The sequence below is a fragment of the Hyalella azteca genome, unplaced genomic scaffold, assembly GCF_000764305.2.
Source record: "Hyalella azteca isolate HAZT.00-mixed unplaced genomic scaffold, Hazt_2.0.2 contig5073, whole genome shotgun sequence".
NCBI classification, from domain to species: domain Eukaryota; kingdom Metazoa; phylum Arthropoda; class Malacostraca; order Amphipoda; family Hyalellidae; genus Hyalella; species Hyalella azteca.
The window spans coordinates 170092-233307 of NW_025935277.1; the positions used below are offsets into that span (position 1 = coordinate 170092).

General features: G+C 41.3%; 4 protein-coding genes across 5 annotated transcripts; 2 read left to right on the plus strand and 2 right to left on the minus strand.

Moving 5' to 3' along the window:
• Nucleotides 1–2540: 2540 nt before the first annotated feature.
• LOC108679331 lies at nucleotides 2541–4927 on the minus strand. Its single transcript, XM_047880251.1, has 4 exons — nucleotides 4768–4927; nucleotides 4074–4232; nucleotides 2969–3112; nucleotides 2541–2854 (listed from the first exon to the last, which is right to left on the minus strand). Exons 1-4 carry the CDS (start codon nucleotides 4916–4918, stop codon nucleotides 2595–2597), a joined length of 714 nt encoding a protein of 237 aa, XP_047736207.1. The 5' UTR covers nucleotides 4919–4927; the 3' UTR covers nucleotides 2541–2594.
• Nucleotides 4928–13900: 8973 nt separating this feature from the next.
• Nucleotides 13901–19981, plus strand: LOC108679334. Its single transcript, XM_018167937.2, has 8 exons — nucleotides 13901–14266; nucleotides 14633–14778; nucleotides 15091–15187; nucleotides 15518–15668; nucleotides 16087–16301; nucleotides 16696–16884; nucleotides 17398–17482; nucleotides 17619–19981. Exons 1-8 carry the CDS (start codon nucleotides 14048–14050, stop codon nucleotides 18821–18823), a joined length of 2307 nt encoding a protein of 768 aa, XP_018023426.1. The 5' UTR covers nucleotides 13901–14047; the 3' UTR covers nucleotides 18824–19981.
• Nucleotides 19982–23898: 3917 nt separating this feature from the next.
• LOC108679333 (chromobox protein homolog 2-like) lies at nucleotides 23899–45890 on the minus strand. Of its 2 annotated transcripts, none has more exons than XM_047880256.1 (7): nucleotides 45783–45890; nucleotides 45546–45589; nucleotides 41771–41836; nucleotides 41277–41394; nucleotides 26056–26217; nucleotides 25081–25731; nucleotides 23899–24798 (listed from the first exon to the last, which is right to left on the minus strand). In XM_047880256.1, the coding sequence occupies exons 1-7, from the start codon at nucleotides 45852–45854 to the stop codon at nucleotides 24526–24528; spliced, it is 1386 nt and encodes a 461-aa protein (XP_047736212.1). In that variant the 5' UTR covers nucleotides 45855–45890; the 3' UTR covers nucleotides 23899–24525. The 2 variants fall into 2 exon arrangements, with proteins under 2 accessions (XP_047736212.1, XP_018023425.1); XM_018167936.2 differs by lacking the exon at nucleotides 41771–41836 and adding an exon at nucleotides 42278–42343.
• A 5968-nt stretch (nucleotides 45891–51858) lies between these two features.
• On the plus strand, nucleotides 51859–53447 carry LOC108679332 (the record flags this gene model as incomplete). The annotated part of the gene is made up of 5 exons (XM_018167935.2): nucleotides 51859–52076; nucleotides 52274–52408; nucleotides 52575–52631; nucleotides 52917–53141; nucleotides 53383–53447. Coding segments are annotated over exons 2-5 (369 nt in total), but the record flags the coding sequence as incomplete, so codon positions are not given.
• Between the last annotated feature and the right edge of the window lie 9769 nt (nucleotides 53448–63216).

The window sequence follows — 63216 nt, forward strand, 5'->3', positions numbered from 1 at the left end:
AACACTAACCTAACGAGGTTTTCGTTAACTATCATGTCGCAGAATTGCGTTTATCTTTCTTGCGTCTAACAATTAGCAAATCCAATCATATGTATATTCCGCGTCACGGGTACATTCCGAGACAGTAATTATGCGACATTCTGTCGTACGATTAATGAATTCATTGCGAACACACTGAAATTAAAAGAAAGTCTTGCATATGTCAAAGAGTCAAGCGAATTGAAACTGTGAACATTCTACGATAACGTATATTATATAGGTGTCACGTGTGACACTTACAACGTATCCGTAGACGCCTTGTCCTGAACAGAGGGTTTCTATAACTGAACATTTCTTGCTCTGTGGATATTTCTTTCTGATTTCATCTGTACAATCACAATTACCATCATAATCGACGACGACGACGATGCCAGGCCATCCGAATGCTTCGCCACGAGCTCGAAACGTTCGTCTCCGTTGGGTTTACTTTCTCTCCTGGGAACTTCGTTTAATTAATCTTTCTTCTTCTCCTCATCCACGCTTGCGTTGTAGTCCTGCATGGATGTTTCGACAAATCCACAAGCTGTGGCTCTTCATCTGATTCAAGTTCTTCGTTCAAACTCCTTTTAAATTCCCTTCATCGCTCTTCTTCCCTTTTTTCCTAAAATTTGGGGTCGGATTGAATAATGAAGCTCACAGCTTGATCAGCTGTAATGATTTCTACTGCGAATACTGATCGATAGTTTTGAATGAATTGATAATATAATTTATTTATGACAAGTACCGTAAAAATAGGACACTGAAAGGAAATCCTCGGTGCTTTCATCTCTTTTATTTCTGAAGAATTTTATACTGTTTCAAGGCATGAATGTCCTGTCTGATAAAATTAAAGCTGGAGCTGCAATTAAACTTTCAACTTGTTACTATCAATGCACACATCAAATTTGACAAAACCGAATCTAATAGAATCTTATGACAAAAAAAGTTTAATATGAAGCAACGAAATGTTGGTACTTTTTAAGAAACTTGAACACAAAATAGCAAATTTACGAATAGAGGTCTCAGTTATTTTCTGGATTCATCATTAACTTTATTTAGTGCTGCAATAAATTGATGGATGTCATCGTCTTAAAATATTGAATAAGTAAGATTTAACACTGATCGACAATTTATATTCTGAGAAGAGGTGCATAAAACTCGCATGCATGAAGACATTCATTGATCAGTATTTTTACTTTTTGTGATCTAGCACTTTTTGTATACGAATCAAACCATTTACTCTTGAATTGATTATCCATGACAATAATTATCATTTATCATTGACTGAATGGAATACATTTTTATTCTGTGAAATGATGTGAGAAAGTAATTTTTTGGTAGTATAAACAGTAAAAGTGTTCGGGAATAATATCAATTATTACAAATGAGAAATTATCATTTTAGTACTTGTAATTAAATTTGGACTCATTCAATTTGCGTGAAGAGTTTTCCGTTTTCGTAAAAACTTTCCCTGACTTTAGGTTTCATCATTTTAATCTTCTGTTCGTTCATGTTTTAGAGAAGACTACACGGCTGGAGAAGGGCCCCGAGAAGACTACACGGCACAACGCGTTTGTACATACCAGTTCTGAAATACATGTGCGAAAAACTCTGTGTCTTTCATGCGTACAAATTTACTTGACTTGATGTACGTATCGATGATACGAAGCGTATCATCGATATACGCAGTCTAAACACGAATATCCTCTCGAGGATGACGTGCATTAAAGGTTCCAACCCCTGCTTGTGAGTTCCTTTAGAGTTTATACGCCTGGAAACGTGCAACAAATTATTGATTATTGTATTGTTATCGAGAGCTGAGCTACCCTAAAAGTTTCAGAGCGCTAGCTAATGGGAAAGTTGGTGAAATATCGATTGCAAGATTTGATCATCACAGACACGAAAGCGAGCTAAGAAAAACGTAGTAAAAATACATCTTATTATTATCGAAATACCATGGGACTAGATATGATCCTCCGGTGATATTAAACGATGTTTTGATAATTTAATTTCCGTCAAGCAAGATTCCAAGATTCGGAAACACGAAACTAATGTGGTACGTACAATTTGTACAGCGACGTACTAGTGTCATGAGTTTCGAGTTCCCGAATCGAAAATATTCGATTCTGCCCAGAGCTGGGCAGCGTTACTTTGAAATGTAGCGGCCGCTACCGCTACCGCTACGTGCTCTAAATGAAGCGGGCGCTACTGCTACCGCTACAATTGCTTAAATGTAGCACCGCTACCGCTACTGAAAATGTAGCGGCCGCTACATGTAGCGCGCTACTGCCCACCTCTGATTCTGCCATAGTTCCATGACCGTAATAACAGAGGTAATAGTTGAATAATTTTGAAGAGATCAGGCCTCATGGCTGAGACAATGGCTGAGTAGAGATATTCTACTTGCATGTGCATGTCATTTCCATTCAAAACGTGAAATTTCAATCATTTACTATGCGAAATTTTCTGTAAATTCGGTGCAATTTCTATAAAAAAAACGGCGATTACATAATACAAATTTTTGGAACTCAAGTGATAATAATTTGATCTCATTCACTAGATTCTAAATCGCATGATTAGTCCTGATACTTGTAGCACAACAGCTTTTCCCTTGATCCAATGCCACAGTTGATTCGTCGCAGAGTGAGTCCGTTCCTAGAGCTGATTTTGTGACAAACTAAGCCATTGTCGGAGCTGCTGTCGGAGAAAAAGAGGTTCAGGGGATGGTAGGTATCGTCAACCCCGTGTTCTACCTCCAACCAACGCACTTGAGATGCAGTACCGTTCACCTTCTTGCCGACCAGAGGGATGAAGAAGCCGTACTGATCGTCCACCTCTGTCATCGTATGACGGGCTTTAATGATCCAGTAGATGAACACATAATGAACAATTAATATTGACTAATTAATATCGCTAGCAAATAATTCTACCAAAACAAATCTCCACGCACCTGCCATGATGTTGTTCTTGATGTATTCGATGTCCTGGATGGTAGAAATGATCCCTAATTTTCCTCCTTTGCTGGAGCAGAGGTTGCTGAAGCCGCTCGGTGTGAAGTCTTTGCCATCGCTCCAGAAGAACAACTTGGGCTTCCCTTAGTAAATAGATTGTTAAAATTAAATTAAAAATTTAATTTAAAAATTAAAATAGATTGTTAAATGTTTAATTTATTTCAGGACTGTATTGATGAACACAATGTATATAACACATTGAAATGAAAACAATGAGAAAGATTTGCATCTTGGCTTTCTGGACATTACACTGAGAAAAAAATGGGTCAAATAATCCAAATAGTGATCCACTTTCTGCATGTTGCACTAGTACGCTCTTTTTCCGGGCCACACTTTGTCAAACTGACCAAGAATACACGTTGATCTTTGACTCTGGTATGGGTTAGTAATACAAAAAATTCTGGCCGAAAGGGTCGAGGTGGCCGCGGGTGGTTGAGAACATTCAAGTTGAAGCAGCGAGCTGTGGTTTCAAATTGCAATACATATATACGTGCACGCTGTGCAAATTCTCGCTATTTTTAGAGTCGGCCATATGCCAGATTAGGCTTTCAAACGCATAACGACAATTACTATTACCATTAGTGTCACTATTTACACAACAATCACTGAGCAACATCATTGGAACGAGATTTACTATGTAAAGTTCAGTCTATGAGGCCTTCTCGCGGCCTCAACATTACTCTTTTCTATACCCATTCACATCCTCGCGTGCTCTCAACATCACTCTTTTGCACTCTTATTAATACTCTCTCTTTTGGAAATCCTTGCAAAGGATCTCTCGTATCTCACTTTCTCTTCACTCGTATTTTCTGTGAAACAAAAACACACTCACTACAATATATAACAACCCACCAGGCTTGAATCAACGTTAATTGTGCATATAGACTCAGAATATGTTCAATGCAACTTTGCTTCAAAGTTATTTGCATGTAAGGAACGAACTCGCTGTCACCCATGCGAATAACGTTAAATAAAGTTGATTTAATTGCAATCACGTTTATTCAACGTTATTTCAACGTCAGATGACTGGCGAGTTAGACCTACTTTCTTTGATGAAGGCGACGGAGTCTGCATGAGGGAAGATGGTGCGGTGAGCCTCGGCGACGTGGCTGACTCTGCACTCGAACTCCCCTCGTTTGTCCGAGGGCGAGGCCGATGACGCGGAGCATCCCTCATCCAACACGCAGAGGGCGCGGCAAGATCCTGCAGTTGAAACGAAAGTATGTTTTCGTCTGAATTTTTTTTAGAATTTTTTTCATGATTCAATTGACGAGTTAGAATCAATGAATTTTCTGGTTCGGTTAATGAAATCGAATCGAGTGATGATCGCTATTTTCTATCGTCGATCAATATTTTTGAGACTGTATATAGTACATATATCGGTTAACAATATTTTAATATGGCAAATACAGAGACATTTTATTCTTTGCGTATGCTTTAATGCCTGCATTTGATTATTCTGTAAATTTTAAGGTACCTATTTAACATTCATATGCGCGTTAAGAATCAAGGACATAGGAATTGGCGTTTCTGATGCACAAGATACGGTACCATACATTAAATATGACAGTCAGTTTCAAAGTAATTAGAAGAAATTAACATAGGGACGCCCACAGTGCCAACGTACAACTAAAATATAAGAAGTCTATTTAGATAAATCAAAGACTTTACATTGTCGAGGGAGAAAGCAGTGATTGAACTCAAATTATTGACAGTTACGCTAGCAGGGTTGACGTACGAGGAGAATAAACAAGAGAGGTTTCATTGGGGTGAGCGATCCAGTAGCCGTAGAAGGAGAGGAGGTCATAGCGATGCGACCACACGCCTACCACCGACGCTGGCAGCCAACTGACCAGCAGGCACCACGCAACCACCTCTGCCGCACCCATCGCTCGCACTGCAAATGTTATTTGGTTATATAACATGTATCTCGCATAATTAGGAGGCAAATGCGCTCTAGGATAAATTTCTATTCGTGACAAATGCGCTCTACGATAAATTTCTATATTCGAGTAACGATAGGTTAAATTATACACCATGCCTAACAAAGATGGGAACCACTTGACTCTTCTTATAGGGTTTCTTCCATCTTCTTCAACACTTCTGGGCCGAAACTTTGGATAAATTTTGGCCTGAAATTTCCGAACCAAACGTTTTGCGCAAGTGTCCGCATAACTCCTACTCCGCAAGTGAATTCATAGAGTAATGCACAAATTAGTTGCACAAAGCGGAACACCTAGCTGTCGGAGACCACCACTGCATGCAGTGCTCGAATCGACTGTCAGGATCCCTTCCTTCAAGAACGTAGCCTCCGACAATTCTGGACCAAGCCACCAGACAGTTTACATCCATTGGAGTAGATCAATTAGCCCACGGGAAAGCAGCCTGCTAAAGCATGACCTAGCATCGTCTGCCTTGCAGTGATTATGATGCCCATCACCAAGCCGTCCGTGTCTCGCCTATGCATTGAATGGGTCGCCTGCCGAAGACCACCACTGCCCTGGATGTAATGGACCATCATGAATGCTGCCTCCCGGAACGTAGATTTCAACACTTCCGGACAATCATATCTAGGCCGTGCGTCGAACGGGAGCGTAGCCCTCGGTCGAACGGCCACTCGTCGAAGAACGATAAATTTTGGAACAGAACTACGCTATCTGAAACCTAACCTCAGATGCGGTGAACGTAAAATTACGTAATTCAACGATGCCCGGAAGTCACATTCGATCCGCAGTCTGGTGGTGCACGGCAGGTTTTATGCAAGGCTGGAGGAGGACAAAGCCGAGTGGTTCACGGCTGATTGGTAAATGTCCGGAGAGATCCAGGGCGTTCGATTCAGGGCTTATTGGTTCACAAAATTGGTGGAGCACTCTCCATTAAACGTGCATTTTTGGGTTATAATTAGAAACGAACCAAAGTAAAGAAATAAAGCTTCGGATCTTTATTTTTTCTTCCTATAATTAGGAACGATGTAGGAAAAACGGTTTCATTGTCAATTGTTGCGATTTTATATCTTCTCAAAAAATCGAATTATCATTTGAATACTGGCTGCCACGCTAATTACAGCACGAAACAATACTAGTCAAAGCTGTAAGTATCTTAGGCTTTGTTCAATTGATACAAAAAATAATAAATTCTGGAGTGATATTCAAAACGAAATTCGTAAAACAATTTGTCGTTAATTTAATTACAATTAAATTGTAATTAATACAATTAAATTAACAACAATTTATCGATATACAGCATCTACCGTCGACACCCAAGTCGCCACTCTGCAGAAACTGCGCCGCTCGTCACTCAAATCGTACAATTATGGTCAGTGGTAGAGTGTGCATATGACAAGTCCCTGGTTCGATCCCCGGCACCTACAGTTCGTTTTGGCGATTAACTGCCCCCTGTGTTATTACCCTTACCATCCAAAATCGCTAATATAGGGCAGAACTACGATTTGTATGTTACGATAACCACATGATGACTAAAATGCTGTTTAAAATGACGACTAAAATGCTGTTTGTTTATCTCAGTTTTGTTCATAAAAATCATTTCTATTGAGGGCCTGCGACTTGAGTGACGTGGAGATATAATCGTCATTGAGGGTAGAGTGTAGACGAAAGCAGACACGACGTCTCACCTTCTACGTTCGTCCGCTAATGACGCTGGCAAGAAGACCTTGGCCATGATCGGTCTTGGCTTAGTTTTCAATTATAAATTTCCACTTATCGGCACGCGCGTAGCACGGCAGGGGTTTTAGTCCTTATGGTAGAGCGTCGTACATCGAAGTTTTACCAAGCATCATGGAGTTGTACGTCGATGAGTTAATTTATAGATTAGCTGAAAACATGGCAACACAAGACAACAAATTCCCATTTCAGACAAGCTCTCAAGTTTCAGCTAGAAACGAGTTACAATTAAAACAAATTCAATACGCCTCTGTTTATGAAGTTCAACACACCTTTGTTTAATTTATGATAAGGAAAATTTGTTTTAGTACATAACATTAACAAAGCTCAACTATAGAAAACATGAAAGCAATTTAAACGAATGATACTCCAGACTCATCAGCTTTTTCATTAGATATGCATTCGTGTGGCCCTGATGCACGATCATCAGCGGAACGAATTTTGGAAGGCAAAACTCAACGTTCATTCCTGAGTGTCTGTGCGAACCTGATCTGATTAAAATTTCTGTCGCCTACAAAAGGTAACAATATATAGAAAATTTTGAATTTATAAATTAACACAAATTTGTTTGCAGTCTGACGTCCTGTAGTTTTATGACGATCAATTCCGAACTTCATTAAATTAATCCTGACTCATAACCTAATTAAACCTGACTGCAAACATTTCCCTAGCCATGGTTGAACTAGTACTAGGTTTCCCTAGCCATGGTTGAACCATGTCCCTAGCATCAAGAATTTTGGGTGAAATTTCTCCTGTATCTTCATTTGACGATGGAAATCCCTCCTAAGGTGACAAACTATGCATTTGTTTGACATACTTTTGGACTCGTACCGAATTTGCTACCTAATTTGCTGGCAAGAACCGAATTGGTGTTATTAAAATATTCCAATCATCTTTTGTGACCACGGAAAATAATGAGTTGCCGTTGACTGATTCGTTTTGGGTACTGTTTTTTTTTTGTATTGATTCGTTTTTCTTTTAAGTAATCTTTTTGACCTCAAGAGACAAAAGTAGCATTGCCAATCAGCCTGGCGAGGGTTTCATGATTTTTCATCACGAAGAGACAAATGGATTGCAGATTGGACTGTGAATTCATGTGTACAAACATTTGTAAAAAAGTTGCGTGAATTATAACAGCGCCAGTAATTCCCTGAATATGAACAATCTAGCGCTTAATTTACGTGAATGATATCAAATGAGGCCATAATTTTTTTGATGATAACTTAGAGCGTAGTATCATGAATGATAACAACGGAGAGCGTTAGTTCTTGAATGACGATTGAGGGAGTTATATCTGAAATGATAACAACTGAGAGTGTTATTCCAAAAATGAAAACAATTGGATCGAAATTTCATGTTTGACATTTACGCAAGATAATCGATGCTTCTGCTGAATGAAATTTATTAGAAATTCGTGCATATATTGTTGACTCGACGCGTCCACTTGTCTTGTAAGTTGTAATCAACAACAATGTTCAGAGTACCAGTCTTAATTAGAGTATGAATCTCATAATTAGACATGAGTTTACTAATATAATTAGTACAAATTCTTAGATATGTTCAAATATTCCTGCTGTCAAGCTAGTGAACTGGAACAAGCTTATGTTAGAGAGATGAACCCCTCTGAGGTTTTCCAATAGCTACATCTATATGAACTTGATTGATATTTGGGGAAGCTCCTTTATTTAATAGTTGAGAAATTTCTTTACAACATATATGACTGTATCGCCTGAATTTGAAATATTAGAATTTCAACTGGAGAATATACCACCACATCCTGCTCACACAGCAACTTGTTATATGAAAGCTCGCAAATGGAAAACAGCTTATCACTCTTCAAAAAACGATTGATTAATTGCAAGTTGTTTCCAAAAACTCGAACTTGAATGAAAATTAGCCGACCACTTTACTTGAATTTAGTTCAAACTCAGAATGTCCTTGAGAAAAAAACCCAAACTTGAGTTCCAATAGTGGGCCAAACAATTGGCATTAATGGCATAGAAGCACATGAACCTTCGAAATACAATCGAGCAGGACAATTGTTCACAAAATTACCTGGTTCTGGACCATTGGTTTATAGATGGATACTTTCTCTGGATTGTAGTCATCACTATTTAGCAATCATGGGGAGCGGCAATCATATACAGCAATCTGACAGAATGGGATTTTAGCAATCACAACTGAATTGTAGCAATCGCTGTCTTGAGGAACGTACAATGTAGTGAAGGAACGTATAATTAACCTAATATTCAGCAAAATCACGCCGGCAAGGCAACCAGAAACGCTGAAATACCTTGACAGCTTATAGTACCCTATGTATTGTATTGAACGCTACTGCTATATACGGTCGTTAATACAAGGCAACATAAATTGACTTCACTGGTAAACGTAGTACAGCCAGAAATACCAAACTAAATATCTAGGAGTGACACGAACATCTAAATGCATTCCGCCACAGCCAGGAAATTCATGAATATAAACTAAAAGGAACAAGATTCTGTAGACAAAACGTGGTTTAATTGTCTACTCTGACGCCCCCTGCCCCGGAGAAGCGATTTTAATTTTGAGAACATTTTCTTTTCTAACGATTTTTGCTAATTTATTCACTCAAGAGTAAAGAACCCTTAATTATTTTAAGAGTGGTTCAATGTGACCTACTAGAGTGTGTCATTTGTGTCAAGAAGCTCACTAAAATGCAACGATTTTAAATGATCTTTGTACCCACATACCCACATTTCCAAATCTCACCGCTTCACTTTATTACGCGAGCAAGAAAAGCAAATGTACTGAAATACATATCTCTGCAATAAAAACCTAGACAATCTAAAATGTTCACACTCGCACAAATGACCTACTTTCTCTCTTAGCAAGAAAAATTTTTGGATTTATGAGTTTTTCTATGTGAAGCACAGAATTTGGTTGCACTCACAATTCACGCTGCCAAGGACGACTTCATGATGTCGTGCACCACCAATTGTGTGCACCAATAAGCACTGAATTGAACGCCTTGGATCTTTCCGGACATCCACCNAATGTTACCTGTACGGACTCGATTAGAAACGATCTGTCTGTCAGCTGAATAGTTTAAGTATGCCGATCCTCCAGTAATTTGGTAAGACTTGATTATTAGCTGTATAATTAGTTTGATTTACTGATGAATATGAATTTTGTCATTATCTTTGTTACTTTCTATTTACTGCTTTTTTGTATTGATTTTCAGAAACCGGTTAAAAACTATCACGAAACCGCGTGTCAGTTACTGTCCTCCACGATTCTTAAAGATCTGCTAGAAGGATCTTTACAATAGATGATGGCAGTGACGCATGTCAACGATGAGCAGGCGAATTTAAAACACAGTAGCTCGACGGTCGGGTGCTGATGTTGTATAGCTTTCACTGTGCGATGGCATGATAGTCTCACGGTTGTGGGATTTAATGAAAGCCAAGTCTTCTGCTAAGGTTTAATTATATCACCGAAACTAAGAGCAACCTGCTCAAGCCGAAGACAAAAAGCAACAGAGCGAGAGCTATAGGAGAATCGGGTGCTTCCTCTTACAGAGAAATAAGGCAAGAGACATAAAAATTACGCTAGAATCCGACAACTCGCAGTACATGTTGCAGATAGGCGATACGTTTATTCTAACAGATGTAAAGCATGATAGGTGCAGGCTATAGCCGACTGCTGCCTTCAGGTCTAGTGGTGGGCCCTATGTGCTGGGCTACCTAGAGTCTTTCAGCTCAAAGACGCGCTATGGAAATAGAGTCAGCATGGTACGAGGTCTCGGCCAGGAAGATGACGTAGAGTGAATGTGCGTGACGGATGTGAAGAAGCTCATCAACCTGATTATTTAGCAACCAGATGTTCAGACAGTCGAACAATAACATTCAACACGACGGCTCAGAATGACGATCAACGTGAACGCGATTCCAATTATGATGACACGGGTCGGTACTGGCCGGTTTCAGGTATCCTGCAAAAATATTCGTAGACTTCTATTTCGAGCGAAATGACTGCTGCCGGGTCAATAGTCTATTACGACTGACAAAGAATGCGCCGTTATTGCCGATTGTCATGTAAATGAGAGCATGTGACGTCGTTCGTCACTCGTCAGATTCAACGCACTAAGTTTTCCTATCCTCATCTATTCTTTCTTAAAATCTTCACTCATCCCGGCGTTCACTCCACAAGTGCGTGGAAAATATCGCAAAGATCAACGAAATTACCACCACGTGAACGCAGCCATCCCTCACCCTCAAACGGTTCCCGCGTTCCTAGCAGCGTCACTGCCTCAACAGTAGGCGTCTAGAGCTCGAGCGAGTAGTGTGTTGCTCCACGAGCCCTCCCAGTGTTACCCTTAATATATGTTGCTATAGCTCATTAAATTAAATCTTATTTTCAGCTTACGTCACTCAGCTTACGTCACTCAAGTATATGAAATAAACGGGAGAAAAAGCAAGTCAACTTTTCCCTACCCCGTTGAGCCCGCACACGTTTGTGTCAGAGCAGGACGTTTCTTTCGACCGCTACGTCGCTTTGGGTTGAACGTGCGAGGTGCGGAGGGCGGTACGATGAATACCAAGAGGGGCCGCAGGCTGAAGGGCCGAGGGATGCAGCAGCTGACCGCAGACCCAGCAATTGCTCCGCCGAGTTAATGGAGCCATAAATAGCAGCCAGAGATCAAACATGAATTGACCAATCAGATATCGTTATGAATGCAACCACTCATCAAAACCGGAACTTGTCTTAACCCTGGGTTATTGCTGGCCCATGAGAAGTTAAGTTTCGCGGAAGGAGCTTTTTGTTCGCATTTGACGTCACTGATCTCAATGACTTCACGGTTATTAACCAATCACCGAAATGCGATCAAACCAGTCAACCCATTGTTGAACTAGTATAAGGTTGACCCACGAGAAGCTCATTTTCGCGGATGGAGCTTTTTGTTCGCATGTGACGTCACAGATCTCAGTGACGTCACGGGCATTAACCAATCACCGAAATGCGTTCAAACCAGTCAACCAATCCGTCATGGGAATGACGGGTTTGTTTACGTTTCTCGATCTCAGTGACGCAACAAGAAAGCTGAACTGAAAGGCGGAATTCCTCGTGGGTCAACCTCATGGTTGAACTAGTATAAGGTTGACCCAACAGAAGCCCATTTTTGCGGATGTAGTTCGTTGTTTGCTTATTTGACATCACTGATCTCAGTGACGTCACAGGCATTAACCGCGGGTTCGATCCCAGCTCTGTGCGCCAGTTTCTGGTCAGAATCGGCAAGGAGGCCGGGCGGTGAAGCACAGCAGAATTGTAGCAGTGAGTTGCGAGTCCGAGACCACATCAAGGTGTGAAGGTTCTGCGATGTTAAGAATCGGCTACAGGCCTAAGGCCTTCTAAACGCTGAAACCGCTATTATTATGATTATATAGTTCAACCATGAGTCAACCAATCCGTCATGGGAATGACGGGTTTGTTTACGTTTCTCGATCTCAATGACGCAACAAGAAAGCTGAACCGAAAGGCGTAACTTCTCATGGGTCAGCCTTATATAGTTCAACCATGATTGTTTCTAACATAGCCCATGACATGAAATTGTATGGCCGTGCAAATTTTACCACTTATCCGAGTCCGCGTCTACATTTTAGTCTGTTCTGAGGCTTGCTTTGGTTATGATTTGTTACCGGCTCATCCGTAAGTGAAGGTGGAATCACCGTGGAGATAAAGCTAAACCGCCTAAACGTAAACGTGCCTGTACTGTTGTACATGGGGAAAGTTCTAGCTGACGGCTTGATAAGTTGATAGTATAAGCGGTTAACATTACCCGACAACTATTTTCAATCTTATTTCATAATTCAGTTGAAAGGAGCGAGAGGCGAGAGCCAGCGCTTCTGAGCTTGCCGTGCAAGAATGCAAGTGCGAATCTGAGTTGGATGCTGGAGACTGGAGTCATGGATCATCCATTCATCCTCATGATCGTAAACTTACGTAAAGTAGCATTGATCGGTTCAAAATCTCAAAATACTATAATTAATATGTTCTTCTATATTACTTTTCTTATAGAATTAAACAATGTTCTGCTCAAGTCTCAACTTCTGCTGCATGACTGTAAATTAGTGGTCCTAAACATAAACAGGAACAGGAGTAGTCTGCACAGTGCACAGTGTGTCTGCCGTGCAAACTTCACAAGTTCACTGCACTGTCTGCAGTCTGCACAGCTGGCACAGTGCACAGGCATAGGTAGCCATATCAGCTGTCTGCTGTAATAAGTAGGAAATGCATAGTATATTTGTGCCGATCATTGCACAGCTGCCATATAACTCGCGTATATTATCGACTAAAATAGTAGAACTATTTTAGCTTTCTAAAGTACGGCGCACGGCGCATTTTTTTACCAACGTAGTACGGCGCACCGCGCAGGTCATTAAAATGACAAAATAAATTCCCGTGCACCTGGCACATCTTCCTGACCATGGGTCAAGTCAATTAGTCAAGTCACTGCAGTTCCTTGGCAAGTTGGCAAAAAAATTTGGCATCATCCATGATCCAGGTTTTCTGTGAGACTGTGAGGCAGGATTGGAATTTTCCTACTTGTTTCTGAAATTGGCAGCTCCAACTGGACAAATTTTCAATACATTTGGATTTTGGAATCTCGCAGCCTGATGCCCTGATCCTGCACTTTTGTTAACAATTAGATAGGAGTTAATTCATCTGGCGGAAATTGCATGGTTACGAAAATGGCCGGCCGCAGGAAAGCTCTAGTTGCAGCCCTAATGGTAGAAGTTTTCCATGCTTGCTGTGACTGTGTGAGCCTGTGAGGCTGTGGCATATGCCAATCAGTCAATCACTGTTTGCGGCTTGCCCAGTGCCCTGAGTCCCTTGAGTCCTTGACTCAGGCTGACTGAGTGTGGACCATGTCTGTCACAGTCTGTGTGAGTGTGTGGACTGTGGAGTGTGGACACTACCACACTGGGACAGTGTGATGGTGACTTCATGAAACTACTTAGCCTCATATTGCTTGCCTGGATTTCCCTACAAGTCATGACCCTTGTGTGGGAGAAAGTGAAACTACCTACTGGCAGAGTGGCAGTGGCATCCTTTTTGGCAAATGGCAACCCCCCCCTGCCTTTATTTTATCTATCTCTCCTTTCTTCTAGAAGTTCATACTAATACGTACGCACATTGCTTTGGCAGTTTGGCTGTCCTCTGTGTGCTTGACAATTGGAAATTTGGAAAAAATGACTATATATCTATGAACTACTATATTTAAATTTTTTAAAATCCCATAATTTCTAGTAGCAACATTCAATCTCTTTTCATTCTTCAAACTTTTTAGAATTTTGTACAATGAGACAATGTCTTGTTGCTGGAAAACCATTCCTCTTTGTTCAAAGACAAAAATGGTATTATGATCAATTACCATGGACGTGGAGGAGGTTACAAAAAATTGCCATCAAGCCTGTGGCCCTGCAAAGCTCTGCAACAAATTGTGTTGCATCAACTGGAAGCAGATTGATATCCAGAAGGAAGTTTTCTTTCCTTGCTGCACTCTTCAAACATTCACAGGTATTTATTTATTAGTAAGATAGTAGTACCTATGATCTCAATGACATGAAATGAAATGTGCCAAAACTTTTTGAGTATTCTCAATTAATTCTTTGATCATTTTGTTGCATTGTTTTTAAATTAATGACTTTAATTTTTAGTTGAGTATTATTAATCAAAGTCTAAGCTTATTCATTGCAATAGATGCTTCAATTTTCAAAGAAACATTTGTATGACATTTGATCATTTTGATGTACTTAAAATTGGAGAATCATATTTGGCACCAATAATTTTTGATAATTTTTTTCTGCAAGACAATTGAAATGAATCTTTAAATATGACTCTGAACCATTGCTTTCAGCCTTGACTTGCTATTTTCTTTTACAGTGTTGGCTAAGAGTTTTAAGGCTTGTTGGGCAACCCGCAGGCAAGTGCTTCTCCCGACAATGTGCCAGTATGCTGCTTGGAGCCGTCTGCCTTGTCCAGAAGTTTGACTTTGACAGTAATGGCATTACAGATGGTGATGTTGAGAGGTAGGAGCAAGTCAGCCACAAGTTCAAGCTGACGTGTTAAAGCTGGGATATTCTATTTTGCAATGGAAAATGATTGATATTTTTTAAAGAAGAACCTCTTGTGGTGTCATTATGCTAACATATTTCATATAATGTTCTTTCACATGAATTTTCTCTTATTTTGTGTTGATTGAAATAAAGGCTTTTGCAAATAGTTGTCAATTCACATCAACTACATTAAAATAAATAAGTCATGTAGGTACAGCCAATGTAAAGAGGCTAGTATTTAAGTGAAGAAAGTTGATGTGTTTCACTTTTATGCTCCACTTGCAGGTGCAGAGAGGAGAATCAGATTGATGGTATCTCTGCTTTAATAGAGGCTACAGTGACTTGTCCTGTGTGTGGCAAGCGACAGGTCTTGCAAGAGGAGGTGAAAATTTTTAGCCAGTTTATTTTATTTACTTTTTTGCTGTCTTATACTCTTTTTATACTTGTATGTAGTGAACGCCACAAGACCTATTTTTCCCCTATAAAATTTACCATAAGGTTTTGTGTATACATGATATCTACCTTATTATTGATTTCATTGTAACGGATTACTAGCAGTAAATATATCTCATGCTAAATGTTTAGAATTTTTAATCAGTAATCTTTACCTGGATTGAAAATAAACACTTTATCTGTTTGTCTGGTTCTAGAGCGTGAAATTGATAAAGTTTAGTATTGTAAAGTTTAACTTGTTTTGTTCTTGCCTGTTGAGGTGGCAGGTGTGGACTACTGCAGCTGTAAAGAAGGCAACAATGTTGAGTGGGAGCGATCATTTGATGGCTGGCGACCATTTCTTGAGCGCAAAAATATTTTGGTTTGGCGTCGTCCTCACCAAACCTGGCCTCATCTTTTTGCCTACAAAGGTTTTTTTACAAGTTTTATTTAGTTTATTATTTCCTGAAATTCTGAATTAATTTTAGAATATCATCATGCACTAGAAATGCAAGGAATTTATTATAACAGAAAATGTCTAGAAAGGAGAGAGGAATTACTTTGTATTATTTTCTCGTTGCATGATGTTCCGGAACATGTCTACTGTATCCCCTGATACCTAGGTACTGTCCGGGGAAACTTGTGTAAATTAATATTCATTCTGCAAACTGAGATAAATTTTTTCTTCACCACCAACCGAGAATTTTATCCATGCCCTTCTTATTAGAGCATCAGGAATATGGTTATTTCCATGCCACGACTCGTATATTTCCTTGACTTGATGCTCTGCACTCTGGTGGTGATACTAGACCTCATTTACAGTCATTATCTAGCGCTGATTACCCACAGTGTACGGCCGCTATGACGACGTGAGCCTGTGCGCCTTCGTGGAGACTCAGCTTAGCACGAGCTACAGGACAGAGTGGGACCCTTCTGCCCTGGACCTGCGCGTTGTCCATTCAGATCAGCAACTCCAGCAGCAGCAGCAGCAGCAGCAACATAATCACGACCACCACAGAGAATATTCTGCTCAAGATCTCCTTTACTGGCTTGTCAAATTTCCGGTACATTCTTAATTCCGGATGCTAATAGATAACTGTAATTTGTTTAATTTGCAGAAGTAATTATATTATTTATACTATATTTTCCTTTGCAGATGTTTCAAGTTAGCGAATACCATATTTATTAATTTTAAATCTCTGTATAAATCTTCATCTTCTTAGTCCGTATCTATAAGAACTCCGTTTGAATCGATGCAATGCTGTTAACGTCTTTAAATTCAATTAAAGTCTTCCTTTTTTGAAAACGTTAGTTAGTTTAGTTATAACTAATTATGAGGTTGTTGTACTTCAAAATGTTCGTAGTGAACGATTTGGTACTCTCTCCATTTCCTGATGTTCATATCGCTATGCCTATTCAGTTGAAGCATTTAAACATCAGTCACGTGTATGAATGCAGAGGTTTTTTGCGGACCGGGACTACGTATTCAAGCGGCGCTACCGCGCGGACGCGACGCGGCGGGAGGTTGTGATCGTGAGCGAGGCGGCGCCCCAACAGAGCGGCGTCAGTGAGGTGGCCGGAGTGCATCGTGTCCACCAGTACTGGAGTGTCATGGTCGTCAGGGCCAGGAACGCTGACTTCACTAAGGTAACTAGCATTGATTACGTGACTAGTGACATCTTGTTGCTCGCTCGCAGTAAGTACCCTGGCGTCACTAAGGTAACTAGCACTGATTACGTGGCTAGTGACATCTTGTTGCTGGCTTGCAGTGCTCTGGCGTCACTAAGGTAACTAGCATTGATTACGTGACTAGTGATATCTTGTTGCTGGCTTACAGTGCTCTGGCGTCACCAAGTTAACTAGCAGTAATTATGTGATAAGTTACTTCTTGCTGCTGGCTTGCAATCCCATGATTTCAACACCTTTATTTTCTGTATAAATACCAAACTAGTTTCTGTCAAATGACCAGTTTGCAATAAAACGAGAACTCATTTGATCCGGTTATAAATGATAAAGCGCCATCCAGGTGTTACGCAGCATTCAGCTTAGGACAAGTGTTTGTTTGTCTTTATGAAAGTACGAGTTCTTGAGCAGTATCCAAATTTTTATTTGGTATGAAATATAAAAATGTTGACGTTATTTCTACATCTTTTTTGGCAGCCTGGCATTGAGTATGTGCTATCATACTTTGACAATCCTGGCACCAGTTTACCAGCCAGCATCACCAACTTCATTGCGTCCACAGGTAAGCTGTTGCGGATGGAGATTTCTAAGAAATTAAATCGGAAACCTGATCAATGACCAGTTTTTTTTAGTTTTGTTTTTTTTTTTAATGATCCATGACCTGTTTTTTTAGACTTACAAGTTTCTCCATTTTCCAGCTTTCCCAAACTTTTTGAAACGACTTCACACTGCATCGATGGACATGCAGAGCCGCGCCGAGGCAGGCCAGCTTGTGTACACCTCTCTGCCTGGCGCTATGCTGGAGGCCGCCAAACTCGACGTGCAGGACGCTTCTCAGAGTGCCGAGGAGAAAGAGGAGCAGGAACAGTTCAAGAAACCTGGAGCTGCGCTGGACGACGCAACTATTAAGTACCTGATGGAAGGTCTCGGCGAAATGACTCCTTCCCAGGCTTCTGATGGATCATTTCTACGTAGACTGGATGAAATCATTTCCGAGACACTCGACAAACTCGATGATGGAAACCCTATGATTGCTCGAATTAAAGTCCTTAAGAACAAGTTGGATTATTTCCGAATGCAAAGCAAGGTGAGAAGGGAAGAGTCACTGAACAAAATGAAAGATTTAGTCACAAGACAAAACAGGTATGAAGAGAACCGACTATCGCCAATGAATCCTGAACTCGTGCGGCAGTTGTTCGAGGCTATGAGGGAGGTGCTGAAGGCGGACCATGACATGAGGACAGGTCGTGGGCTTCTTGCTGCTTCTGTTCCTGCAGCTACTGATGAAAATTTGCCGTTTTTTCACCATGAAGACATTAGGGATGATAATATATCAACGCCCACTTGTGTTCCTGCTGCGGAGTGCATCCCGGACTCCAACTGCCAATCTACAACACAAAACCATGAACAAGAAGATGAAAACGTCCAAAGTACGTCTGAAAAAGACGAGGGTGAAACTCCGAATTCGTGGAAGACTTGGCTCTACTCAGTTTTTGTTGAAGCTCCGTCAGGGCTTCTCAAATCAAGACAAAGTGATGGAGACACAGTAATAAAGCCGCTTGATCCAACGCCTGGCTCCGTGGACAAAAATTCTAAATCTGAATCGGATGAAAGAGGACCAGGTGATCCAATAATTGAAGAGCAAAGTTCTTCGCTGCTGTATTATCTTTACGGCTGGCTTCTTTGGCCGGCTGTTGTCAAGAGTCAGTCTGAATCTGAGGAGAATCCTCGCACTGTCGACGCAAGTGAACCTGACGGCTGTAGCCTGGACGACACTCCCGCATCTATAGCTAATTCTGGTGATTTGAATATTGAATCTCCGTCTCCTTGGTATTGGAGCCCCGTCAGAGGTGTCTCTTGGCTATTTTCTGTCTTAAGCAACAGCAAATTTTCGTTCAAATGAGGCAGTGAAGATAAGTTTATTGTAATATAATTTTTACGCGTCAGCATATGTATTTGACACGTAGCCATCAAAGGGCATTGCCGCAAACGCTGAAATCTCATAAGGAACCTCACTCATGAAATTGTCGAGCAACTTTTCGAGTCCGCATACTTTTCCTCACGCAGATTTTCCACAACATTTTTTGGATCACTAATTTAAGGGGTAACTAATCTACCGAGCAGCTTAATGGCCGCCATGACCTTCCTTCCATTATTATTGCTCAATCTTTGCAAATTTTGCTCTTCAAATACGTTTCTTAAGAAGGCCTGGTGTCGTGTTACTGACCTCTGCTGATGGTCTATGCAAACAATTGGAAAATTTGCCTTTTTTACAGTTGTAGAAATTGGAGCAGATCATTCAACTTTTTAGAAACTGTCAAGTTTGTTTTTTGTGTCATTGTAATCTGTTAATTTTGTCATGTTTATGCTGTAGACTAGACAGAGTGGCCTATTTTTATTCAGTTATCAAGATTGAGTTGCAATTTGTTTGTTTTCTATTATATCAGAATGGCAGGCTTTGTACAAAAAAAAATGTGATTGAATAATTATTCTAAAGGCAAATAATTAAATTCTTCACACGCCGAGAAGACACAAATAATTCTTCTATTTACTCAAATTTTGCCGTACACGAGTATTTTACTTCACGTATCATCAAATGCCTGTTCTTATTCCGGGCAAGTTCGTGACTTTGACACGGTGCGTTCGCAGTCCATTTTATTGTGCCAAAAAGGAGGCTACCGTCATTTAGCTTACCAGTGTAACTATGAGCTGAGTAATTGTTGCCTTCTTTCGACGGTGTCTCATGAAATATTAAGCTTTACTTGTTCACTTGAACGTCTTAAGGTAGTTTTTTAGTTTTTCTCGAGTGTTATTTCTTCCGTGTGAAGTCACCGTATCATTCGTGATCTGACATTGTGCAATGGTTATTGCTTCTGTGTATGTCGAGGGCTTTCATGAAAGTAGGGAATTTTTAATTACCTACTTGTGAATATTTAGGTAATTCATTTGTCCCGATCTACCGTAGGTTTTTTCTAGTGTAGTGGCATATGCATTGTTAATTAATATGCCACTAGGCATTCAGGCGAACTCGTGTACGTTAAATAGATCTTCTTTATGATAATCTTTTTCAATTCATTAGAGTAATTCACTCCTAGTCATCAGTGTTTCTTGCTAACGTTCTTCGTGTCAACTCTTCTGCTTTGTCCGGTGTCAATCAGACACCTCATTCTATTCATTACAATTATATTTTAAGATTAGATCATCTGTAATTGAAACGTAATATTCACTAGACGTGGTAGAGAGTCATGGAAAAGTACTAGACCTGAGTCAGCGTCTGGACAACATCGCGTAACACATCACGCGATCAAGACTTCAGCAGTGGGCGGAAGCCGTGATTCTATAAAAGGGCTGGGAACCTTAGTATGGCCTCCTGTAGCTGACAAGTTTGCCGCCATGTAACTCGCGTTAGAGCTACTCCGACCTAACGGTCGACGTCTTAGCCTTATACCTCTTATATAACTCTCATGTATTACACCTCGTATCAAAATAAGGTCTATAAAAGAAATTGCCTTAATACGGGGTGGTAAAATGAAAAGAGTTATATTCGGTTTAAAGAGTTATATACAGGTTTAAGTTTATGACGTTGCTAACTCAGGTCCAGTACTTTTCCATCAATCTCTACCACGTTTAGTGAATATCACGACTCAATTAAGGATGATTTAATCTTAGAATATAATTATAATGAAAAGAATGAGACGCCTGATTGACACCGGACAGCTTGTTTTAACATGAAATATATTGACAGTGTATCAATGGCCCTGATCGTTGGTGCGTGCAGCGTGATCAAAGAAACAAAATCATTCATTATGAATCATCGCAGCCAAAAACATTGTTGATCAGAGACCTACAATCGATCCTATTTTATCACAAAATCAGCATTAAAATATATGTAAAATAGTATTAAATTAGCATTAATTAATGTTAAACTAAAACGTGTGTTCGAGAGAAAGTATTCGCTCCAGTAAACGTGTCGATCCCGAGGCAATCTATGTATGGCGGTGAATGTCCCAAAAGCCTTCATCTATCTATACCAAATAATATTTTTGGTTGGCACGTTTATCGGAAACAACGTCGTAAATCTGTATTTAAAAATTACACTCTCTTTTGCGCCTTTCTTTTGTATATGTGTTGTGACTTCCGTTCAAGGAAGTCACAACAGTACAGTAGTATTTCAAGTCGCTGAGGGTTTGGAATACATTAATATGTTTGTCGTTTATAAAGTAAACCTGAAAATAAATACTTTTCGAGGCTTAGTTAGTAAGGGCATCGTATTATGCTCATCTACTTTTCTTAACTTAAACTTCATTCTTATAGTTGTGGTCTCACTCGTAAGACGTATTATATAAGTAACTTCAACGTCTTCCGAATTTTGATTATTATTCGCACATTGACGGCTTCCGGATAAGGCAGGACATTTTTATTGTCATTTACCTTCGGTTTAATAAGAAAAAGTTGTAACTTGTTTAACCCCCATGTATAAATTTGTCTATACAATCTTCTCAGTCTGCATTTTCGTTAAAATTGTTTTTGAGTTAACTGCTACAGAAGCTATCAGCTCGCTGAGCATTTGCGACATACCGCCGCTTGCTGGTGATAATTGCTTTACTAATTTGACGTTGAATAATTTGCTTTGGAGAACCTATAGTCTTTTCGCCAATTGCGCTGGTAGGTAACGCTGCAATAGCCTTTAGTTCGTGGTCGTTAGTCACTTATGATCACCAGATGTTTTAAATGTTTCATGTCTGTATTGTAGTACAACTCGCCCTAAACTTCAAAATGCATTGCACCTTTTCTCTTCCTCTGGTACAGATTTTAATACCTGCCATAATTCACATTCTGGGGCCTCCGTTGCCAATTTTCAAGTTGAAACTGTGTGTTGTTAACTGTTACGAGTTATTGTCACTCGTAACCCTTCATCAACAGACTCCGCGTTTCTGTAGACATCTATATGTTCTGGGGTATCCTATCTTGAAATATGTCGCTTGGGAAAGTTTCATTCCTGATTAATTCTCTCGTATTGAAGGACACTCGAGCTCTCAGTTGCCCATGTTAGGTGCAACCCAAATGGGCAATCATATTTCTTTGGTGCATAATATTCTGCTGGTCAAAATAATTAATTTTTCATCTAAATTGAAATTCATTTAATCAAAATAATTAATTTTTCATCTAAATTGAAATTCATTTAATCATAGATTATTGCTCCTGAAATTTAAATGAGCATTCAATTAATTTGATCTCAAATCCGTCGTCTTGCTGGCAGTAATGTTTGCTAGTTGGTCTTATTACTGCAATCTAGAGAAGATATTTAACCCTGTACCGCCTGACACGAGTAAGCGGAGCAATATTGTCACAAGCCTACTTCCCAAAAAGGATACGTTTTAGTGAACGTAAAATGACTTGCACTGATGGTTGCCGCCATGTACAACTTTAAAATGTTCTCTGTTGCGTACAAACGTCCTTAAGTTGTTGCTACAGTCAATAGTTTACGTATAATTTAAGTTGAAAGTTATGTTCCTGAAGAGTGACATACGGCGGTAGAGAGTTAAGGCGAATATTTGTAAAGCGATGTATAATTCGAAATTCAAAGTAAATGAGTTGGTTTTGGGTAAAAAACGATATCGTCGTGAGAAAAATAAATTTTACTTAATCACATGCTCGCAGCGTTGCAGTAGACCTAAAAACTTTGTACAATGCTTTGGCCAGATGCTTCTCACACACTGGCTGACTCCGGAGTAGAGGGAGAGATAGCAAGATAGAGACAACCTTCGGTTTAAATGAGAAGAAAAATTATCAAACTGGCACAAACGCTACATTATGACGAAAAAGACCAAGGAGCGTCCAGTGTGTAGCGCTAGTGGGGATTCAAATCTTCGTTATTTGGATGAACATCTCTCTCGGCAATTCGGTTTTTGCAAGGTGTGCGACCACGGAACTGTGATGCGCATAATTGCTGCACCACTGCCTCCCGAGGTGGCATCCTATCATTTGGTAACGCAGGAGCCGAGCTAACTTACCCGACAGGACATAGCTGCTCTGAACACTTCCCAAAGTAACGTAAGAAAATTCGTAAATTGAGCGTTGAACCGCATGAGAGCTGGATAATAATCGAGACAATATCAAGCATCGGAATTAGAACGTTTTTTTGGCGATTAGGATAGTTGTGCATGGAAAGGTTGCATATAAGTTCCTCCCAAACCTTCGGATAAATATTTACGAGGTAACCATCAAAGGCAGCATCCGGAAGCAGGCAATGCAGAGATCTAGTCTAAATTAATATTATTATTTAAGAAAAAGCTAGTAGATATTATATGTACATGCATGTGTGAAGCCAGTAATATGTATTTACCGTAGCGCTATGGTGACCAGTTTCTGTGTTTACGGAACAAGTTTTGGGGAAATCAAAATTTGAAAATAGAACTAATGGAAAAGTTCATTTGAGGTAACCGCGGCGCAATAAATTCAAATAAATCTCCAACACGTAAATGAATATACACATTGGCAAGAACAGAAACAGTGCCACTTATACATAAAAAAATGCTGACAGGTTTGGATACTTTCAATAAGATCTTCATGCAAGAACAACGCTACGCGGTAACAATGAAATCTCCCCACACGCGTCAAGAAAGAATGTACAAAAGGCCAGAAAGACGCACACGAAGAGCATGAATAATTACAAGGTAGCCATAATCTACTCATAGGCACAGATTTCAGCGAGATTCGTAAATTCTAAACGTTCGGGAAGATAAAATACATTTATAAACCCAACCAACGTACTGATGCATCACATTAATCTGGCGACCGACTCTCAGAATTACAAGGCGATGAATCCCGTTATTTTGGAGGCCTCAAAGCCATGCGCTGATGGAAAAAAAAATATAACTCAGTACTCACTGCAGTGAGTGACAGAGAGCGCATTTTCTCGTCGACGAAAACTTGAGGTCACGGACAGACGGACGGACAGACAGACAGACATGGCGAGCACAAAAGTGCATTTTTTCCAAAAATAAGAAAATGCGCTAAAAAGCTTACCCTGCCATGCAGGTAAACGCATCTTCAACCTATCTCTGAACAAAGGTCGGTCAAAGGTACAAGCAAAAGGATTTCGTAACATCACTTTGGAAGATATTGGTTATTCTTGTGGTTGCTATTCATAGTGTTTTTTAAATTAATTTCTAGATCCCGCTATTTTGTTTGTGAACACAACGACGTATTTTGACCCGAAATAATTTGTGCACAAATAATTTCTTCGTCGGACTTAGGATTGATCACCCCTCAATTAGATCCATGGAGGAATGGATGATCAAATGCTCCAGATAACCAAAAATATAAGACGAACATAATACCAACATTACAACGAACTTCAACATTATTCTAATAACACAAAAGCGAGAAAACGCCATTAAGAAGCGCGAGCTGCAGAGAATTATACGTAGCTCGACTAAAGAAAAAATCTCAAACGCTGTTTCTCTGCAGCCTTGATCCACGCACAAATAACAACAATATACGCCCTGTCTGCTGAGCATGGATACAAGTCCGAAACCCAATCAATTAAATTTCCTCTGAAACAGTAAATACGAAACCACTATCAGAGTGACGCAAATGAGCTCATCCAGACTCCTGAGACCCAGCGACCGTCACGGCGGCAGCAGACGTCGGCTGCTGGGGCGTCGTGGAGTCCATATCCTGAGGAGACGTCGCGACTGACGGTGAAGCGTCACCCTGAGGTGTGCTCTGCGAAGACGTCTTGAAAAAGCCATCTTTGGTTTTGCACTCTCGGATGGTGACCGTGATGAGGTTAGCAGTCACGTCCGTGATGAAGATCTCATCAGCCAGAGGGTTGCGTTGGTACCAGTAAGATGGGTCAGGAGCCACCAAAACCTGCCACACAGAAAGTATCAAGATCGAATTAGTGTGTCAAGAATTACACACAAAAAATTAGCATTCGAAGATACATATGATAACTAGGCGAGGTAACTAACTAGTAATTCACTACACATATCCTCATGTCATTGACAGAGACTAGAAGGTAACACTAAGAGCACGAAATATCTCAACCGAGGTAATTTATATCTGTTAAATAGTGATCTCCTGAGAGCGTCGGTTGAATGGATTGCAAAATCTTCGCTCAAAATCAGCTAATAAAAGAGCAGCAGAACGGACCTCTTCCTCGACTTCCTCCTCAACATCGTCGTCGTAAACGCCTTCCTCGTGGTGCTCCTTAGGGCACGCCTCCTTGCCCTCCTTCAAGTCCACGCAGGGGGAGTGCATGTGTCGAGGGGACGAAGGGGGGATGCTTGGGGTGCGAGGTGACGCTAGAGGAATGCTAGGGGGACGAGGGGAAGTGGGATGATCCTCTGGGGAAAATGAAGGCGTGAGGGGAGTCTTGGGAAGTTTGGGTGAGGACAAAGGTGTGGGCGTGTGATGAGAACCAGGGGAAGACGATTCTTTGTTGGGGGAGCAATAGGGGAGTTTAATGGGTGATTGTGATGGGGATTTAGAGTGCACTGAGCCTTTAGAGAGGGAATGAGTGGGTGAAGAAACACTTCCGGTGGGAGAAGAGGGGAGTTTAGAGGATTCGCGGAGTGGGGAGGCTGCGCTGTTCTTGCCAGGGCTGCCATCACTTGCGCTGCAGTCACTTTGAAAGAACTCCGGGCGGTTGACTTTAGGGGATTTGAGGCCCTCGTATTTAGGGCTTTTAAGTGGGCTCTTTACTGGAGAGGATGACAGCCGCGGCACCTTGTAAGAGGGAGGCGACAGAGGCACGTCTGAAGGCTCCACGTCGCTCTCGACCTCCTGCCGCTCCTGTTTGATCTGAAAAAAAAAAAAACGCTCCATTAATGACATAAAGTAACAGGCTGCTAAAGTTGACTAACGAAGCAGACCAGCAAAATAAATCAGTCAATATTCACACACATAAAATTATACACTGCGTCAATTGCAGTAACAGGGGGCCATACTTTCAAACCTGGCTAAGTGAACTTAAGTACTTACGCTCTATTTTCTTGTCTACGATTGGTGGATTTGGCTTGAAAGGCCGCCAATGATTGGCGGATGAACTTACGATCTCTTAACTTTTTTCGAAAGTATAGGCCCTGATTACTATTTCTCTGACCAGTAACGCATTAAATACAAGACCTGTTTATGGATGGTGACCCCCAGCTTGCCATCTCTGAGCGGCTCAGCTTTTCTCTTGGTGGGGGCGGCGCCGTAGTCGGGGTCGGCGGGGTCATCTTCTTCCTCCTCCTCTTCTGTGTCTGCCGCCAGACGCTCCAACTCGCGGTCGTTCGTCTTCACTTCCTGCACACATAAACAAATTAGTATAGGTTGGCAGAATTTGTTCCTTTAGGCATGTTTCATTAATGACCAGAGAATTTGTTTTATTGATGAATACCGTAGTGCTTATAAGTGAGCACAATAACACGAGGCAGTTAATTCATCACTTAAAAGTTCAGCAGTGCTGATGCTATTACGATCTAATCTCACAAAGTACTCCTCGTGATTCCGTAGCGAGGGCAAAGTATTGATCAAATTGCACACCGAAAAATTTTTCGCCAATAACATGAGAACGAAGCAAACGCAAATGAAATGGAAGCATACTGCATTAGAAAACTATTTTTATGGTACAAAAGTTTCGAATAAAAACAGCATCATTACTTACTCACGAAAGAATCAAAAGCTTTTAGATCAATGGAACTATATAGGTTATACGATTTTCGCTTCTCAACTTCTCATCCGTAATTCAAACCACGTATTAAAACGGATCAAATAAAAAAAATCGCATTAAAACGGACGATAATTTTCAAGTTTGCTAAGTATCAAACCATCCAACGAGATATGCAAAACCACTATATAACTAGCGTGGGCGTTGTATATTTCGAAGCTCTTCAATGTTGATATCCTAAATTTTAGTCTGTATGATTAATTGATTTCGTGGACTTCGCATGTGATCAATACATAAAGCAGGACAGATTAAAGCATCTCCGAGATGAGTTTTTTAGGAGACCGCGTACTTTACAACTTTCTTCATATATCGTCGCGTTCTTGAAGCAGAAACTGATGACACTAAATTAAGGAAGCAAGTGGGATTTTTTATTTTTTGGGGAGAGGATGCGTAACGCAGCGTGCAAAGGTGGAACGCGGTTGCGCATCATGCAGCTGAGGTTGATGACATCGTGGAGTCGCGTCGAGACCTCGGCAACTGCGATCCCTCTAACCATTCACGTTGGGACCTCGGCAACTGCAATCCCTCTAACCATTCACGTTGGGACCTCGGCAACTGCAATCCCTCTAACCTTCACGTTGGGACAACGGCAACTGCAATCCCTCTAACCATTCACGTCGGGACCTCGGCAACTGCAATCCCTCTAACAGTTGGGACTGCGGCAACTGCGATCCCTCTAACCATTCACGCTGGGAAATGAGATAAATTCAATCCCAGAATCTCGCACTTTAATCCCAGAATCCCGAAAGAATCCCGCACTCGATCGCAATCCATCCCGCACTCGAAAAATATGAGCATGGCATCGTAAATTGGGCAAAAATAGTATGTCGAGTCGCTTCTAATTGCAAACACCTACTCTCAACTACGGCAACTTTGGTTATTCTAACACAACTATGTTTACTACAATGGCTACAATTCTGATACAACTATGTTGTACCAGAATTATAACTTTACATCTTCGATGTATTAGAATAATCCAAATAAGTAGGACAGGCCGCGACTGTTACAGTTATCACATAATTTCCATTGCGAATGAACACGTTGATTCTCCTACAAGGAAAATTAAACACTGAAATCTCTTCATCTCATTATTATAATGTATTTCAGCATCGCAAAACGTGCGACCAGTCAGGGATTGCGATGCCTCTCAACATTCACTAACAGTAAGCCCGAGTTGGAGCATTTGAATCAATTTCCGCGTGTTTCCATTCCCAAGAGGATCAGTCGAGAATTCCTTCCTGAGAGCGGGCGCGTTTTTCATGCATTCCTTGGCATTGTGGCAGCAGAAGTGGTTAGTACCGTTGTTACCTTTCCGGGTTTTTTGTCCAGCATTCGGTTACCTGCGATGAGAAGGCATTCCGAGCAGTCAGCTGGCAGCGCTTGAGCGTGCGGGAAAGTTGATGGGTACACCAGGCACCCCGACAACCATGTCTTATTGGACGAGCATTCGCAGTATCAAAAGAAAATAAAAGCCTCGAATAAATAGTGAAGAGATGAACCTAAAGAAAAGGTAAAACGAAAAAAAATAAGGAGGGTTGCGATAAAAACTTTAAACTTCTGATCATTTAACATCGAAATAGTGTCAAACGCGAATTCAAATACCGAACAAGCTCCAGTCAAGATTCATGAATAGAAAGTTGTTTCAAATAAAGTAAATCTAATTCATTCGAATTAGTAATCAGTTAGAATTTCCTGGCGATATTCATTGATGAATTTTCTCCACACATATTTTACGTAAAGATTTCCAACGAAAACCCAACCTCAGGAAAATAAAAACATGATCTGGGCACTATATAAGGAGGCAGCACCAGAGCGACCACCTCAGCTATCAAACCCTCTAGTAAACTAGTTAATCACTAGTATAATAGACGTGTGAAGAGCATGACGCTCCGCTGGACACCTGCGTCAGCGTCGTGAGTTTTGACGCTCATGACGAAGTTTCGGTGCCGTGCCAAGAAGTCGTACTGACGCGAGCGTAAACCCATGAGCGAGCCAGCAGAGAGTAACAATAACCAGTCGCACGAGACATCGCTTGTGACTCTAATAAGGTTAAAGAAAGCTCGGCCTTCACAGCTCTCTCCCTCTTCTGCTGCCGCCGACCTGTGCTGCCAGCTGCGGCATCATCCACAGAACCATGTCTTCAATGCTGACTCGAACATCTCGTTTATTGAATATACAGTCCGTAGCTCTGCAGGAATTTCCGGAAATTGAATTTGTGGCTAGGCACAGGCGTTTAAATTTTGTAATCAAGTACCTGTATAACTCCTACTTGTTCGTAGGACAAGTTTTCGGCTCAGAAATGGTTGAACGCTTGTGTTGTGAGATGGTACACCTGATCAAATAATGCTCCAAACAATCAAAACAATCTTACCTTTTTTAAAACAGAATGAAAATTTATTTGAATGTATGTACATACCAGATCGTTTTTAATTTCGCTTGAACGGTACAAAAAGGTTCATTTGGATGGACAAATATGGAATACACAAGTTCTTGGTTGAAGGCATATTCAAGCCCACCTTTCTATCGGTAATAAAACTATATGCTCACTTGTAATCAACCAAAGTCGCTAAAAATACTGTACAAATAAATAAATTTGAGCTAATAACCAAATTTGAGTACCTAATTGAACTTTAAAGAAATGCCTTCCAAGAAATTCTCACATTTGCAGGTCAAGACGTTCAACATGACGAATTTCTGGAGGCGAGATATGTGTAATGCGCTCGGCATTCCAGTCAACTGAATATAATTGGTCGCGATGTGACGCAATATATCACCATTACTGGTCGCGAAATGCATTATTGGTTGCGATACGCTACGATACATTAGCATTATTGGTAGCGATATGGTGCGTTACATTAGCATTACTGGTAGCGATATGGTGCGTTACATTAGCATTATTGGTAGCGATATGGTGCGCTACATTAGCATTACTGGTAGCGATATGGTGCGTTACATTAGCATTACTGGTAGCGATATAGTGCGTTACATCAGCATTATTAGTCGCGATTTGCGGTAAAATGACGCGCTAGAAATGCATTTTATGTAATAATGACATACATTGCGAAGTAATAAAGAAATGTGATGTGGTTCTGCAATATAATTTAATCACATAATAATTGAAATATAAGTCTCCTCTCTACTTATCAGCAAGGAACTTCTCACCTATGTCGTCAAAAACGAAACGAAGATTTGACGAAATAATGACGCAATGAAGACGTGACGTCACAGTGACGCAATGAAGACGTGATGCTACATAGAGGCAAAAGAAACCCAAGCGACGTAATAAATAAGAAACGTGACGTGTTAATTACATTTGAATTTTAAAAGGACGTATTACTGACGACTGCTTATAGCTTCATCACTATCACCAAGTGATGTAGTGATGTCACTATGATGTAGTGATATCACGAGACAGAACAGTTAGGGAGGACGAGCGCGTCAATACCTGCACCTTGCTCTGCCACTGTGGTATTCATGACACGCAATTACACGCACGAACGCTCCCCACAGCAGCTAGAAATGTTTATTCGGATTTGTGCTCATAGAATCAAGATTCTCATACGTACACGAGAAAATAAATAGGATTTCGATTTATCTTTCATTTAAATACAGTATCCTATTAACGATATCTATAGGTTATTCGGTCAGTTGAGTCAGTCTAGAAGAATCTTAGTCTAAATACATCGAAATAATAAGTACACAAGATAATACGGGTCCGAATATGCATAAATTTATGAACGCTCTCATCGTAGGTAATGACCCAAATAAAACGGACCCCACGCCATCTTAGTTCGTGCCTCTAACTAAACAGACCAGACACCATCTTAGTGCCTCTAACTAACTAGACCAGACACCATCTTAGTGCCTCTAACTAACTAGACCAGACACCATCTTAGTGCCTCTAACTAAACAGACCAGACACCATCTTGCTGCCTGTAACTAAACAGACCCGATGCCATCTTTGTTTGGCCTCCCTATAACAGATAATAATTTAGAAAGCACAAGGCGCGTCTCCAGCATGGTTCGCATCACTGGCCTGCGACAGCAAGCAGCGCAAGCATGCAAACAAGCCGGCGCCGCTTGCATCGTCCCATGCACTTGCGACTCGCCGCCCGCCACACAGAATCAATAACTGCGCTCCCACTCCAGGAAAATTCCAACTATAACTCTCCCAGCCATCCTGGCAGGGAAAACCTGTGACTGTTCTGATGCACGGGGGCCATTGATAATCTACATTCATACATTCACCATTCATCGCGCAGAGTATCAGTGATACGCTCATTAACAGAGGTTACGAACATAGTGATCCTAGAAGCATTGAATGTGATTTCGTAGTGCGAACCCTGTAAAAATTTTACATTTAAGACAACGAACAATGAGAACAAATAAGAGTGATAAACCTTACTTTAATCTAATTATGTTGATAAATATGATCCCCTGCCTCGCCATTATATGTTCAGCGTTTGATTCTCTGATTGTCCAATTTCGAATTCAGGCGCCGGTTTCGTAAAAGCACTCTGAGAAACGCGTCAGGAGGACTCGCTTTGGATAGGTCTGAATATTGTCCTAAAATGATTGCACTTAATTGATTCTTCCTATGTGGACACTTCAGCCCAATATAAAATGATCGAAAGACTGGAAAGAGTCACGTTACAGAGGTTTTACAGTATTAGGTTTGTTGCTAACAACTTGCATATATACACGTGTGATTCAGGTTGCAATATAAGTAAAATTAAATACTAGATAAACACTCTAAAGCGATAAGTAATCATAGACGCTCAAAAACTGGTTGTTCATTTTAGTCAATAATTTTCTGCTTAAACTCTGTAGAGGTCCAGTTACCAAATGTGGTCAGTTAAAAACTCCTTCCAAAAAACGTCCAGCTCGTTCCCTGGTTTGTGTTTGAGGCTACGTTATCATGTCTCTACCAATCACCATTCATCTGCCAATCATCAATAATATGCCAATCCATTCATACATAGCATCACATCCAACCATGCGCCCATCCCCAGGAATTAGAACCTGAGCATTTAAATGGAGCATTTGGCTCGAACAATTTCACAAATCAAAATTTACTTCCATGCGCATCATCATATATCATTAAATCATTATAAATTTATTCATTTCCAAATGAACGCGAAGCCGCTTCTGATCTCAAGTTGAGAAGCACGCAAGTGGAGTGCGGGAGCGAGCACTCAACTCGAGTGCCGTCTTCACCGCAGACTCGTAACATTCCTTAGCGAGCTAAGAAGCTGCGAAGTCCTCACACTCAAAAGAAGGAATTATGGCCATGAATGCATCCAACTTCGAATCAGGAAATATATTTGCTCTTATCTATGGCTATTATAATTCCAGCGCACTTCATTAACATATTACGCTATCTGCATCAGTAAAACAATCAATGTATTGATGCAAATACAAATATTAACAATTCGTTGGGCAATAAATATTTTAATGACTGGAAAGCGTCCGATCGAGCAGCTGCATAGAACAGATATTAAAGGAGACTTCAGGTGGACGGTCGCTGAAACATGTTTCAGTCATAATTTTTCTCTTATAGTTCCTAAAAATTGAATATGGGTTTCCGAAAACCTGTTCTCGGTTTTTAGCGCATTTTCTCATTTATGGAAAAAAGACGCCATTGTGCTCGTCATGTCCGTCCGTGACGGACGGACGGATGTGAGAAAATGCGCTCTCTGTCGCTCACTGCAGTGAGTACTGATCTAATTTTTTAATATTTTACATACGCCAACGCCACAAATTGTACAAGAGATGAAGACGGGAAAAACGTAACTAGTAAAGAAAACCGCTCTTCTGGAAAAAATATTACAGCAGTCCCATTTTTCACTCTTTCACTCAAACGCCCTGGTACCTTGAAAACAGGCATGGCCTAGCGCAAACATTGATAGGCTGAAATTAACTCCGTTGACGCACTGCCCCAATCAATGGAGAGGGCTTTTTACCCTCACACAAATGCAGGTTTTTAAGTTAGTTTATATTGTAATCATTCAATGATAATGTTGGAGGTATTATCATAGAAAGCATTTCCGTTAAACACTAACTTAAAATAAAACCTGTTTAATTAACAGATTCCTGCAAAAAGATGAAAAGAGTTATTTAATTTGTTCGCTCTAACCTAGCTAGCGATCCACACGAAACAGCTCCAGACGTGCACCCGATATTTTGATGGTGACGTTGCTGATGGTGAGATATAGAACGATCCGAAAATGTTGCACCACTTTGAGAAGTAGAAGCTAAACGTTTTTCACTCTTTGGATTCAATGGCGCAACTAGCGCCGTACGCTTAGCGTCAACGATCGTTCGACGGTAAACGTGATAGTTCGTTGCAAGCTGAATTGTAGGCACAGCTAATTAGTATCGATCAACATGGCTAAAACGTACAAGATTTCACACCTGGTCAGTCTCAAATGGTTTTATCGATATACGAATTCAAAATTCACCAAACGGAGGATTTGTCAATGACTTTTTCTAAAGTTAAAGACATATTTTTCCCTACCAACATGGTTATAAAGTAAAACTCGCCATTCGCGGTGTTATGTAATGCAAGCATCACTTGACGGCATGAATTGGTTGAGTCGGATCTCAACACAGCTCCGACATTCTCGACGTTTAAAAAATGTGTAGCTGGCGTAGTATTGTGGCCCGACTCACACTTGATGAGTTTGTGGGCACTAATGAAGGGGTGTGATGTAGTCAAAATCGCCCCAGTAACCATCCCATTTGGAAGTGTCCTTCCCGCCTTGGCAAGAAGATTAACCTTGAGCGCGTCGTGAACGCATGCATTTGTACACGCGAGATCTCTCCTGCATTCGCAAATACTGGCAAAAAATTTGTTTATTTATTTAACAATATTTATGTCATTCAATACGAATTTTTGAGATTCACTTCCCAAAATAACCTTTATAAACATATACTTCATAATATTATTGTATTTTGCACAATACCAATTATATTATTATATCATTATAATATTGAATAATAAGTACTGTAGCATTATTCGTTAACAACGCAGTAAAAATGAGAAATAAATTGGAAGCTTTGCGCGATGTAACGATTAGAAGAAAGAACCAAAGGTTTACAGAAGCGTCTCCCGGTGCTGAGGATAAGCGTAACATGGCATTAGCCGACCTTGGTTCCATCGAGAGCAGACAATTGAGCTGCGGCGGTGGATGAGGATCCCTTAGCTGCCATTAGAGGGACCGCCGTGCATATGCCATCCACGCTCTACAGCCGCCGAGACATGCACGCAATTCAACATATAAAACAATAGATCGATTGAACTTACCATAACTTCATTGAAAAAGTATAAGCATTTGGGTAAATAGAACTTAAGATTACTGCAAAACGTTTCGCAGTAAGAGATTTAAACACTTAACGCTAGAAAACATGCGAATGGTTGACACTCAATCTAGAGCTCAATCGTCAGCACGAAGCCGTTCTAACTCTACAGTTACAACGGCATCGGCTTATCCTTGTGCAGAAGTCACAACTCTCCCCAGAACTGATCTTGTCAGTTGACTGTGCTTCAAGTAATTACATCACATTCAATCATTGCTGCATATTAATGGCGCAAGCTATTCCGGTAAAATATCATACATACATCCTGAAACCAAATGATTACTAGGCTCGAAATGAGAATGAACAAATTTCTATCATCAGGTAGAACAAATATTATTAGTCAGGTGGCGCTTGATTGTGCCTCCTGGCACAATTGTGAGTCATTACAGGAACAATAATGTACATTCAAGTCAACACAGAAACAAATAATTAACAGAAATAGCTAAAATGTAAATTAAATGAAACATATGCAGTAACGCATTATTTCAAGCTTGGTTCGATGATTTCAACGCCCCTTTTGTTTCCTAAGGTACTCGCGTCTCAGAGGCTCGAGTGGCTCTCATGTTACCACCCTGTGGCCGCGTGCGTCGCGTCCTCTACGAACGCTGGATGAATGAGCACTGAAAACCAGGAAGTAGGCTACGGCATAATCAGTTTGTACACGTTCATAGGATCTAATTTCAGGATGCAGCGTAATTTTTTTGTTATTTTAGCTACCTATATACAAACCACTCCAGAACATGATCATCCGTATCAGTACCAGATCGATCATTGTGTATTCTCGTGGAAAATCGTTCCTAAGCTCGAGTTGTCAGGCAAGAAGATATAATCTGTTAAATTCATATCATTTAGTGTCTTGATCTGAGCAGTTATAAAATATTCTATGTACTCGCTAGAACTCTCAGTCCACTTGTCAGTCAAAAGCGACGAAGAAAGCCTAAGATAGCCGAACTCCCACCCAGAAACTGAAGCAAGACAGTTATCACAAGAATCAATTAGCGAGTGGGCAGTGAGAAACGACAACCAAGCCACTGGTCCAGGTAAACCAGAAGGCACGCGCGGGCTGTAGTCGCAGCAGCGCCAGATGCTAAGGTCGGAGAGAGAGAGAGAGGAGCCAGCGGGTGGTTTGGGTGTGAACGGAGGCTAGGCTTACTGTAGAATAGGACAGCTGTGCCTCGGCAGCACTGCAGCTGCCACCTTCCATTGTCATCGCACCTAAACGCGCCATGCCGGATACGCAGATGAACGCATCACCATTTCCAGTTTTGCTCCAATTTCAATACAGATATTTTGTTTTGCTCCAATTTCACTACAGATATTTTGTTTTGCTCCAATTTCACTACAGATTTTAACTAACAACCGTAGACGACAATACACGTGCCATACGATGAAATGATTGTGCATTTTTGCGCAGCGACCGAAGAAAGCATTAGTGCACAACTGAGCAACGAGCAAATATATGCTGAATGAACGTGTAAACAAGATTGACTACAGGTAGAGCGCAAAAACGTATTCTGATAATGCAACTAAACCAGAGCGACATTAACTTAAAATACTGAGTGACGGCGCTGGTAATATCAAAACTACGGTACTATCACATGTTCGCCGTTGTATGGCGTTTAAAAGTAACGCTGTAAATATCATTCTCCAGTCCAAACGGAACTTGGAAGCAAGCATGGCAAGGAACAGCATGGCAACGGAGGTATATTTTCCACAAAGTAAATTGGGTTCCATATGAATTATTTATGTATGCCAACGAGGTATTACAAAGTAATTATTATAGCAAATTTGCATTAAGGTAAAGATCGATTATTGGCACGTGGAAACCTCATTTTCTAAAAAACCGAAATTAAAATAGAAATTTAAACCAAATTTAGCGGCTAAAAAGTAAGAAAAGAAAGTAAATCACATCTGAAATGGAGATGTCACCTGTCAAATTTCTCGGTAAAACAGACAGCCCTCGAAATACGAAGTCAGTTCGTTAAAGGAAATTACTTCATACCTCGAAACCCCAAGTCAAATAGGGTCTCATGTTTAATAGAACGTTAGGTTATGAGGCACATAAAAATGAGTAAAAAAATGACACTTAAAAATGATAAAAACACATTCCAGATGAGGTAGCGAAGCAACCGAGACCATCTACCGTACAGGACGTTCACCATTTCGCATGAAAAACTTGCACTGCAGAATGAAACTTCACAGTTAGGAGTTATTCGTTTTTAAGCAATGAAAAAAAATGTAAAAAAAGTCATACAATTTAAATGCTTTTTGAGCAAAGAAACCATTGCCAATATATGAAGATCACTACCCCTTTTCCAAAAGTATATCTTCAAAACCGAAGGATCTTCGCACCTTGGTATAATATAATTTCAGCACTGCATACCGCAGGTATGCATTGACACATAAAAAGATTGATAATGCGAGTTAGTATTGATTGATACTCAAGAGTAAGCTTTCCGTCAGAAAAAAAAATAATACCAATAAAATAAGCAAACATGGGATATTACTTGCCAGCTTCAGATTAATTGCAACAAATGCAACAAAAGCGATGAAGCAAAAAAAAAAAAATTCTAAACTATGAGGGAAGCGACAAAGTGAACGCACCTGACCCCTCGACGGTACAATCGTCTCGGGCCGCGCTTCAGCTCACAATTGACCAATCATTTGAAATTAACAACGCAACAAAAATCACATAAGCCACACAGCCCAGCATAAAAAACAAGCTCTAGGGCCCCGCTGCATAAATATGAAAGTTCATTCAAGTATACAAGCGTTCTTGCTGAAGCACGATACTTGAAAGAAAATAATTAAACACATCCGAAAGTAAGTTGGGTGTGAGTAGCGTTGCAAAGACATCCCAATATTGAATGCCTCTCACCCACCGTGGACACCCTAGCAAGGATCATAGCACAAATTCACCCATCCAATTAGAGCACAAAATTCAACAATCAGAGAACCCCAGTAAGGGTCAGAGCACAAATTCACCCAACCAATTAGAGCATTAAATTCAACATCCAGAGCGCCAAGTTCAACAATCAGAGAAACCAGGCAAGGATCAGAGCATCGATGTACTTTGGCGGGAAAATAAATCAAGGCCTTGGTTGGTATTGAATGTTACCAGCGTTCATTGAACTGATAGTTCGACTGGTATGTAATTAAAATAACAAGACGTAAAAAGTACATAAGCGCTGCAAACATCTAGAGCGGGGAGGAATTCTTCGAATTTCTTCGTTTTTGGAGACGAGCTTGGATCATGGCCGATGTAGGAGAAATTGAGAGAATGTCAGACTATAACAAGATCTTGCAGTACGAATTAATGAGAAGAGTTCAAAGAAAGTGAAAGCAGGCAATCCAAAATAATCCAAATTAGAATTCAGTCAAATGAAAAAAACTAATTGGGATATATTTATATAATGGATATCCCAGAGAGTTGATATGGAACGACTTCGTGGAAACTCATGAATACGCGATCATCAACAGTGACAGCTCGGCATTAGCACCACTCATGTCATTGGCAGCATTAATATGAGCTGTAACGCCTGTATACCCTCAGCAACCATGACTTAATCAGCACAGCATAGCAGCACTGGCTTCTCCAGGTCCTCAGCAACGCTATTGGCAACACTACAGCGATGTTAGCAGCCATCAGACATGATATTATCAGTACAACATAGCAGCACAGGCCTCTACAAGACTACATCAACGCTACCGGCGTTACATACAGCAATGTTAGCAGACGTTACATACAGCCATCAGACATGACATTATCAGCACAGCATATAGCAGCACAGGCCTCTCCAAGACTACAGCAACGCTACCGGCACCACAACAGCAATGTTAGCAGCCAGCAGACGAAATGACATTATCAGAACTGGCCTCTACAAGACTACATCAACGTTACCATGCAGCAGACGACAAGCGGTGCTGACATTATAAAGCTAGAGTAGCAGCGCCCGCCACCTGCAGCTCCCGGCATCAGGTGACGTGAGCGTCGTGGGAGTACGCATGTGCACTGCCAGCTGTCGCCCTCAGCCGGGCAGCGCGCGTTCAGCACAGGTAACTAGAGCTCGGGAAGCTCTTCTTAGGTATATAGGCTACGTAAATAGGAACCCAAGACCACAGTTAATTAGGTAAAAAACGACGTATTAGGTCATTCTTACTGGCAAACAAGTAACGTTCACTGAAATCCAGTTCAAGAATCAAAACTCAAATCTAATCGAGATTCGAGAATTTTGCTAGCCAACTTGACAAAGAACAAATTCGATAAACAACTCATTATCGAACAAAATGTGATATCTAACAACTCATTATCGAACAACTCATTATCGAACAAACTGTGATATCGAACAACTCATTATCGAACAAACTATGATATCGAACAACTCATTATCGAACAAACTGTGATATCGAACAACTCATTATCGAACAAACTGTGATATCGAACAACTCATTATCGAACAAACTGTGATATCGAACAACTCATTATCGAACAAACTGTGATATCGAACAACTCATTATCGAACAAACTGTGATATCGAACAACTCATTATCGAACAAACTGTGATATCGAACAACTCATTATCGAACAAACTGTGATATCGAACAACTCATTATCGAACAAACTGTGATATCGAACAACTCATTATCGAACAAACTGTGATATCGAACAACTCATTATCGAACAAACTGTGATATCGAACAACTCATTATCGAACAAACTGTGATATCGAACAACTCATTATCGAACAAACTGTGATATCGAACAACTCATTATCGAACAAACTGTGATATCGAACAACTCATTATCGAACAAACTGTGATATCGAACAACTCATTATCGAACAAACTGTGATATCGAACAACTCATTATCGAACAAACTGTGATATCGAACAACTCATTATCGAACAAACTGTGATATCGAACAACTCATTATCGAACNCCCAACACGCGCCCTCTCAACACCCCCAACACGCGCCCTCTCAACACCCCCAACACGCGCCCTCTCAACACCCCCACTCAACACCCCCAACATGGGCCATGCGCACCATCTCAACACATCAGCGTACCGTGCACACATCTGCGTATCGTGAGCACATCAGCGCACCATGCGCACATCATACCCATGATCAAGCATTAGCTATACCCCAGCAATGTACTTGAAAACGTGTGTACTTTATTACTTGTACAGCAATGTATTGACCTATGCGCTAGATGAAGTCAGCAAGACCAATAACAGATATTGACAATTGATCGTTCTGAGACAGACTGTTGAATAATTACTAGGTGATGATTTCGTCACATAATATACGTGTTATGATGATAACGTTGAATAATGCAGGACTATCAATAAAAATGGCAACATCATCAACTACACTACATTCCCGATATGCCCATCAGCATGCACGAAAGGAGTTTTATTGCTAAAATTTGATTGAAAACATTATTATGTTCACCTATCATTATAGCCGTTCATATATAGTTTATTTCATTAGGAACATGGATCGAGTGTAAGAGGCTGATTTAAAGCCAGCCTCCGGCACACGCGTTGCTCAGCGTATGCCTCGCTGGCTAACCAGGCTACGGCAAGATGAATAAAAAACTTAGCACCGCCAGCGCCACGAACTGCACGAGCGCTGGTCTAGGCACCGCCGCCGGCTGCGCTCCCCGCTACCTAAGACCGCGCTAGTGTCTTGTTATATCGNCAAAGCTTAGGCGGTTAGTGGATCAATTGCTGTTTATATGCAGAAGCAGATATGCAGAAGCAGTACCCACCATGCCAAGTATTATTCTTATCAAAATAATTCCATACTCGACCTCCTATATACACAACCATATCTAGTAGATCGTAGAGGACAAAATATTGGGCACAGTAATGTTACAGTTGGCAGTTCGTCGCTTTCAAGAAGAAGCATCGAATTTTAAAGGCGTAATGCCTAGAAGATGTCTTCTAAATAGAGGCGCAATACCTTGATAATACCTCCTAAATAAGAGCTTAATACCTAGAAGATACCTCATAAATAAAGAAGTGCGCAATTGAATCCAGTACCTATTCGTCGATAAATCTTAAGAGGATTGTACTTGGTGCAATATTTTTGTATGTATTATTCCTTAATAGTTAATCTGTAACAAATATGTTGCATCATGGATGCTTCCCCGAACGCCATAGATTCCGGCCCCGCACATCATTGAGCAAAAGTCTCTTTTCAACTTCAAATGCACGTCGCCCGATCTCCCTATTACCATAACTCCATAAGTGTCAATGATCGCATCCATTCTTCCTTCCAGGCGATAGAACGGCACGATAATACGGTAGGTGACACGGTTTCTCGTCTGCGACATGGCGCTTCAAAAATATCGAAACAAACCAACGTCAACTTCGAAAATATCTGATCAAAAGACAGGTTTTTAGTCTTTACGCAAACAAGTCACGAAAAGTACAAGAATCGGTAACAGGCCATTGGGCTTAGTTCTTCATCGCCGACACTACTATACTATACTAAATCTGGCGAGAAGAGAGCGAAAAGGAAGTTGTGCAGGCGACTGTAGGCAGTGTAGGGTATGGGAGCGACACAAGAGCAAGGGTCGGAAGTTCCGTAGCTCCATCAGTTCCGGCCAATGATGGCAACGAGCTCGGGGTGTAGCCGCAACACTGAGGCCTAAAGCTAGAAACTCGCACCCCGCCCTCACTCCACTGCTGCTAACCTAACTTATTCATTACATTGAGTGTACTGCTGCTACACAGCATGTGTACAGTATGCTGCTGCACAGCATGGTACAGTATGCTGCTGCACAGCATGGTACAGTATGCTGCTGCACAGCATGTATACAGTATGCTGCTACTGCACAGCATGTGTACAGTATGATGCTGCACAGCATGTGTACAGTATGCTGCTGCACAGCATGTGTACAGTATGCTGCTGCACAGCATGTGTACAGTATGCTGCTGCACAGCATGTGTACAGTATGATGCTACACTGTGTGTAATATTTGTCCAGGATAACGTAAAAAAATTATTCTATCAGAAGTAAATCACTGAACATAATGATGATGCAGTGTTATCATCAAGATAAGAAGCGACTGCGTTAGCTCAAAGAGTGAGAGGACATATTTGCTTCCCAGCACTACCACACGATTAATTCTTAATTAAGAGGTAATGCATGAGACACGAGTATGAATAACTCGGCAGGTGGTTTTAAGAGGTAATGCATGAGACATGAGTATGAATAATGAGTAGGTATGAATATTGAGTATGAATAATGAGTATGAATAACTCACCCGGTGGTGACTTCTGTGTTTAGGTTTGGGGCCCCTCTTGCTGCCCCCGGCGGCGCTGGTGGTGGTGGTGTTGAGGGTGGTGGTGCTGCTGGGGGCACTAGCAACACCATCACGCTGACTATAATATGGAAATACCTTGTGTTATTTTCATTGCTATTCTGAATTAACAGGATGAATTAAGTAATATCTTCTGTGTCCAATCGATCTATGAAAGTAATGAAAAATCTGAAACTTTTGGGAATGAAGAACCAAGAATGAATTGGGAAACACTTGTTTATACGCATTTACATATTTAGGGAATGGACCAATATAATATATTATGAATAGGTATGTGTTGTTTATTTTGCATGTTAACAGAATCTTGGAAATACAAAACAACAAAAAGTGGAAAGAACCATTTTTATTTTTTTTAAATCTGTTCAATTTAAGTAGTACAGTTAGAAAAAATATTTATTTTTTACATGTAAGGACTGCACATTAGAAGATGAACTCACCTCTCCTCAAAAGCTTCCAGCAATCTGCCATCTAAAATGTTTTCACTTGGCTCCCATGTGTTGTGTCTGAGGAAAATATAAGATATATAATTCTATCAGAAGTAAATCACTGAACATAATGATGATGCAGTGTTATCATCAAGATAAGAAGCGACTGCGTTAGCTCAAAGAGTGAGAGGACATACATGCTTCCAGGCACTACCACACGATCAATTCTTAATTAAGAGGTGAATGCATGAGACATGAGTATGAATAATTCAGCCGGTGGTTTAAAGAGGTAATGCATGAGACATGAGTATGAATAATGAGTAGGTATGAATAATGAGTAGGTATGAATAATGAGTAGGTATGAATAATGAGTAGGTATGAATAATGAGTAGGTATGAATAATGAGTACCGGTATGAATAATGAGTAGGTATGAATATTGAGTATGAATAATGAGTACCGGTATGAATAATGAGTACCGGTATGAAATGTAAGGACTGCACATAAGCAGATCAACTCACCTCTCCTCAAAAGCTTCCAGCAATCTTCCATCTAAAATGTTTTCACTTGGCTCCCATGTGTTGTGTCTGAGGAAAATATAAGATATATAATTATAAACTGCATATAAACATGTATATATTATATGATGAGGAATTTAAAAGTGAAGAAAACACCTAGCAAATAAACCATATCAATATCAAAAATATTTTGGAGTCCAGCTCCTTCATCAGTTTGACAATTTAAAAATGAAATGTTTTCAATATCAATATAGTGAATTTGCTTGGCATTTTTTTGCTTTTAAATTTCTTGTGAACTTGCGATATACCATACCATAAGCAGAGTGATAATATAAGTAATTATATAATATATAGGTATTATAGGTAGTAATGCAGGTTATATCAATAGGTCATTTTTAGATAACCTTTGAATTAAAAGTATAATTATCAGAAGAAAAAATAATTTTAGGCAAAGAAATAAGCATCAAATTTCAATGTAAGTATGAATGAATTTTCATTAGCCAATAAAAACTTATAAATAAATAAATGAAATTAAGTATATTTCTTCCATTTTGAGTTCTCCAAAGTATTGAAGTTTTGCTATGCCAGACACAAAGAAGTCTTCTGTATTGGAAAGTCTTGAACATACAAATAGTATCTTGCTGTTGCACACTTTCAGCTCAGCAAATTAGAAAATTTCATATTATTGGCTGCCTTCCATTGCCTTAAAAATTGTCTGCATACCATGTCAAATGGTGCAGCTACCAGCAAGCTTCATATCAAACACACACTCTACTACTTCAAAATTGGATGGAGCTGAAAGCAAAGCTTTATACATGAACTTTCACCAGCACTGAAGTGACTTTTGCTTTGAAGAATAAGCTTTGGACATCAGGTTGAATCAGACTTGCACTGAATGTCTGAGCTGGTATGTACTAGCAAGTTTAACCAAATGACATAATGACATAAAATGTTTATGTCATGACATAATGTTTAACAAATGAATGAATGACATAAAATGTTTATGTTATGATATAATGTTTAACCAAATGACATAATGACATAAAATGTTTATGTTATGATATAATGTTTAACCAAATGAATGAATGACATAAAATAAACCCACAGTAGCAAATCAGCTGACTAAGGCCAATGCCTGACATACTGATAGCCCAGTTAAATATACTGACTTACACACTAGTCACTTTTAATATTATTGTGGAACTCAATAATTATTAATTTATAAATGATGTGTCAGTAACATTCATAATAATTAGCTTGAACTTGATTCAATTTTAACATTCATATCTTATATATATCATGAACAACATTTCAAAGACAGTTTCCATAATGAGTCTGGTGTACCTCCAAATTTGTCATTGCAATCAAAATTTGCCACCAGAGCTAAATGTTTCTAACCTCTTATTAGAGAGATGAGATAAAACTATTACAAGCATGTGGCAATGATAACACTAAAATCAAAATAGGGTCAACATTTTTCAGATAATCTTGGCTTCAACCTTCTATCACAATAGTCTGTTATTTGGTAGGTCATTGTTTTTTGACTAGGACAAGAGATACTAACTGACCAATAATGAACATCATTTCAACAATTTAGGTAAGCAGGAGGCAAATTTTTTTGCAATATGTCCACATTCAAGATGACAAAGAATTGTTAACAATATAAACATCAGGACATGAATATTTATTAATCAACAGTGTGTATGATTGTCCTATATTGGCATCATTTCACATACCATGCTACATTTGCAGCAACAAACCATAAAGCTAGTATAACATGCATACATTATATATTCTTCAAATAATTTTTCCCAAAACACATGTCAAAAACAAAATTGCAATATCTGGAGCCCCTTGACATGAGAAGAGGTTTCAAGTGAAACTTGACCATAACTTGAGGCCCTTAATATTCAGGGTGCGTAACGGTCCTGGAAAACCTGGAAAGTTGTGTACAAGTCGGGAAAAATACGAGTTGTATAACAGTCTGGAACCTGTCATATATGAGTAATTTTCCAGACTCATATACAACTTGTAATTTTATAGACTTGTGGTACATGACTTTCCAGGTTTTCCATGACCAGTATGCACCCTGAATATATGAATACTATAATGCCTATCATAAACGCATTTTGATGCATATGACTGAAGAAAATATTTCAAAACAAAACAGCACAACAAATATCCAGCAATATCAGAGCAATTTTGTAAATAATTTTATGCTACCAGAACTGGTAATCCCTGGTCACATCCTAAAAATGTTAGTTCTGATGAGTATTGTATGGTTTATATTGACAAGCAGCACCTGACCTGAAGCTTAGCATACAATAGTAAGCCATATATATCTGCTGAGCACTAATGTCTTTTTCACAGCAGGCATGGAATATACTAACTACCATCCAAGCCACAACTAAAGATTTCCTACCCTTTTTGGAGCAGCTAGACAGCTAAACTGCTGGGCCTAGAAGAGTCATCTCCAATAAAATTGTTAACAGAAGTGCATGATATAGATACTGATAGAGATGCAAGATTCCAAATTGATTAAAATTCACTTTGGAGGAACTTCCATTTGTGAGTCAGGAAATTTTTATTTTGATTGACAGTACACACTACACAAGTATATACAGCATATATATATATTTACACCCAACTGATCTGATCCAGGCTCCAAGCCTGAAGCCTCCAGGTAGAGCTTGGAACTTAGATATTTATCACAGGCCCTTGGCTCATTAGCTTGGGACTTTGCGGCTTTTGCCTAATTTTAACAATAGAAATTAGACAAAACAGCAAATTTTCATTTAAATTTTTGAGAAAAATAGATTAGATGATGGTTTTAACCTATGATTTTATATTCAGCATTAGTTTGCAGCCACATTTTTCTTAGTAAATGATTCTCTTTTCAAATCAGCCATTGACATTGGTGCCTGTTGTGTTGGCTATTGAAAGTTGAATATCAAACCTCATCTCATATTTTGTACTATACCGCCATACCGGTAAAGTACTCTACTGAAAAATTTTTATTTTTAAAATCATTACAGTTTTGTTTTGGCATTTAATCTTCTTCAACCATATTAATTTTCAAAGGCGTTGCAAAAACTCCTGAAAATCAATTCTAACTCATGATCCATATAGTCAAAATATACCTGGTCACCGTCCTAGGCTAGCAAGCTAGCAACCAACTAGCTACATATACAAACTATTGGACTAGCAAGTAGCAAGCACTGGCTCTGGCACTTGAAAAATTAAAATTTTAAAATCATGAATAATTACTTACTTGCTGGACCATCCCTTCCATTTCACCAGATATTCCAAGCGACCCTGAAATAAAAAAATAACATTTGAACCATCATACCATGAAATCAGAGAGAAACTATAACGTATTCCGTGACCAAGATTTGAGCTCCGCGCAGAAAACTTCCCTAATATAGTGCAAGAGGGAAAGATTTCGACACTTTATTTATCACATCTGGTTTACAGAAATGATTTATTTCAACACTTGATAATAACGCACCCGTCTTTGACGTTTTTTTAATATGCACTCTGCGGCGTAAACACGTTCACCGAACGAAGAGAGCTCCATCATCGATCAGGAGAACGCGCGCTCCATACGGCTACACAGTCTGATCTACACTGAGATTCGTTTCAAAATTCTTGCTAAAGCAACTGGCTCAGCTAAGTAGCGATGTCCAGCCTTTAAATAGAAAATAAATAATTTTCCTTCTCCGAAGAAAATGGTTTAATTAGAAGTAACGCTGTCAGCACACAACCATAGATGTAAATTATAGTATATACATACTAAACGTATTGTAAGTCATTAGTTCATTTTCAATGAAAAATTCATATCAAATCAGTTTCATGACTTAGGTGAATGATTAAAAAATATAACTCAGTACTCACTGCAGTGAGTGACAGAGAGCGCATTTTCTCGTCGACGAAAAAACTTGAGGTCACGAACAGACGGACAGACAGACGGACGGACGGACATGGCGAGCACAATAGTGCATTTTATCCATAAATGAGAAAATGCGCTAAAAACACAACTGACTTATTTCATAGTTGTAACACACTGCGGAAGCTTTTGACCAAGTCGGTCACGGGTTGCTATTCAGAAAGCTCAAGCAACTGGGGGTAGTATGAAGCCTGTGATATGTTTGCATGGATCCACAACTTCCTCGCGGACAAAGTACGTGCTGTGGCAATTAGAGACACGAAATCGCATGGTTGAACTAGTAGATATCATATATAGTTCAACCTTGCGACATCGGGAGAAGCGAGAGTGAGAAGTGGCGTGACTCAGGCTCGGTGCTTGAACTGATCCTCATCCCCATCACCGACTCCGAACTTTTTCACGAATATATAATGTCATTTGCGAGCAATACAAAAATAATAATGCAGATCACAGACGGCCAGCAAGAGGTTACAAGATGACTTGTCGACAATCTACATTTCGGGTCTGGCTCATAATATTCAATTCAACAGCACTAAGTTCTGGGTCCATGATAGTGACATGCCACAATAAAATGAGGGGAAGACAGTGCAAAATACCTCCATTGAACAACCGAGCTGTGGCCAGGCTTCAGATTCTTCGTGACGGATCATTCCGTGGCCTATCTGAGGCTGTTCAACGCCTTGTTGAAGGAACTGAGAGGGGGATGGGCAGTTCACCTGAGAAATTCAAGCAACTACTAGTTGATTTCTTGAGCACAATTCCGGATCATTCACTTATCCCGCACCACCCTCAGTAAGTAGCAAGGAGCAGCATTTTGCATCAGCTGGTCCAAGAGTGGGCAGTTGCGCGGTATTTTTATGCAACATTTACTTCGGGCCTTAATGACGGGCGACCTGTCTATCGACGGCTTAGGGACGGTAGACGACGAAGGTGCCGCATCAGAGTGGCCTTGCACCAGGAAGTCTCAAGGACTTGATAGACTAAGCCTCAGTGAAGGCTTCGTCAAAATAGTTTTCACGATACAAAAAAATATATATAACTCAGTACTCACTGCCGTGAGTGACAGAGAGCAAATTTTCTCGTCGACGCAAACGTGAAGTCACGGACAGACGGATAGACATGACGAGCACAATAGCGCCTTTTTTCTCATAAATGAGAAAATGCGCTAAAAAAAACTTTAAAAAGCGAACACTTTATGTCATCTCTTAGTAGGAGCTAAAATAATTCATAAACCTATTGGATATTTAATGATATTGTGCTGCTATTGTAGTGGTTGTGAGAATTGACGAACCCGAGCGTGCTTAACATTATAAAGAGATATAAAAGCGATGATTCAAAACTGATTGGGCGTTAGTGCATTTTTCAGATATTGTTGGTATAAGCATCAATAATAATACTATAACATTCAAAGAGAATAGTAATAAGTTAGTTAGTTAGTTTAGTGACCCTATGATTACTAGCGCTTCAGCTGCTAAGCTATCTCGCGCCGAATGTCACGTTGGGCATTATGGGCTAAGAAATCGCAACCTTGTTCAAAATAGTACAAAAGATGAAATAATAGTTCAAGATGACGCAATAGGAGTCTACGTTTCACGAAGGGAGTAAGGTTCAGTAGGTGAAGAGAGACGAAACTATCTTCGTTTCTCTACCAAAAAGTGCGCATTTTTCCAGAGCAAATTGACGTTCCTTACCTAAAACAGCAGCAAAGATGGATCCACCTTACATAAGCTGAAATAGTTATGTAAATGAGTGTGAAAAACTGGCATCCCTCAATAATTTATCAGACAAAGTCCGTGCTAATATTAGGGATACATTGCTAACTTATATTCAACGATATTTGGATCACAGCTGGTCCGTATAAATGCTAATGAATAAAATGTCGTGGATAAAAGTAGGAAGCTTGAGTTGATGGGTAGCTGCGCTAAATTGTACTAGGATAGCGACGTTCCTAGAAAATTAGTTGCGAGGGTAACTCAAAGAAATATATAGACCGGATGGTCGGTACAAAACTTGCAATCATTCAAGACATGAGAAGCAAAATGGTTCAAGTACGCACAATTCTACCGTACGAAGGTTATGAGTTGTTGTTCTGCGTTCTGTTTCGTTTTTCGTAGCATAAACCACAACATTTCGGACTTTTTATCTATGGTGCCTTCATTTGATGGCATTTCATAAGGAGGGTTAATGTATATATTCCAATTTTCTTGAGAAATCCGACAAAGGTTTCAAATAGCTATTCTGGATGGCTGGTGGAAGCTTTAGCCATATTTTTCTGATTCCAGTTCCTTCTTTGTATCTTTGCAAGCTGCAGGACAAGAAGGTTTGCTGTACATATTTTCTTGCAAAAACTCAACAATTCTCCTAGTTTCTGTGTCTTGTGAGTACTTGCGATTCCTGAGAAGTTGATGATCGGAGGAGTTAGAGCGGTTTCCATTCCTATGTCCGAACCAAACACATATTTTGATTACTTCCAAACATTTTGTAATGCGACATCTGGGTTGCGACTGCCAATAGCTAGGCAGCAATCCACAAGCTGCCCAAACCACAAGCTACAAGTGTTGGCTCGTAGAACCGAGAGGATTTCCATGGATGTCAGAGGCAATCCATTTATTAGTGTGATGGAGTCGAACCAAGTGGTACCTGTAGTAGTACCAAGTGGTACCATTTAAACGCTCCGGAGATTTTTGAAATGACATTCAATCTATTATGAAAAAGTAAGCCGAGTCATGAATGCAGTGGATAAGAGTTGGAAGGTGCAAAGGTGTTGCGTTGTGTCGAGAGAGGAGATGGTAGCAAGGAAGAACAGGAGGCAGTTCCGCCATAGTGTTAGAGCCTGTTTGGTTCAGGTTATTTTTTTTATTGAGAGCTCAACATGCTCTCCAATCAATTCAATTTAAGACTGGGTCTGTGAGGCTCTGCTTTCAGTTGGCAGACAGGTTTAGGTTGGCAGGTTGGTTCAGTTTAGGTTGCATATTGGTTGGGCTTGAGCAGGTATTTCATATGAGTCAGGCTGGGATGAAACAGAATCTTGGGATGTGTGGGATCTTTCAGATACATCGGTATTAGATTACAGCCTGCTATTTTCGGGATCCAGGTCACCCATTAGTTTTCGGAGAATAGAGACACTCATGGACTCATGGAATTTTTGACACTCATGGAATTTTTGAAGATCAGTTTTTCTGTTCTCAATTCCCTTGATCGTTCAGTGTGCCCAACGACCTTTCCTTCTCAGTCAAAGCCACAGGTTTCAATTTATAAATCATGAAAAATTCTTTAATTGATGGTAACTTTTGTCACTTCCTGAGGTTCTATATCGTCCACTGGACGACAAAACTCTTTTCGCATTTTTTATGATCCGTGTCAGTGAATGACTGAATTTTCAGTGAAGTCAGTAAAAGAGAGCGCGAATAGAAAAACAAACCTATAGTAAAAGTATTTTAATCTTAAATAATGCGAGCTTTAGAGTCAGCGAGGTCGCTAGCAAGGCAACGAGCACTGCCTCGCCAGCGTAGAACAATACAGCCATTGTTTCATATCCAAGCTCACCTCGTCTACCCTGAGCACCTTTACAACCGCTGACATCGCCGCTTTCTGAAAGCCGCTTATTCTCAAGTCTGTAACCGAGTTTTTACGGCATGATTAAATAGGGGATTTTAAAAAATATTAATAAAAGAGAGACGTTTCTTATCGTCTCATATATTTTATAGTTGGAGACTCGGAGTGATTACTCCACCAATTTTACGTTACGATCAGGTTCAGGTTCAAGATACCGGTATTCGTTACTTATCGTTTTGTCAGGTGGTTGCCGAGTGGCACTTGATTTGGCACGATGATATACGGTTCTCTTTTTGGACAGGTTCGGCAAAATATAGTACAGAGAGAGGGTGTAATGAAACACTGATACATTTCATATTAAATTGAGAAATTCAGGTTCAAACAGATACCAAACGTAACCCTCCCAACACCACAGCAGTCACTCTCTCATGAAACCATCTTTTCTGTCCATCTCTCATCCACACCTCTAATGACTCATCCCTCTAAACCACAGCCGACTTCTTCGCATGTCCCACCACCACTTTTTCCACTTCCTCTCCCAGCCACAACACACCCTCATCATCCGCACTTATCCCACTCAACAAAACAATCTTCCACCCTTTCCTCACTCAATCGCCTTCTATTACGCTCTCTCAATGACAATCTCTGCCCATTCCACGATCACTTTCTCACTCCTTCGTCTCTCATCCACACCTCCATTCACCACCTCAGCCTCTCTCTCTCTCCATCTCTCCTCCTCCTCCGACCCTCGTGGCGCCTTTCCCTCCTCTCTCCTACTCCCCTCCGTCCTCTCCAGTTCCTCGGCCCGGGATGCGGGTGAATGGACCGGAGTCCAATCGCCGTGAGGGCCGCTGACAGCCTATCCAAACGGCTCTCCACCGTCCGGCAGGCACTGATGCGGGCCCCCGAGGGGCCCTCGCCTTGAAAGTGATTAAAGAGGGATCCGGGGCGACTAGGACCGTCTTCCTCATTTGTAAGCAGGGGGATATTGGGCATCTCCCCTTGCGGCTTGATCCCACATGGCCACCGCCCCCCTGGTAGATCCTTTGCCGCTCCAGAGGCCACCAGCTGTTGGTCCCGGGCGAGTCCCCCTTGCGCCACAGGAGGCGAATCACCGAGCAAGGAGAAGGGCACTATCACTTGTTTCGGACTCATCATCGTCCTCACCCGTTGATTGTTAGCGTGGAGTGTAACTTCTCATCTGTTTGAATTGATATGAAGCTTTCTATACTGTGCTCAATGTGACGTTTTAAAGTATTTGTATTAAAATATATATTAAGAAAATTAGTTTGATGTTCAAGTAATTAATTTTTTTACTTTAGACCTTTCCCATAGTATTCGCCTTGATGCAGCGGCGGACTACGGACTACAGTCAGCTACTTCGCGGTGCAGCGGGTATGTCGCGACCGCCTGGGTTTGTCACTCGACACGGTCATTACCGACTATGATCTTGGACTAGTTCAAGCAGTGCAGACTGTCTTCCCTGCGACCAGAGTTACTGCTTGCCTTTTCTACTTTGCTCAGGTTTGGCACTCAAGAGTTTCACTGAAAATTTATATTTGAACAAGTTGTAAATAAGATGTCACAAGTTGATTCAACTGGAACAAATCACTCACTACACGCGTGCACGCCGCGTGAGTATAATCAGGCCTGGTCCAAGTTGTAATTAACAAAATTAAATTATAAGTTAATGGAAAGTAACAGGTATATAATTCTTTAGAAGAAGTAGGTAACATGGATAGCCTGTGAAATATAAAATTGCATGTGTAAAGAACGATTATGGAGCTTGGGTGCACAAGATTACACAAGTTTGAGAGACGCTTACAACTCGTCGTCGAGTGGCTATTGTTGGCCAGTCAATTTACTTATGTGTTTTGGTGTTGACAATTCTTTGCCTGAAATTCATGATCTAGTACACAATTTTCTGTGAAGATCGCCGTTACTGAAGTGTTGACCGAGTATCTTAATTTGTTTCATTAGGCGCACTGATTTGATTCTCTCCCCGGTCATCAGGCTATTTGGCGTAAAGTTCAGTCGCTAGGAATGGTTGGCGCCTTGAGGCTGGATAATAGACTGGACACAGTGAAGATGGCGATGACAGTGAAGATGGCTATGGCTTTGCCTTTTCCATCAGCAAGAGATGTAGAGGCTGGGGTTGTGGCGAACAAGAACGTGCCGCTGGCGCTGCTGCCACTGTCGCAGTTTCCAGCCTTTCTGCGATACCTTCGCCGGTTTTGGCAGGGTGCCGTCGGGCCGGCGGTCCAGTCTGTTTTTACCGTCAGCCGAGGCAGACCAACAACTGTGAGAAATCATTCCATCGAATGCTATCCCGCGTCATTCCACCACATCCAAACCCACTCTCGTTCCTCGGTAATCTGCTGTCAGTAATTCCATAATGATTATTTTGACTGAATAAAGTAGGTACAAGACAGTTGTCCTTATATGCAATTATGCAAATATTATGCTCACATCATGGTGGATTGTTTCAATTTTCTCAGATGCGCTGCGGAAGCTAGAGGCCTCCCAGGCAAGCGATTTCATCCTCGCCACTGCAGGGAGACCAATCAGGCGTACGCGGAAACCTGCACACCTCGCAAACAACACTCGCATCATGGATGCAATGCGTGAATTTGATAAAGGCGTATTTGTATTCAAATATATATTTCTGGTTATTTTTGTCCTTAATCGAGGCCAGAATCTGTTTATACTGCCAAGTGGATTCGTTACAAAACTTGAATGTGCAAAAACTCGAATAATTGTGATTTTTTGTTGAATTTCTTCTTAGTTTTTTCCGTGCAGCAAAAGAGGAACTGGAGGAGGAGCACCAGAATGTTGACGAGTATCGGCCTCTATCAGGTAATCTTAGTGATTATCTTACGCATGACTTGGTTAAAAATGAAATCGTACCAAGGAAAAGTATAAACTCAAACACTAAAACAAAATAATTAGAAACTGATGCCAGATTGTTATTTACTTTAGAGAGAAGATGTATTACCGATAATCTTCTTAGTTCTATAGTTGTAACATGTACAGATTGGCCGGTGATGAATCACTAAACTTCAAACCACTTTCCATGAAACTTCCCTGATATTGGTGGAGCTATCGATGCTCCCGTTGATGCGGCTGATCGTGACCCTGCAGCAGCAAGCTCTGTGCTCGTACCTGCACATGCAGTACCAAGCTCCGCACGCACTCCCGCTCATATAAGACCTGCTCCTGACCTTGTCGCGGATGCTGATACGAACGTGAGCAAAAAAAACCCTCCTATCGTTATCGTATCGGTCGGCTCTGTGGCAGATGTGGCTGGGCCTAGTGGTGCTGCTGTACGTCGAAACCCTACACGTTCTTCAGGAGCTTCGTATGCAGGTTAGTTCGTGATTATAATGTCGTGGAATTATGATTGATTTGAACTGTTAGAGCACCAACTAAGAAAAGATAGCATTGAACTTGTGATCTCCAAAAATCAACTCAGAAGCAACTCGTACCCCGCCAGAATCTTTTTATACTGTCAGGCGCTTCCTTGTGCTTTTGGCAGTTGCTTTAATCATAAATTACGATGTCGAATTTCTATTTAGTATTATTGTTTGCTCCTATTTCATTATTGCAGACAGCCACGACAGTGGTTACATTAACGAGGATTTTGTCACCAATAGCCTGCAAATTGACTTGCAAGTGAGTTGCATTTGCGGATCTTTGAGATTTACCTTTTCTTGCATACGCCTACTAAAGTTAAATTGACACGTTATCTTATGGTATGCAACTGGTGTTTACCAAAATTCTGGTAACACTACAGTGTGATTGCTTAAATCATTGTGAGGGGTGCAGAATGAGTTACATTGACAACTGAGTAACAACTTCTCGACTACCGTCGCGATATAAACTTCAAGTTCTCATTGCGGAAATGGCGATCTCATCATACAAGTCTGCTATTTGTTTTAAAAAGCGAGATTCTTAGAGCAATGTTCCTTTTACCTAATTTTTGGTGTGGGAACTTCCTGGGATATTTTCAAGCGTAGTAGAATTTTATTAGAAAATTGATTTTCAAATTTGATGTCCATCGTCTCTTGATAAACTTTGGCGCAGTTGGTCGGGCTTCATTGGTGACCTGGATCCAGGTTTCGCCTTTAATTTCAATGTCGAAGTTACGTATAGGGATTCGTTTGAAGACTTGGTGCCCTGCGATTGTAGTTGGCCATAACCCATGATGTCATAATTTTGCGTCAGCATCAAGGAGGCCACATCACACACGGCACATTGATGCTAGCTGGATTCTACATCGAACACGGACGCCAATTGATCCGAAAGATGGTCCGCGACTGTATCACCTGCCGCAAACTACGAGCGGAGACAATGACTCAATAAATGTCAGATCTACCTCCAATCGTATGGAAAACGCCCCTCCATTCCAACACGTTGGAATCGATGTATACGGGCCTTTCTACACACAGAGAGGCATCGGGACTCGACAAAACAATGCTTCCAGAAGATTTGGGTGTTGATAGTCGTCTGCCTGCCGTCACGCGCAATACACCTGGAGTTCCTACCAGCCACGGACACCTCCAGTTTTCGGAACGCTCTCTCACGATTCATGTCCCTGCGAGGCTCATGTAGCCTGATACGATCAGATAGAGGAACGAGTTTCATCGGAGCGAAAAACCAAATGGAAGACATCGAATTTCATAACATATCAGAAGATTTCGAGAAAAAGTGAATTGTGTGGAAAATGAACCCGCCTCACTCCAGCCATTACGGAGGGAGCTTGAAGACCAAAATACGCTCCGTACGTCTAGATTCGGAGGGATTGCTGGCACTCATGAGAAGCAGACTGCAGAGGATTCTCTTCACACGAGTTCAGTACCATTCTGGCCGAAGCCGCGTCGATCGTCAACAATACGCCACTTTGGTTCCTATCAGACAACCCAAACGACCCGTTCCCCTTTTCACCCGCGACATTGCTTACTCTGCGCACGGAACCCAACCCTCCTCCATTAGAAACCACCCCCTCGGTTATTCTAGCCTGCGGAAAACGGTTACACCGATGCGTCCAATTCTTAGCAGAACAGTTCTGGATGCAATGGCGAACGCAGTACCTCCTCTCTCTTACGCGATGACACAAATTGAAAACCAGGCAGAGGTGTGCTACCATCGTGCGCAAGTTCCAGTTCGAGCGGTGGCCAGGGCTGAAGTGTTGCTTCGACACAACGTTCAGTGGTGGATGGCCATTAGACTCGGGCTTTTTGATCTTGTGTTTGGGGGTGTAAAGATTAAAATATTCAAAACAGAATGATGTCAAGGGTCGGCTACGGATAGCAGGTTCCATTCACGGCTGATTGGTGGATGTCCGGAGAGATCCAAGGCGTTCGATTCAGGGCTTATTGGTGCACGGCTGCGCTCCCATATATCTTCACTGGGACATGATCAGAGAGCAGATATGGCTCACACAGGCTTACTTAGGAACGCTTTCCAGTTCCCAGCCATGTAGGCATTTGGGGCCAAGGTAGGGGATCTCTGAGACCTGATACCATCAAGAGGTACCTCCTATCTGTGATTTAGTTCGCCACCTATATCAACAACCTCTAGCTTGACGAAGCTATTTTAGGGAACTATAGTTTCGCCAACACAAAAATCTCGTAGCGACACCGAAATTTGTAGTAAGCAGGGATCATGAGACCTTTGCTCATTAGTCATTACGAGCAAATAGATTAGGGATACATTCGGGCAGAACTAACGCGCGATGCCGTCAACCACTCTGCAATAATGAACACATAAACGATCAAGAGTCGAAATACTTGGAGGTGAGTAAATTTCTGAATGATGGAGTGCCTGTGACATCAGCATTGATGCAGCAGTGGGCGCCCTCGCGCCAGACTGTGCAGGTCACGTACGCAGTATTTTGATAGTCTACATCGGCATTACGACGGCAAGGAGATCTCTGGAACTAACGACGCTTACAATGCAATCGTTAAAAAATCCCGTTCTCATCGAAGAGGAGCACATTCTATATTAAGTCCGTTGGCGTAAAACAGTTACACGGTAGGTACCTTGGATAGGCTCCGACACCTCGTCTGTTGACGTGTTTTTCCCATCATCAGAGGCGAGCTCTTCTCTAGCAATCGATCTGCCCTTGGAAACATCGAAGCGTGGCAGCAACGAGGAATCGTGCTCATCAGCCACTGACGTCCGTATAAGCTCCGACATTTAATCCGTTCAAGTGTGATTCTTCTCATAATACGATGAGAGCTCTTCTGCAGCAGTCGATGTGTCCTTGAAGACATCAAAGCGTGGGGGTCGCCTGCCGAAGACCACCACTGCCCTGGATGTAATGGACCATCATGATTCCTGCCTTCCGGAACGTAGCCTTCAACACTTCAAACTATGCTATCTGAAACCTAACCTCAGATGCGGTGAACGTAAAATTACGTAATTTAACGATGCCTGGAAGTCATATTCGATCCACCGCCTGGTGGTGCACGGCAGGTGGTCAAGGCCGGAAGAGGACACCAAGCAGTCGAGTGGTGCACGGCTGATTGGTGTAGGTCCGGAGAGATCAAAGGCGTTCAATTCAGGGCTTATTGGTGCACAAAATTGGTGGTGCACGGCTGCGCTCCCGAAGCGTGGCAACAACGAGGAATGCGGCGTCTCTTTCTGCAAACTCCGACACATCTACGTCCTTTGACGTGTCCTTCCCCGCGTCAGAGATCTATGAACGATTTATTTTTTGAAATGCGTTGAAATTACGACCGGCATTTACATTTGTTCTCGTTGGAACCTATTCACTGCTGTTTTTATGGTGCCCCAAATTCAATCTTTCGTTACAGCGACTAATTTTGTATTCTGAGAAAATTTTGGTCGTTAGACAAAATACCAGAATTTTGAGCGTAAAATCCATTATGGGCCCGTTGAATAGGTCAAGGGGAGCACCCTCTACGGTTACCTCAAAGTTCGCTGGGTACCTCCTAGATGGCCCGGAGTTGGTATTCTAGTCATAAGTGAAAGGTTTCTGCCAGGTTCCACGAAGGGTCTTTTTTTACCTCCTCGATGACCACGAAGTTCATTTTTAATGCACGTTTCCTATAGCAGACTTGACCTAACCCCTTTATGTTTTTACAGTTGATAGAACTCCTAACTCTATTCTCGAATTTCCAGGTTCTAAATCTAAAGTTCTAGAAGTTATATCTATCTGTCATTTTTTTCTGGTAGATACCAGAAACATGGCAGGTTCTGGTATATATATATACCAGATTTTCATAGGGAGGATGGAAATGAATCGCTGTAGGAAAACTACTGCTTGAAACCAAAGGCGTTGTGTGCCGGCAGCCACTGCCCCAGCCATGATAGTCTTCACGCCGTCTACACCCCAGCATGCATCTACCTCCACACTTGCCCGCCTCTCCATCTTGCTGCAGCCAATCAGGTTAGGTTAGGCCCGGAAAAGTTTGTTTGTGTGGAGAGTCGGGGCAAGTGTGGATGAAGACATATGCTGAGGTGTAGTCTGTAGATGCCGTTAAGACTAAACTCTGGAGCAGTGGTTGTTGGCTAACGGCGCTCATGTCTCCAAGCACTCAAGTTCAAATGCTAATCTACCCAGTAGCACGCTTCGCACGGGAAGAAAATCAAAGTGATGACGGTATTGAGCAATGCTGTCTAATAACATGCAACCCATCGTCTAAAGCTCACGTAAATGTCCGAGGTAAAGCTCAGCGGACATAAACGTCACCGGCGAGTAAGTCTCACACCTGAGGCCCGGAAAAGGTATTGAATTCTCGCCGGGGGAGTGTGCGGGGATAATTTCCAGCATCAAAATTTACTTACTCTTGTATCCCCCCTTGCGACAAATCTGTACTTTTGAAGCGATTTTTAGCATCTAACTTGTTCGTGAATGAGGATGTGGAAAGAATAGAAAGTTAAGGGATTAAGCAGAGTATACGACAAATACGACCTATTCCGAAAAAAGTAAACATCGCCTGATCTCACCACACGATAAAAAATCTACACCGCAAATGGTAATGGGAGAAGGATTTGCAAAAGTTGTGTTCATCGAGAGAGATGAACCAAGTGGTTCTACACTAGCATCTAAACTCGTAGATGCTATTGATCGCATCTCGTACTAGATCTCGATTAATCAGCTTCCTCTAACCCAGAGAATGAAAGGAAGCCGACGCAACAAGCTGAAGTACACAATTAGTCGACAGCGAATGGAGATGTCTCATCGTATTGTCCCATACATTCTCGGCGATTACAACTTTGACAGTCTGAAACCGAGGTCGTGGCTCACCGATAACGTCGTGATTTCGTTCATTTGCCCCAAACTATTCATCTATCAAAGCAATGGGTCTTCAGAACAAGCAACCATGTTCCATATTGGCATTATAATAATAATTATTCTAGACGTGTCAGCGTTTATTAAGCCGTGGCCCTGTCACCCAGTTCCAAACATCGCAGAACGTTCACAGTTTGAATGATTGAATTTTGCATTGCTTACCCGCCCGACCTTATTGTCGAAAACCTTGAAACACATCATTTCACTGACTACATGGATGTAAAGTTATGGACTAAGCACTAAGGCAAGAGATTCTAGTAAAAAACTAGATAATGTATACTTACAACGTGGAAGGAAGGGACTGCAAGGATTCTGTTTTTAATTTGCCCAAACCTAAAAGTAATTGCTTATCTTGACGGCATTAAGGCGCCAGCTTCGGCCAATTTCTCACTTTAGTCATATTCCTTTTCGTGGGAAAGGACGCTAGACTGGATAGCAGCCTATAAGTTTTAGTTTGTAAAGGCACAGCGCCGTATGTCCACAACCTCCCCTTAAGCATGCCCAAGTTAAGCTTAGCCATAGTGCATCTGGCGATATGGCTGCAGGATTGCAGGATATCGAGGGCTGAGACTGGCTGTGTTGTAGTGGGTGCACTCATTCATGCATCCCATCCAAGCTCTGGATGAGGCTCGATCACTGCTCATGTAATGTGACTTACGAGGCACAGAACATGGGTGCGGCGACATGCATGTGCTATTGGGGCGAATAAGATTCAAGTTTAGTGTAGTTTTGATAATCAAATGTTACTTCCGAGCATGAAAGGATTTCATGTGCTGTTCTTTTATTATTTTTATGGATTTGTAAAGTACTTAGAATATATCAAGGGCGGGGCGACCATAAAATTCCTTGTGGATGCTCAGTCGCAGACTATAAACAGTAACAATCCTACACACATTGCAACGTGTCTCCCCCGAAACAAACCTGAGCGGGCTTGATCTAACCTCATAGGTTGCAGGAAGCTGGAGTGGCGGGGCAAGTGAGCAGGGAAAGCCAGGCATTGACTGCAAGAAATTTGGCGAATCGGAGCAGCATGAACAGGCTGGGACGCCTGTCAGAGACCACCACTACCGTGCATCGAATGGACTATCATGATCCCTTCCCTCAAGAGCGTAGCCTATAACACTTTTTGACAGCAACATTATCAGCCACAAGCCACCAGACCGATCATAACCATTGAATTAGATCAATCAGCCCACAGTAAAATAGCTTTACGTAGAATGGCCCAGCATCATCTGCCAATACGCGAAAATATTTTGCACCACCTGGACGGAGCTGTCCGTATCCGTCCCGTGTGTCGAATAAGCCCATGCACGGTGGAACGGCCACACGTCGTACGACGATAAATTTTGGAACAGAACTATGCTGTCTGAAACCTAACCCTAGATGCTGTGAGCTAAAAGTAACGTAATTTAGCGAAGCTGCGGAAGTCGAAGGACGATAGATTTTTGAACAGAAATATGCTATCTGAAACCCAACCCCGGATGTTGTGAGCTAAAAAGTAACCGTCTTGTGGTGCACGGCAGGATGCATGCAGTTCCACAGGCGAGCTGGGCTGGTTGGTCGAAGTCCGTCATCCGCTAGTTACCGTTCAAGCTAAAGTCAGGGTATGAAGTGATGATTCGATGAAACGTTCAGTGGTGGACAACCATTACTCTTTGGGCTATTCGCTTCAGAATGTGGAGGTGTAAAGCTCCTGATATTTAAAGCAAGATGATGTCATGGGCTTGTTACTGACAGCAAGGTTAATACGCGGCTGATTGGTGGTCATCCGGAAATATGCTAGGCGTTACTTTCAGGGCTGATTGATGCACAAATTTGGTGGTGCACGGCTGCGTACCCAACAGGTTAGGTCAGAAGAGGTGAGGCCGTATGCTGAACCGCCTGCTTATGAGCGAGCATGCAGAAGTATTGGCTTAAGACCTATCGCGCTATTATCTTGAGCAGCATTTCACTGGTCTGGATTACGGTTTTCTGATATAGTCTGTTGCTATTAGCTCTGCGGTTGAGTGAAGTTATTGCATGCCGAGGATGGACATTAGCGCCAGGGCTTATTGCCCTGCACTGAACTAATAGACCGACCAGCCTGCACTGAACTAGTAGACCAATCTTGATAAAGTTGTCACAATTCTTAGGGGGCTCTGAAACGGATACAACCAAAGCAATCCAGAAAAATTTGAACATGGCTTCAACAAGCACCTGGACAACTAGCATCAAAAGAAGTAATTTGAATGCGGGTGCCTTTGGACAGTCGACTGTAGCAATATTATGACGCTGAAGACGTCTCATGAAAAATACCTCCTGAAGGAATGCAAAAAATACGTAGTTATGAATTCAAGCAACGAAACTATGAAACAAGTTTGGGATATCCCAAAGTTGTCAGAAAAAATTTGCTATCGCTGCCAAAATGTCTATAGGTTTATTGTCCGCTGAAATAATGTCAGAGCGCCATTCCCCATGACATCATTAGTCACTAACGTCACCTGTGATGTCACTCTGGTGGATTTCACTTTATATAAGCGCTTCAAGCTAACCACTTGTCGGTCATAGAACACAGGAGACTTAGCTACAGTCATTCACAGCTAAAGGTGCCTGTACACAGGGATAGTACTAGCCGATAGTTCATCCGCCGCTACAAGTGTCCACGACTCCACGCTACTAGCCTCGTGTATTGTAGTTCAGCCGCTTCAGAGACATGCGCCGGCAAGCGCCCGAGACGCGGCCGAGAGGGACAACAATGTGTTGATTTCTGCGCTGTAGAAGTGGCTAGTAGCGCTGATTCAGCCAGATAAGAGCATCTGTGCCGCTCTTGTGAAATATCTTGGGTCAAGTGAATCATAGCTTGTTTGAACGATAATATTTCTAAGAAGAACCCAACAAAATGGAGTCCAGACGGTATTCTATTATTCTTTGCAATATTCCAATAAATATGAATTAAAGTATAATGTTTGCCATGATGGTTACTCCAACAAAATGAGAGAAACGAGTATTTTGAAACGGAAAGACCTTATTAGTCAGGGATTAGTTGTTCCCGACGTTGCACTTTTTAAGTGCTAGAATAAAGAGTATAAATACGACGTTCAGTCTCGAGTTGTTGAACGTGATCCTACCATCCATTTTTACAGACCTCACTCGACGGCTTCTAACGACGCACTGGCGGCCCGAACGAGAAGATAGCGGCACCTTATATTCTCCACGTGTACAGGCTTACTTGCCGGATAATCACCAAGCGACCGACACTTGCCAGAATTACTAGCCGTCTGCACTATCCCCGTGTACAAGCACCTTAACCGTAGACGCGTCGATTACGTCTATCGACTCCGGCACGCGCTACCAACTCGCAGTGTCGTCAACTTTCAGCAGTTACATTACATTGTACAAATCCAGTGTACAATTTCGTTACATTGTAGTTTCGTTCCTTTCGCAGTGTCGTTACATTGAACAAATCCTTATTGTGCCTTACCCTGTAATCAGAGGTGGGCAGTAGCGCGCTACATGTAGCGGCCGCTACATTTTCAGTAGCGGTAGCGGCGCTACATTTAAGCAATGTAGCGGTAGCGCCCGCTACATATTTAAGTAGCGATACGAGGTTTTGTCGCTACAGCGCTACCGAGAGAACTTTAATCGAGAAAATACCGGCAAAAAATACGTGCATCGTTTATTAGTCCCCTTCCCGGTAAAACTAAAAGCGGCATATATTTGCCAGATCCAGAGGCGGACAATATTGGCCCCGTACTCTTTGCTCACCATAGTGCATCTTGAGACAGATTCCATAAAACGTAGCGAAGATGAGAATGGGATGCTGAAGTGATGGCTGCTGACAAGAGACTGATTGAATGGAATGGTCAGCGACTGCGAGATAAAATCGTGTACAGTCGAAATGAAAATTTTCTAACTATGAAGCTTCAAGGTTCTTTGTGATCCGATTGTTTGGTCGTTCAGCAATGGCTGTTTGCGAAATATCAAAATTGCTTCCATTATTTGTAACCTGTTGGAAAAATGTGGGCCCCATATGTTGAAACCGTAATGCCACCTCATTTCCACATTGTCACATGGGCCCCTCATGGGCCCATTGTACAATTGTTACTAGGGAGTGGCCTGTGATCGCTGCGGGGATATCATCTGCAACAATTGTGCAAAATGGAGCAAGGCAGACTGCTCGGTTATTCGTAAAAACAAGTCAGTACACTGTGTATTGCCAGGACTGCCAACAACCTGCACTTAGCGCTGTAAAAAACGGGTGGAAGAGAAGTGCTCTTCTATGTTTTCTGTCATTAATGCCGAAATGGAAGAAACCAACAAGTAAGAGTCGAGAAAGAGAGCCGAAATGGAGAACAACAATAAAGAATTAAGCTTGTTGCGTAGCGAATTACACTCGTTACGAAACGAGCTGGTGGAAATGAAAGCCCATCTGCAGAAAATAGCGATAACACAGAAGGTAAAGGCTGCAAAGGGGTCATCTCTGATCTCGCCAGCGAGAGCACTCGTGAACTGCTGGATAGAGAGAGAAGACTTAACCTTGTTTGGTTTAACGTTCCCGAAAGCAATGCTTCGGATGCTGCGTTTATAACTTATTGTTGCGCCAAGGCACTTAACGTCGTTGTGAATATAACGGCATGCAAGAGGCTGCGATCAAAAGACGCTACCACCTGCAGACCGCTGGTAGTAACTGTGCAGGATACAGCCTAGGGGCCGTATTATCAAAACTTCGTAAGTACGCAAAATCGACTTACGAGTGGCGTTGCTATGACAACGTAATACTAGCGGTGGTATTATTTAAATATTTGAGCGGGAAACATTTGCGCGGGAAAAACATTTACGCTTTTAGCTAAGACTTGCGTACGAAAATTTTGATAATACCAAAATTAGGGTGCATTTACGTACCACATAACTTTTTTGTCGTAAGTACAAAAAGTCGCGAAGTTTTGATAATCCGGCCCCAGCGGACATGTGCTTAAGCTAGGATGCGAGAAAACTAAGTGAATTCCCAGAGTTTAATTCATTCGAACAAGAACGTTTCGAACGTTGTGGGTTGTGGCGAACAAGAACGTGCCGCTGGCGCTGCTGCCACTGTCGCAGTTTCCAGCCTTTCTGCGATACCTTCGCCGGTTTTGGCAGGGTGCC

Bases quoted from the DNA above. Each gene is read 5' to 3' on its own strand.
- LOC108679333 (XM_047880256.1), bottom strand. From the start codon at position 45,854: ATGATGGAGCTCTCTTCGTTCGGTGAACGTGTTTACGCCGCAGAGTGC. The intron at 41,837-45,545 runs GTAAGTAATTAT...TATTTTCCTCAG, and splicing joins TGGAAGGGATGGTCCAGCAA to ACACAACACATGGGAGCCAA. The intron at 26,218-41,276 runs GTGAGTTATTCA...TTATGTGTGCAG, and splicing joins AACACAGAAGTCACCACCGG to GAAGTGAAGACGAACGACCG.
- LOC108679334 (XM_018167937.2), top strand. From the start codon at position 14,048: ATGAGACAATGTCTTGTTGCTGGAAAACCATTCCTCTTTGTTCAAAGA. The intron at 16,885-17,397 runs GTAACTAGCATT...CTTTTTTGGCAG, and splicing joins GGAACGCTGACTTCACTAAG to CCTGGCATTGAGTATGTGCT. The intron at 17,483-17,618 runs GTAAGCTGTTGC...TCCATTTTCCAG, and splicing joins CAACTTCATTGCGTCCACAG to CTTTCCCAAACTTTTTGAAA.
- LOC108679331 (XM_047880251.1), bottom strand. From the start codon at position 4,918: ATGGGTGCGGCAGAGGTGGTTGCGTGGTGCCTGCTGGTCAGTTGGCTG. The intron at 4,233-4,767 runs GTACGTCAACCC...TTTCAACTGCAG, and splicing joins CTCTCTTGTTTATTCTCCTC to GATCTTGCCGCGCCCTCTGC. The intron at 3,113-4,073 runs GTAGGTCTAACT...CTATTTACTAAG, and splicing joins CGTCGCCTTCATCAAAGAAA to GGAAGCCCAAGTTGTTCTTC.